The 65838-nt window shown below is 38.5% G+C and overlaps 13 protein-coding genes across 13 annotated transcripts; 7 read left to right on the top strand and 6 right to left on the bottom strand.

Moving 5' to 3' along the window:
- Positions 1-18343: 18343 nt before the first annotated feature.
- Positions 18344-20577, top strand: K441DRAFT_663749 (uncharacterized protein; the record flags this gene model as incomplete). Its single annotated transcript, XM_067649247.1, has 2 exons — positions 18344-18451; positions 18515-20577. Coding segments are annotated over 2 exons (1772 nt in total), but the record flags the coding sequence as incomplete, so codon positions are not given.
- On the bottom strand, positions 20473-20628 carry K441DRAFT_572108 (uncharacterized protein; the record flags this gene model as incomplete). Its single annotated transcript, XM_067644005.1, has 1 exon — positions 20473-20628. A coding segment is annotated over one exon (156 nt), but the record flags the coding sequence as incomplete, so codon positions are not given.
- Positions 20629-22666: 2038 nt separating this feature from the next.
- Positions 22667-23622, bottom strand: K441DRAFT_192956 (uncharacterized protein). Its single transcript, XM_067640443.1, has 2 exons — positions 23381-23622; positions 22667-23304 (listed from the first exon to the last, which is right to left on the bottom strand). Exon 2 carries the CDS (start codon positions 23258-23260, stop codon positions 22808-22810), a length of 453 nt encoding a protein of 150 aa, XP_067501545.1. The 5' UTR covers positions 23261-23304; positions 23381-23622; the 3' UTR covers positions 22667-22807.
- Positions 23623-24636: 1014 nt separating this feature from the next.
- On the bottom strand, positions 24637-26069 carry K441DRAFT_571798 (uncharacterized protein; the record flags this gene model as incomplete). The annotated part of the gene is made up of 3 exons (XM_067643997.1): positions 24637-24912; positions 25022-25128; positions 25229-26069. The coding sequence occupies 3 exons, from the start codon at positions 26067-26069 to the stop codon at positions 24637-24639; spliced, it is 1224 nt and encodes a 407-aa protein (XP_067501546.1).
- Positions 26070-26617: 548 nt separating this feature from the next.
- Positions 26618-28379, top strand: K441DRAFT_640679 (uncharacterized protein). The gene is made up of 2 exons (XM_067646626.1): positions 26618-27102; positions 27261-28379. Exons 1-2 carry the CDS (start codon positions 26737-26739, stop codon positions 28071-28073), a joined length of 1179 nt encoding a protein of 392 aa, XP_067501547.1. The 5' UTR covers positions 26618-26736; the 3' UTR covers positions 28074-28379.
- An 858-nt stretch (positions 28380-29237) lies between these two features.
- Positions 29238-29414, top strand: K441DRAFT_424087 (uncharacterized protein; the record flags this gene model as incomplete). Its single annotated transcript, XM_067641570.1, has 1 exon — positions 29238-29414. A coding segment is annotated over one exon (177 nt), but the record flags the coding sequence as incomplete, so codon positions are not given.
- Positions 29321-30090, top strand: K441DRAFT_663756 (uncharacterized protein). Its single transcript, XM_067649248.1, has one exon. It carries the CDS (start codon positions 29484-29486, stop codon positions 29664-29666), a length of 183 nt encoding a protein of 60 aa, XP_067501549.1. The 5' UTR covers positions 29321-29483; the 3' UTR covers positions 29667-30090.
- A 137-nt stretch (positions 30091-30227) lies between these two features.
- Positions 30228-31117, bottom strand: K441DRAFT_663757 (uncharacterized protein). Its single transcript, XM_067649249.1, has one exon. It carries the CDS (start codon positions 30885-30887, stop codon positions 30516-30518), a length of 372 nt encoding a protein of 123 aa, XP_067501550.1. The 5' UTR covers positions 30888-31117; the 3' UTR covers positions 30228-30515.
- Positions 31059-32754, bottom strand: K441DRAFT_571660 (alpha-soluble NSF attachment protein; the record flags this gene model as incomplete). Its single annotated transcript, XM_067643992.1, has 13 exons — positions 31059-31160; positions 31213-31239; positions 31295-31463; positions 31664-31691; positions 31747-31809; positions 31868-31901; positions 31953-31961; positions 32024-32118; positions 32193-32240; positions 32290-32374; positions 32431-32490; positions 32544-32608; positions 32658-32754. 13 exons carry the CDS (start codon positions 32752-32754, stop codon positions 31059-31061), a joined length of 882 nt encoding a protein of 293 aa, XP_067501551.1.
- A 396-nt stretch (positions 32755-33150) lies between these two features.
- Positions 33151-34084, top strand: K441DRAFT_193085 (uncharacterized protein). The gene is made up of 2 exons (XM_067640444.1): positions 33151-33278; positions 33328-34084. Exon 2 carries the CDS (start codon positions 33328-33330, stop codon positions 33913-33915), a length of 588 nt encoding a protein of 195 aa, XP_067501552.1. The 5' UTR covers positions 33151-33278; the 3' UTR covers positions 33916-34084.
- On the bottom strand, positions 34085-35012 carry K441DRAFT_193086 (uncharacterized protein). The gene has a single exon (XM_067640445.1). The coding sequence runs from the start codon at positions 34797-34799 to the stop codon at positions 34254-34256; it is 546 nt and encodes a 181-aa protein (XP_067501553.1). The 5' UTR covers positions 34800-35012; the 3' UTR covers positions 34085-34253.
- A 2369-nt stretch (positions 35013-37381) lies between these two features.
- On the top strand, positions 37382-38322 carry K441DRAFT_698121 (uncharacterized protein; the record flags this gene model as incomplete). Its single annotated transcript, XM_067653033.1, has 1 exon — positions 37382-38322. One exon carries the CDS (start codon positions 37382-37384, stop codon positions 38189-38191), a length of 810 nt encoding a protein of 269 aa, XP_067501554.1. The 3' UTR covers positions 38192-38322.
- Positions 38323-39477: 1155 nt separating this feature from the next.
- Positions 39478-41315, top strand: K441DRAFT_679261 (trichodiene oxygenase; the record flags this gene model as incomplete). Its single annotated transcript, XM_067651243.1, has 6 exons — positions 39478-39709; positions 39779-39968; positions 40026-40299; positions 40355-40402; positions 40492-41090; positions 41144-41315. The coding sequence occupies 6 exons, from the start codon at positions 39478-39480 to the stop codon at positions 41313-41315; spliced, it is 1515 nt and encodes a 504-aa protein (XP_067501555.1).
- Positions 41316-65838: the final 24523 nt, after the last annotated feature.

Genomic DNA, 65838 nt, shown 5'->3' on the forward strand with positions numbered 1-65838 from the left:
TTATTACTAGTACCTATTTTTCTTATAGTATCTTTTTAATATATTTTACGTATTCTCCGTATTCTCCCTTAATTATTAAGTAGATAATAATATTGTTAAGGTATACTATAATAAACCTATTAAATTATTCTCTTAATATATTATTAATTTGCTTTTAGAATATTACTAGTATATTTATAAACCCGAATTATATAACTAATAGCTTATATAGTTCTTCTTTTAACCTAAAGGCTGCCTTTTATTTATTACCTTCTATAATTCTAATTTAATAATACGCCTATCTTAAATCTGTTTTTATAAGGATTTATATATTACTAATCCTATTTTAGATTTTGCTTATTAAGGGTAAAGGATGCCTAACCTTTCTTATAATGCTATTTAATTGTCTATAGTTAATATATAGCCTAAGTTTTCTATTTTTCTTTAGTACGAATAATATTAGATATCCTGCTAATAATTGCGATAATTAAATATATCTCTTTTATAAGTTTTCCTAGATAAACTCTTCTTAAGTTAGCTTATAGATTAAAAAAACTTTAAACTTATTCCTAGTTCTAACTCTATTTTATAGTCCTATACTATATACTCTAATAGATTTTTACTTTCTAGGCTCTATAGTTTCTTACTATACTAATAGTATTTCTTTAGTATATAAATTAAGCCTTGCTTAGTCTCCTTATATATTACTTTAACTTAGTACTATACTATCTTAATTTATTATTACATCTTATATTAACCTAATCTATAACCTAATTAATCCTTAGATTGTATTCCTATAACTAAGACATCCCTAAAACTACTTATCTCGCCCTAATAGTTAGATATTAAAAGATATTATAATTAGTCTTCCTTTAATAGTTATTTAAATATGTCCTATTTTAAGATTAATAATATCTCCTCTATAGGCTATTAGATTTCCTAAAATTATAACTAGTAGATAAGAGTACTCCTTCTATCTATAAGGTAGTCCTATTCTTTTAGTAAAGGTTTTAATATTAATATTAGCTAATTAGATTCCTTAATATTGTTACTAATCAATATTGGCGAATATTGGCGAATATTGGCGAATGTCGGGAATGAGGCAAGCGGTCGTTATGTGACGCCGCGGCACTAGCGTGGCGAGGAGTCTTAAGCTCCTCGCCCTCCCTCATTCCAATCAATAAGCTTTATTAACTAACATCACTGTAACCTACTCGAGTAGTCGTTATTGGTAAGTCACCCTATGTAACTAATACTAATTAGTGGTTAAATATATAGTCAACTATAAAGCAGCTAGGTTTTCGAACAGAAGAGACAGTCTCGTATAGGGGTGCTATATGCGCTTATATGGAATGGATCCCGGCGATACTATGCTACCTTAAACTTGCGGAAAACTAGTAACAGAAGTGTTACTGAGTACTAGGAGATACCAAGTTGCGTCTATTATGTAGAATAACCGCGTTTATAAAGATTTGGTCAAGTACTTTAGGTTAGAAGTGTCACTAAACCTAAAGTCCTAAGTCAATGACCGAAACGCGTCGAACAACCTTTATTTCCTTATTTTTTTTATCATTAAAAACGCGTCAAAACAACCATCTTAATACCTTTGGTGTACCTTCGTAGACCGCAGAATCACGATTACTACCTAATTATACGTTGAACAACCTTTAATAATAGCTATTATGGCGTTAACCTACCCGAAGAAGTATAAGGACGACATTAACCTAGAGATATAGAACACCGACATAACTAACCTTAAAGATGTTAATTAGCAAGACTTAAACGGATTTTTATTACACCGTATGGTATACTATAAAGATAGCGAATACAACAACACTATGCTATAGTACTGTGTAAGGGAGGACTTTATTAGATGGATAAAGGGAATATAGACTCCTATAAAGAAGGATATTATATAAGACTTCCGTAACTTCTTATAGGAGTATAGAGTTTTTATATCTATAGATGGGGGTATTATTAGAGACAATATTTAGGAGCAGGTTATTAACGTAAAAAAAGAGCACGAATGGACTCTATAAGAGATTAAGCACTAACTACGCACTATAAGGAAGCTTAACTTACAATGGAATCTAAGTAATATACCTCTAGAGACGAATCTATCTCTGCCTTTAACTCCTCTGTATCTAATTTAACCCGTAACTTTAACTTTAGATACTATACCCTAACAAGAGCAGGTATAGGATCCTATTGCTTTATAATTTACTAACCTTTAGACTCCACCGATTAGACCTATATCCCCACTATAGCCTGTAATGCAACTCCTACCTCCTCTATTTTAATCTTAAATTAGAGGTAATTTAAAATTGCTTATAGAACTTACGAGGCTCTATTTGGATTAGGAGAAGAAGTTTGGCAGGGAATTATATAATATTCTTAATTCGAAACTATATATCTTTTATAACTATTGCTAGAAGGTAGGAATAGAGTCTAATTAATACTATAACGCCTATTCTGTTATGCTTAAGGGCCGAGCTAGTACCTTCTATTATAATTATTTGGTAGGAAAAGAATATAATTTCGACCGTATAATATATAAGTTAAGATACTACTTTGAAATAAAAGAGAATAAGTAGTAGTATATATTAGAATAGAGAGAGACTACCTTTTTAAGGATTATTACTATAAACCTAGGTGTCCCTTGGCTTAATTGCCTTTAAAAGCTCTTTAATTAACTTTAGATAATTTAGCGTGGTTTATCTAAATTATATTAAGAGGACTTTAGCCTACGTAATTAAGTTATTAGCGTATACTAAGGCGTTAAAGAATGCAACCTTATTCTCTTTAATCCTGTAAACACTTATAAAGACGTATATACTTAATTAAGATCTTCTATTAGCACCGCTCTACGCTTTTAAGAAGTATAGCAATTTAACGCCTAACTTTAACCTACTTTAATCGACCCGCTTAACCAATATAATTACAACTAGACTAATTAAATATATAATAGCCGTGGTAGGTAATATAGTAGAGGGTATAATTAACGACTACGAGGTAAAGGTGGAGGTCCTTATAAAGGTTTATTTCAAAGTAATTGCTAAAAGAAGTGCTACGTATATAAGAAACCAAATTACTAGTTAACTAAGCATTCTCTTAATAAGCAAAAGGAGGTATATAATAAGTTTCGCCAGAGTATAAGAAATATTAAAAATTATAAGGTTACTACGGCCTACTTCTAAAGCTTCCTAGTTTAATATAAAGGCGTAAAAGATCTTAAGGGTAAGGTTAATAAGGCCAAATAGCTCCTTATGGATATAGAAATTAAGGACTACTTACCCAACTAATACTTTACTAAGTATGGTAAGGTAGATGGTATATAAACCGTTACTATTCTTAATAACTAATCTACGCTCCATTTTACTATGAAGTTAGATATCTTTAATAAGCTAAAGAAGAATTCCGCGTTCTCCTTTAATAATAGATACTTAGCGAACGTTTTTTATAGTATTATGCTAGATACAGGAGCCATAGGAGTATTTATAGTAGGAGAATCTTAAGTTTAAGCTCTTTAATAACTTAATACTTCTATCCAGATTAACTAATTAACGGTAGGCTAATATATAATACGTTTTGGCAAGGGTACTGCAATCTCTCTTAGCATAATTAGGGTCTAAACCCCCTTAGGATATATTACTTTCTACATTATTCCCGCGAATACTCTATTTCTATTCTACATTAGGGATATAAATAAATTAGGTGTTAAGCTTAATAACCTTAAGAATATACTCGTATGGGGAGACAATTAGGTGCCTATTATATATAAATAGGGTTACCCTTAGCTGCTCTTTTAATAACCAGAAAAGAGTATTGCTTAGAGCTATTTAACTAAGTTAGAGTTACGCTAACTACACCATCGTTTTAGCTACCTATCCGTTTATTAATTACTTAGGGTTCTTTAGCGAGTAGGCCATAAAGTTAAGGTTAAGGTAATTAAGCATCTTATAAAGTACTGCTACTACTACTAAATAAACTAGAAGTCCCCTAGCCGATTTAAGTTTACCCTTAAAGATAACTACGACTTCAACTTCTATATTATTGTTGACGTTATATATTTTAGCGGCAAGCTAGTACTCTAAGTTGTTAACTTTTTAACCTTCTTTTAAGCCGCACGGTTTTTAAAGGATATATTAGCTAGGAACGCATAGGATATCCTTTAATTATACTAGATTAATATCTACCTAAGACCCCCTAATTAAATTATCTATAATATAGGAAAGAACTTCTTATTTATAGAGTTTTGATAACAGATAAAGATAATAGTAATTAAGGTTAAGGAAGTTCCTATTAAGGCATATAATAGCGTTAGAAAAGTGGAGCGATATTACGCGCTATTACGCCGCGTATATAAGATTATCTCTTTAAAACTAGAGGATATTAGCGAAGAACTTACCTTATAAATAGCTATTAAAGCTATTAATAATTCCGCTGGCCCGGATAAACTCGTACCTACATTACTAGTCTTTAGCGACTACCCTTAAATAACTAATAATTCTCTACTATCTCCCTCTATTGTGTAATGAGCTAAGGCTATTTATAAGGTAATAAAGGAGGTATAACGTCTCTACGCTATACGCTAGGTTAATAACGCACTAGGAATAATAAATGGCCTAAATACCTTAACTACGCTTAATCTACTACTTTAGTCTAAGGTACGCGTATAGTGTAAAAAGGGAGAATAGTTAGGCCCATATTAACTTATTGTAATTAATAGTTAAACTTATACTATTTAGATGCCTTACGGACCCACTTAATTCCGTTTAACCGTTATTAAGCCTTACTATAAAGATAATAGTTTTAAGCCTTTATAGGATGCCCTAAAAGATGCCCTAGAGGAGAACTACAATTAATATGCTTTAGAAGACGACTATAATCCTAATATAATTATAGTAGATATGCTATAACTATAACGCGGTAGAGGTCGCCTAAAGGGATTATAAAATTGCTAATATCTTGTTAATTTTAAAGAGCAATTTATTACTGCCATTAAGAATAGAGTTAAGCTATTAATGGCCTTTATAACAGTTAAGGAGAAGGCTAACTTTAAACTCGTAAAATAGCTTTAAAAGGAAGGTTATATTATAACTCTAGAAGCTCCTTTTTAAGCATCTAATAAGTAGGAGATCGATGGTCTTATTATAAAAGGAGTCTTTAAATTTAAGAAGTATGACCCTACTAAGTTCGATAAAGTCCGTATCTTTAAGTTAAGAATGGTTAACGAGATTAAGGGCAAAGCTACTAACGCCCTATTTAAGAAATTAAGGCTTATTATCTAAGGCTATAATAATAATAGTAAGGAGGTAATTCTTATATAATCTCCTATAATTTAATAAGCTAGTTAGCGAGTTATTATTGCACTAGCTCCCTCCCTAATAAAGAATAAAATAGCGGTCTATTTGCGAGATATTACTTAGGCCTACACCTAATTAAAGACGCACCTTTAGCGCTTAATATTAGCATACCTTCTAGAGCAAATTCGCCACTAATATCCCAAAGATACGATTATGGTTGTGCTTAAGCTATTATATAGAATCGCAGAGGTAGGAACTTATTAGTGGGCTACCTATAGCAAGCACTATAAAGAGAAACTTTTAATAACTACTTCTATATTTAATCTATACTTCCTTATTATAACTATAGAAACCCTATTTAGAATTATTGGCATATAAACTAATAATATAATTATCTTAAAAGACGACCAATTATTAGCTCTTAAAGAAGATAAGCTAGTAAAGGCAAATCTTATAGTAAAGCTAAAGGAAAAGCTTAATTTAATAACACTATTACTTTTTAATGGATGCATCCTCTCCCTAAATGAGGATTCTATTACTTTGCGCTAGAAGGGTTAAGGTAAGAAGATTAACGTTATTAACGTTAACTCTCTAAAATAAGGATATATGGAGTAACGCGCTCGTAAAGCTTATGTTGCTTCTATCTATTAACCCAAGGCTTTATTTAATCTCTCTATTGCCGCCTAATACTAGGGACTAACTAAGAATAATGTTCTTGCCTTAAATAAGCGTCTTTTTTAGTAAATAAACTATCTTAATTGGGGACTACTATATATGCCTGTTAATCTTCCCACCGCTAAGCTCTTTATATTTGTTAATAGGTTATTTATAAATAATAAAGATTTTAGCTCCTAGCTAGGATATAAGATTATTATTATAAATAAATTTACTAGAGAGAATGACTTTATAATCTACGGTAATCTTATCTATTAGAGCTTAACTAAGAGTAAGCGTATTACTCGGAGCGTTCTAGCGTTAGAGATATATAAAATGGTTAGCGGAGTTAATATGGCAATTGCAACCGGAACTACCCCAAAGATAATTATAGATTGACTTAAACTCCCTATTATCCCTATAATTGTATATACCGACTTATATTCCCTCTATAAGTGTTTAGTTAAGCTTAGTACTATAAAGGAGAAGCGCCTTATAATCGATATTATGGCACTTTATTAATCCTATAAATAGTAAAAACTCTTTAAGATTTAATAGATTAATGGTTAAGACAACCTAGTAGATATAATAATAAAGGCAAATCTAAATAAGGCTTTAGAAACGTTTGTTAATATAAATACTTTATATATATAAGTTAAAGGTTAGGTTAAAAGGGAGTAAGAGTATAATATTCGGCAGACCCTAATTCTAACCAGCTAATTAGGATTTTCCATCCCTAGGATAGAAAATTGTTATTGGCTCGCTTATAACTAGCGCCTTGGCGGCTCTAATATAATATATACCTATAACTTTAAGTAGGAAAGCACTACGTGCTAAAAGGCAAATTTTAGAATAGCGAGACTTATATTACAATAGCAATAGTAAGTAAGGAGGATTAATATTTATTACACTAGTTAAGCAGTATTTATATATAGATGGCAACCATAAAAGAAGAGTTGCTAGTGTTGGGAATGAGGTAAGCGGTCGTTACGTAACGCTATGGCACTAGCGTGGCGAGGAGTCTTAAGCTCCTCGCCCTCCCTTATTCCAATTAATAAGCTTTATTAACTAACATTACTGTAACCTACTTAAGTAGTCGTTATTGGTAAGTCACCCTATGTGACTAACAGCGAATATTGGCTATATTTGTAATATTTGCAGATCTTCTTAGCACCCTTTTTTAAAAAAACTTTAATATTGTATGGATAAATTATTAAATATTATAGCTTCTAAAGCAGAATGATTACTTTTTATGCCTATAATGGACTCCCTTAATATAGAAGAGTTATTAAACTGCTAGTAAAAAAAGACTTTTAACCTATAGATACTAGTAAGTAGGGATTTGCTTCGCAAATTCTATTCCTCTATTAGTTATCTTTTTGGACTAAAGTAGAATGGATCTGGCCTTAGATCTACTTTATTTAGCTAGTAAATTATTTTACTCTAGGAGCTCTTTAGAGCTCTAGTATATTTATATACTAAAAATAAAAAAGCTTAGCATTAATATAATAAAGGTAGTTTTAAAAAGAAATAAATAGGTAGGGTTAGAGGGGGGGATAGAAAGCAGTATATAGAGCTAAAAAAGAAAGGAAGAGGTAAGTAGAGGTAGGTAGGTAGAGGTAGATACAAGAGATAGGTGGGTAGTAAGTGTTTAGGTAAGCGAACACGACGAGCATAATAAGAAGCATAGAGCACGAAGGTTCTTATCTCATTACTCGTAATATATACACGCACCTCCCTTCCTTATTAAGACTAGATGTTTTTTTATTAGGTTAGATTTGGAGCTCTAAGAGCTCTACGGCCTCGAATCCACTCTATCTAATTAATTAAATCGGTAAGATCCACTCTAATCAAACTATAGCTCCACCACGGAACTCCAGAATTAACCCAGTCCAAAAAGATCACTGCCCTCTGTCATGCTTTGCAGCAGGGGGTGAGCTTTAGGCGGAGCCTCTGGGCCGGCTCGTGCACGTAACTAGCTCGTATACGCTTTTCCTCACCAAAACATACTTAAATACACATTTTTCTACTACCTATTATTTAATAACCTTTTAATAGAAATTTATAAAAATTTAAATATGGCTTATCAAATACTATAATTATAATTTTATATAATAAAAACACATAATATATTAAAATGTTTATATTAAAAATAGAGTTAAAAACGTACTCTATTAATATAAATTGAAATTATTATTAAATATATAAGTAAAATTTAGATTTACCTAGTTTAATAATAATAATAATTTATTCTATTTATTGCCCGATTTAGTCCTTTACTAAGTCTATATAGGCTTCTACCTTCTATTTACAGGAAAAATCCCTATAGGGGAAAAACCTAGGTGTGTTCTTTTAGCTAGTCTTTTACGCTCCGCCTGTGCCTAGCCTGTTTACCTTTATTATATGTCTACCTTTTATACTATACTTCTAAGGTGTCTTAGAAGGTTTAGGGGGTAGTAGAAGGGTTTAGTAAGTTGCCTATAAGCCACCTTCGGCTTAGCGGGAGGTCTAGTCTCTAAGGGGCTAAAAGGGGACGTATCCTTCCATATCCTTCTATTAGATCTTATACGCTATCTAGAACTACTAGAGAACTCCTTAACCTATAAACTATTATACTGCTGCTTATAGGCCCCTACTTATAAATAGCATTTAGGTAATATTATTTATGCCCGCCCTAGTAAATAGCTGGTCTTTTACCGTATAGTAGGTATAGAACAGTATTATATAGCGTACTAACTATATAGGCCATCTGTATGTGTAGTGTAGAATAGTATTTAGGATATAGATGCTTACTAGCTATGCGTTTAGTTCTAAAACCTCTATTCGTAATAGAAAAGCGACTGTAGATTCTGCCTTTATCTATTCTTCGTATAGGGGGAGAGTTAGTATTATCTATAGGATGCTCTATATAGTTCCCCTTTGCGCCTTCGCCGCCTTCTTCTAGCGTTATTTCTACTTATTATTTACCTATCTTGCGATGTATATAGTAGATCTCCACTTATACTAGTGGCCCCCTATCCTCTATTATTGTCGCGGTACTCTACTAGCGTAGCACCGGATCTTCGCTTAGTGCTATAGTAGCTCTTATATTTTCTATTCTCTCTCTACCGCTTATAGGCGGAGGGCTTTTTGACTTATAAGCTTGGGCGCGGTGCCCCTTTAGGGGGCCCTCGCTCCTTATATACGCTCTACTATCTAGCGTATCTCCTTCTCTACTAGGTGGCCTTATACTATAGATGCCCTCTATATAGCCGTTGCTTCTATATATACGTCTAATAGCGGTACTATTACTTCGCGTTCTATTACGGCACGTAGTATCCTTTTATAAGCCCCTATAATTCTATATAAGCATTAGTTTTATAGCTTCTCTAGTGGTGCTAGGGAGCTTTTTACTAATAGTTTGCTGTTTAGCTTTATGCCCTAGATCTAGGTACTATATAGTATTACTAGCCTTATCACTACTATATATAGTAGTCGTATGCGTCTAAATAAGGGTCCTTAGGTTAATGCTATAATTTATAATACCGTTATAAATACCGCTGCTCCCCTATAAGTCGCCTGTGTAATATATACGTTCTAGTTTAGCTTAGCGTCTACCTAAACTTCTAAGACCTTAAGGGTGGCTTCTAGTTTTGCTTCGCAGCCCTATATATTTACTGTTAATACTAGGTTATTAGTTGCCCTTCTTTTCCTTATAAAGTAGATAAGCTAGTATTTATCTAGTGCAAATTTAATGCTATGTTGCTTTGCCTATATAATATACCTATTGTGTACCTAGTTTAGCCTTATACAGTTTTTTGCTGCTATATCTCCCTATATAATTAGGTTTATATTATCTATAAATTTTAAAGCTACTATTTCTTAGTTGTTATTAAATGTCTCTAGTAGCTTAGATATAAATAAAAGGAATAGGATTGGTAATAAGGGTAATCCTTAGGAGATACCTGTTGGTGTTAGTATTGTATTACTTCTATAGCCCTTAAATACTATTTTAGTAGTACGTCCTGTAAGAAAGGCTTAAGTAAAGTTAACTATTTAGTTTGGTAGGCCCTTCTTTTATAAAATCTATAGGAGTCTCTTATATAATACGTGGTTAAAGGCTCTACTTATATCTAGGCTTAGTATAGATACTACGCAGCCTAGGTGGGCTTGCTACGCTGCCTAGACGCTTAAGGTAATTAGGGAGAGGGCTAAAAGGGTTAACCGTTTCTTTCTTGCGCCTATTTACGTCTATAGTAGTAAACCTTACTTCTCTACGGCTTCTTATATGCGTTCTACTACTATTTTTTCTAGGAGCTTTCCTAACGTATTTTTAAGGGCGACTAGTTAATAGCTTTCTAGGAGGGAGTAGTCCTTTTTATTTACCTTTCTTAGGATAACTATAATTATTTCTTTATAGTATTTTAGTAGCTTACCTTTAAGGAGGCAGATTGTTACCATATTAGCTAGTAGTACTATTACCGCTTCTAATACGGCTTTAATTGCCTTATTTAGGATCCTATCTAGCCCTACCACTTTGCTTATAGGGAGTTTTTATATCGCATCCTTTATTTCCTTTAAGGAGACTATTTAGCTTATCTTTAGCGGTTAGAGGTAGTCCTAACTGCTAATATCCTATAGGTCTGCTTAGCATATATTAGGGAAGAACCTCTCTACTAGTATTTTTATTTTATTCCCTATTATTGTTTATATACTAATTTTATTCTATTTAGCGGAGTATAGGTAAATAGGGGTCTTTTAACGTTTCTCCTGCAGCTCTTTTATACCACTTAGATATACGCTAGAGGCCCTAATTATATAGTTTAGTGGGGTCTAAGGTAATTTCCTTTAGGAATTAGCGCTAGCTGCTTCTATTCTCCTTCTATATTATCTTCTTAAGCCTATTCTTTAGGGCCTTATAGCTCTAATAGTAGTAGGCCTCGCTTATTACGCTGTATTATCGCCTTACCCTTCTTATACCTATAAGTAGCTATACCGCCTCTAGCGACTATTCTCGCTAGGCGTGTTTATAAGGCTAGGCTTTTAAGTAGTACTCTTCTAAGCAGTTGCTTATAATCCTCTAGATATTCTCTAATATTGCCTCTAGTATTATTACTAGTCTATTAGTAATTTCCTGGAAGTATTTTTCTTAATTAAGTTTATATATAGCGTATCTCTAGCGCGTCTATTATACTAGGGCGTTAATATTAAGGGATATCCGTATAGGTATATGGTTTACAGTTAGTGCCTATATATTTTCTAGCCCGTAGAACGCTAGCTAGTTTGTAAGTGCTTCTTACATAAATATTAGGTTAATTATACTCTCTTAGGTCCCTCTTTTCTATATAGGTTTGCTAGTTAGGATAGTTAGGGCAAGGCCTCGCGTTTCTAGTTCGTTAAGTAGGTAAGTTGCCTATACTTTTACTATAGCCCACTATCCTCTCTATACCGTATAGTGTGTATTAAAGTCCCCTAGGACTATTATCTCTCCTTTTGCTATATTAATAGTATATTATAGTAGTCCCTATATAGTTATCTAGGGCCTATTATCTTTTAGATTATAGATGTTAATTATACTATTTTGGCCCCTATCTATAGCTATTTATAGTTTGGCTATATTAGGGCTAATAGTATAATAGCTCTACGCCTATATATTAATGTATTGGCTAATTAAGAAGTATATATAAGTAGCTAGGTCTAGTTTATATAGTAGTGTTATAGAAGTAAGCACGAGCTGGAATACAATATACTAAACGGGGTAGTAATTAAAGAAGGCTAGGTACGCGTAACTATGCGTAGTTAATACAAAGACATTTAGATAAAGAAGAAGAGTCTTTATATGCTAGGTACGGGTATAAATAGGAGTTATAGGGGAACGTGCGTAGGTGTCTTGGGACGAACGTAAGTATGGGTTAAGAACTGTCACGGAAGTAGGCACAAGCTGGAATACAATGTACTAAACAGGGTAGTAATTAAAGAAGGCTACGTACGCGTAACTATGCGTAGTTAATATAAAGACATTTAGATGCAGAAATAGAACAGGTTAGGTACGGGTATAAATAGGGGTTGTAAGGGAATATGTGTAGGTGTCTTGGGACGAACGTAAGCACGGGTTAAGAATGTTAAAATGCGCAGAGACGTGAGAGCGTATAAGTCCCGTAATAGTACCCCCCCCTTACTTCCGAGCTCCTGTAAGGCGTGTCGTATATACTAAAAAAACCCAATACGGGAAAAAAAATTCGTTAGCCCTTCTCTACCCTTCTACGTCCTCCGTTATATAGGTTCCTCTAGCTCGGTCCTTCTATATTTAATTATTAGGCTACTAACTTATTAGGCCTAAAGCATAGCCCAGCTTCTATCGCTAGCTATACTCCTATTCTCGCCGCTTAGAGACGTATTGCTAAAGCTTATATAGTCCCTTTCTCGCTTCTAGCAGCTCTACAGCCTTCCCTTCCTATACTCTAGGTCCCCCTAAAAAATTACCCCAATTTTGGTCCAAAATAGGCGTTTTAGGCAGTATTTATTGGCCTAAACGGCCGTATAGTACGGTGTTTATAGTCGTGGTAAGGCATATTCTTGGTAGGTTCTTATTAGTGCGGTATAGTATTTGTATCATAGGCAGGTTCTTATCGGTGGTAGTATAGTGCCAGCGCAGGTTCCGTAGGCATATCGGCACGGGATCTTATCAGATTTAGGTAGTAGTATAGTGCTAGCGACGTGTTTAGGTTCCGTAGGCGAATCGGCACAAAGCTTATTAGTTTATGTGGTAGCAGTATAGTACTAGTAATAGGTTCAGGTTCCGTAGGCAAATCGGCACAGAGCTTATTAGTTTATATAGTAGCAGTACGGTGCTAGCGACGGGTCGTCTTGTAGGCGTATTGGTATAAGGCTTGTCGGTTTAGGCAGCAGTACAATATAAGCGATGGGTTTGGGGGTCTAGGGAGCGAGGCTCTACCTAGTCGTATTCGGCTTGTAGGCGTATTGGCACGAGGCTTATTAGTTTAGGTAGCAGAACGATGCAAGCGACGGGCGGCTTAAGATAGTCTGGGTATCGGATGCGAATGGCTTCAGCGGCGGCAGTATAATGCTAGCGACAGGTTCGGGCGGCTTAAGATAATTCGGGTATTAGATGCAGAGAGCTTCGGCGGCAGGTTCGGACGGTAGCAGTACGGTGCCAGTGACGGGTCGTCTCGTAGGTATATCGGCACGAGGCTTGTCGGTTCGGGCAGCAGTATAATGTAAGCAATAGGGTTCGGGGGTCTAGGGAGCAAAGCTCTACCTAGTCATGTTTGGGTCAGGTCGTAGGCTTATCGGCATAATAGGTTATTAGGTTTGTTTCGCAGGCATATTGGCGCGAGGTCTTGTTAGTACGTAGGGCAGTACGTGCAGGTCGGTAGGATAGTAGTAAGATACCAGCTTCCGTGTTTATGTTCGTGTTCGTTATATAATAGGATGCGAGCCATTAGGTTAAACCGAGGGGCAGTAACGTGCCTATTTATAAGTGGTAGTAGTAGGATGCAAGCCATTAAGGTTGCAGGCGTATCGGCGCGATGTTTTATCGGTAGGTTATAATTCCACAGGCGTATCGGCGTGGTGTCTTGTCGTACTAGTTTAGAACCCTAGCGTCCTAGTCTACCCACAGCTAGTAGCTCCTGTATCTACCCCATAGGCGTAGAAAGGCATGCTCTGCGACTAGTAGCCTACAGGCCCGCTAGGTATAGAAAAGGGATCTAAATATAGTGTTATAGAAGTAGGCATGAGCTGGAATACAATGTACTAAACAGGGTAGTAATTAAAGAAGGCTACGTACGCGTAACTATGCGTAGTTAATATAAAGACATTTGGATGCAGAAACAGAACAGGTTAGGTACGGGTATAAATAGGGGTTATAGGGGAACGTGCGTAGGTGTCTCGGGACGAACGTAAGCACGGGTCAAGAACGTCAAAACGCGCAGAGACGTAAGAGCGTGTAAGTCCCGTAACAAGAACGTTAAAACGCGCAGGGACATGAGAATGTGTAAGTCCCGTAACAAGTAGGTAGTATTCTTTTAGTTAGTATATTTTACAGGTTTACTTATTATATGCTAGTTCCTATAGGGTTATTATTTAGTATTTTTTTAGGTCTAGGCTATTAAATAAAGGGCGTATTAATTTATAGTTTAAGTGTTCGCAGTTATATTATACTATAGTTAACCCTTTTATAGCTTATCTGGCAACTTATAGGCGTCTTCCCTTTATATTTAGGGCGTCTTATTTAGGGCCGCTATAATTAGGATTCTTTGCTAAGATAGGTCTCTGGCAGTGTTTATACTACCTTTTAGCCATCCTCTACTCTGTTTTACTACTAGTTAAGTAAATATTGCCCCTACTAGGGTAGGTACCCTAGCTCTCTTTCTTTATACAATTATCTACCCACTATTAGTTACCCTACTTATCTTCTTCTCCTTATATACGTTTCCCTATAGTATAGCTATAATCTAATATAGCTAAGCTTGTTTTATTTTTATAGCTTCTAAGTATACCTAGTACGTTTTATACTCTAGCTTCTACTATACTCTATATTTTCTACCGCAATTTATATATCTAACTCCCTTATTCTTAGGGCAGTCTTTAGTGTTATAAGTATTAGCGCACTCTCCGTATCTTGCCTATCTCCTATATGCGCTTTAGGTGTATTCCTACTACTAATATTTAAAGTAATATTAAACTTAGACTCCGTGGTAGTATAGCCGGGCTTTATACTAAAGGCTATTTATTACCACTCCCTTACGGGCCAGTACTGCTTATATCTTTTAGGTTAGTAGGCTAATTATTAGAGTACCGCGCGTTTTAACCCTTTAGAACCTAGGTAATTCCCCTATATATATTATACGTTCTTTATAAAGCTATATAACTCTAGTTATTATAATCCCTAGGGCTAGTTTTCTAGTAGCCTTTATAATCCTTTAAATAATTTCTGTGTTTACAGCTCTTTACCCGCTTTCTACTTATATATTAAGGGGTACTCTAATTACTTTAACTGGGTAATCCTAACGGAGGATTTTATACTTAGGGGTATCTCCCTAGGTAATAGTCTGGTCCTTTACCTACTAGTTAAGGAGCGTAACTTCTATATCTCTACTTTATAGGACCCTTACCGCCACTGCTCTTAGTATATATACTTTAATTAATATAAGGATCTATTTTAGTTCCGTTTCTACTACCTCTAGTATTTTAACCCTAACTATAGCTCTAACCAGTGCCACGCTAGGTAGGCGCTAAAGAGTTACCAGTTAGGCATTTACCGTAATATTAGTCTATAATAGCTTTACTACCTATATTGTTAGTATTGCCTATAATTTTATAGCGTCCTTAATACGTCTAAGCCTATCCTTTACTTCGTTTTAGTTCCTATTATGCTTTATCTAAAGCTTCTAAGCGGTTTAGCCTGCTTACAATACTACCCACGCTACCCCTACGCGTAGCTATTTACCTTCTCCCTTCCTTAGATCTTCCTTAATATCTTTTAGAAGGTCTACTAGTTTTTACTATTTCCGGTCGCTGCTCTATGGTTAGGTTACTCTCTATTAGGTTTATTATAGTGTCGCGCTTTTCTATACAACGCCTATCCTTTATGTCTACTACGACCCTTCTATATCGCGTAGGCTTTCCGGCTATGCTGTATATATTAGTTCTAGGGCATAATGCGCCGTAGATTTAATTAGGGATGGTTATTTCTTTATTAGATAATTAGTAGGCGTGTTCTGCTGCTGTAGTGGCTCTTAATATTTAATAAAATGTAAGAATATTTATATTATAATTAAAGTTTTAATATTTTAATTATAATTAATAATATCTTTCACTATAACTATAATTAGTTATTAAAAATATAATATAGCTTATTATTATATTTAATATAACATTTCCAATTTTTTTTATTATATATAAAACCTAAGCGTTTTTAGTTTATGCTATAATATATAATATATTTGCATTTTTATATTATATAATGCTTAACTTACTATATAATAAGCTATATTTTAATTTTTGTATTAATAGCTATTATAGTTATTAAGTTATAAGTGTTTAAAAATGCTTATATTTTGGTATAATTTAGCCTATATACGAGCTAGTTACGTATATAAGCTAATCAGTTTTTTATAGTTTTTATTTATTATAAATCATAGTTTTAGTATTTAATAAACTATATTTAAATTTGTATAAAAATTTATTAAAAAGTTATTAAGTTATAGGTGGTAGAAAAAGGTGTATTTGGGTGATTTTGGTAGGGAGGAGCGTGCACGAGCTGTCCGCGTGCACGAGCTGTCCGGAACTTGTATAGAAGCACTGCGTATAGAGGCATACAATCACTCTGCATATAGCTCTATATGCGGAGGCTCTACGTACGATAGCTTTACGTATAGAGGCTCTACGTACGGCTCTATATATAATAACTTCAATTTAGCTTCTTTTTTTTGCCAAGCGCGCCAAGGATTCAATGTCATACGCCAACTCACGTTTGTCCCGTGACACCCACGCACGTACCACGACAGCCCTATATCTTGACCATTACGCGTCAAAGTACAGAGGTAGCGGTAAAAAGTTCCTGGCCCCCCATTTTCGCGCTAGCCTTTAGTGGCTTAGTGTGGCGTATATTAGGCCTAGGCTAGATCTTACCAAGGCTTAGCGCGCATAGAGGGTCACCAGTATATAACTCTCTCCTTAATACCACACTCTAGAGGCTTCCAAAATACATTTTACATCTTACTGTTCGTAATAGGCAATTTATATAAAATGTATTTTAGAAGCCTCTAAAGTGTGGTATTAAGGAGAGAGTTATATACTGGTGACCCTACTATGTGCGTTAAGCCTTGGTAAGATCTAGCCTAGGCCTAATATACGCCACACTGAGCCACTAAAGGCTAGCGCGAAAATGGGGGGCCAGGAACTTTTTACCGCTACCTCTGTACTTAGCACGGTCAATAGCAATCAAGCTGATTTGCAACTGCTCGGTCGATCCGTGACATTCTAGATCGTTCGGTTAACAATTTCTCCTACGACGCGCAATGCTTTTCCGCCCTCGTAACGATTAAGCCGATTTTCAATCGTATTAGAAACCCGTAACGTACTTAGGGAGTTGACATTTATATAACATAAGTAGAGGCACAAAGTTAAAAAATTAAACTAAGTCTATTGACACATACCTAATGGCTGAGTATCTACTAATTTCCTAAAATGGTTTAGGTTTGTTGCGCCTAGATAACTGCCCACCCGTTGCGATTCGGGCCTCTCTGCAGTCCTCGATCATCTTTGTCCAGGAACCACTACACAGCTATCACCATCTGCTCGATCGCCTCATTAACCCCTATGTTTGGTTGCCTTGGACCGTTCATGGGGATTAGTGTGCCATCTTTCATGGCAAGGAGGCGGTGAAGCGCGCCTTTCATTTCCTTCCACCTCACCGGTGAGCGCTGAGCAACACACTCGTCTGACTCTAGTCCTGCAGAAAGAAATGACAAATCTTTCGACAGGTGCTGTTTTCGGCATCGGTCTCAGCTTGCATAATCTCTTGGAAGACTATATTCTTGCTTTGATTCATTGACATCGGTGCGATTCCCTCTCGAGTTCTCTGGAGGCGTGCGCCATGGTGGTACAAATCTTGTCATATCATGTTCCTAAATTACCATCTGGGGGATGAAGACGAAACAGGCCATTTCTCCCGGCACTTTCCACTGATGAGAGAAGGCGTTGTAGGTCTGGCTGGCAAAGCGACATGCAGTAACATCTCTCGGCCACCAAATCCTCCCAGAAAGTAGGTAAATCTGTGTCTTTTTCGTCTTGGTCGTCTATCGTATGGTTATGTACTTTCGCATAAGGCAGCCTATGGCGAAATACGGATGTGACCGGCACCCTAAGCGGCAATTAGCTGGGGTCTCTGAGAATGGAGTTCGTGTTCTCCACCTTGCACGAAGCCCTCAGTGCTGACGTTCTGCCCCCAAGCCTCAGTTCAGTGGCAGACGCCGATCGGCATCAGTATATAAATCTACCCTCTCCCGCTCCTTCTAGTCTACGCGATCGATCCATTCGCTTGGGCCCCGACTGTCGTTGGAGCTTGACGCTTCAGATATTTTTATTTTTACTGCTTGTTGTCGCTCATTTAGTTGCTCTTTGTATCGGCTTCTCTTCGTACGCACCCCCCTCTCGGTCTACTTGCCTGTCTTTACAGATATTTCAAGCCTTCTCGCATAACCTACAGCATTACTATTTACCTTCAGCCGTTGTTATTCATTCATTTGGCTTCGGCCCAGAGTTGTTTTTGAAGCAAGTCGGCATAAAAATATGTCAGTACAATTCTTGCAAATCTAAGGCTCTGTCACTCTGTCACCTTGACATTCGTTCACTAGACTAAATATCCCCGGGGAATATCACAGCTAAGAAAGCGTTAGTGATGGACGAGTTTCAGAATATACCATCAGATTTCCTTATCCAAACCTTGCTGGAGAGACATGGTCTGCAAGAACTTAATTCATTGGCTATGGGTGTCTACAAATCTCGTTGGTCACCCTACTCCCAAAATTCAATGTTTCTAGCTGCTTTTTCTAACTCTATATTATTAGGTCATGGCTCCTCCACTTCCTCCCAGTCAAACTCTGCGTTTTCTTCTCACCGATTTAGCAGCTCTAGTTTTGGGTCATTCTCCAGCGCTAATACGATTGCCTCTTCGATTCCATCTCAAAGCCTCCCTGCGACACCCCACAGTGTTTATTCCAACCGGCTGGAGTCTGTCACACCTTCCCCTACAAGTCATGCAACCACCCACAGACGTGCCTTCACAAACCCAACTAAGGCTTCGGACACCACTCAAACAAAGTGCGAAGCCGAAGGTATGAGAGCCTCTGTAATGTCGTCGAACGAAAACCTTTATACTTCCAAAGCAGTCATGTTTTGTATGTACTGTTGCGAGCAAGGGAAGAAGCTTAGAACCTTCGGGCTCAAGTCTGACTGGAAAAAACACCTCAGACAATTTCACGAAACTGGAGAGGAATTTCCATGTCCGGTTGGGGGCTGCTCTCAAGTCTTCGATAGGTCCAAAGATTTTACACAGCATTCTCGAGAATTCCACGCCAATCAGTCTTTGCCTCCGGAAAAGGTAAAGGTGCAGCTACTTCAAAGTGTAGCTTTTGGGTGCGGGTTTGAGGGTTGCGTTGCTGTTTACTACAACTGGGATAGTTACTGTAAGCACGTTGCGGAGTGCATGACATTCGGCCGCCGTTGGAATTATTCTACCAAGATACGGAACCTCCTCCGGCAGTCCGCCATCCCTGAAGCCTCGCAAGAATTGTTTCGAGATCTGTGCGCTCGATGCAATACGCGTCGGTCTCATCTTCGTTGGTATCCTAGTAACACACGGATACTGCGGCAGAAACTTGAATGCAACGACTTCCGTCCCGGTTTTAAAGCTTTCATTACGACGGCATTCAGCCTTGGTCTGAGCACATTTCCAGAACCTTCCTTAGAGCCTCACGATATTCCTGCCTATATACCCGACTGCTTCGTAACGCCTCGCTCAGACTCAGTTGCCAACATCCACTCTCTAGATTCGCAACAGCTACGGAAAGTCCTCATGGGTGCTCCCGAGCACCCTGACAAGTTATCTCAGTTCCAACTTTCAGGCGATGCCCTCCTCACAGTTGCGCATCCAGATCTGTTCTCACAACATCCCCTACCTCCCCATGGAGTTCCACTTACTCAGGAGTTCACTTCCGACATTTCCCCTAACATTAGCCAGCCTAGGAATCGCATTAGCTACATGGATTTGGGCGACGATTTTCCGGATTTTAGCTCATTTACGATGGATCAAACTGCGCCCACTTCCGCACTCAATACACATAGAGAGCACCAACTCTCACATTTGCCGACGTATAGCGTCTCTGAAAGGCGACCTTCTATGCCCGATCAGCGATTCTCCTACGTGCCAAATTCCACGTTCCAAAAGCCGGACAACTTCATCGCAGCACCCACATGCAGCGATCCCCAAGGTGAAACACCCCATTCACGCAAAAACTCTCAAGAAACCAAATCCAAAAGGACTAAAAGTGGCCTTTCTTTCAAAAAATCTGTAGGGCCTCAGTCCGGCGTTGTTGATCATCCCGATTTGCCTTTTGGGTTTCGACTACGGACTACCAACACAAGGTCAACACGATCAACCATACAAGATTTCCCTGACTCGTCAGATGCACGAAGTCCGCCTTATGGTTCGCATGATGGACGTGGGTCATAGGGTGCTCTAATGTGAAGACATTCTTTGATTGCTATGACTGATGGATAATGCTCATGTCTTGAGATGCCACCTTTGGCAACCAGATCTTGTATTTCATTTCAAAACCTGTATTATTATGAGGCCACGATTGACCTAATCTCTGTTAATTGCTATGTACTTTTTTTATACGCGCCACTTCCACGAGTACTTTCAGATTCCCTTTTTAATACTCCGGTCTGCGTATTCATCCTTAAGTCGGGCCCATTATTTTCGTGTTCGACGATTTTCATATGCCCGCTCAACACTCTGCAAGTTTTATCTTTCTGCTTCTAAATATTCTTTGGATCTGGCTTTTGGGCATGGATTGCTTTGTCGACAATTGAAGTAAATACTACACATACGTGCAACCTCGCATTCTTTTCCCTCATTATCAGCCTGGTTGATGCAGATGGCATCCACCCAGAGCGTCCGTTTGACATCCTCCGCAAAATGTGACGTAGCACCGCTTCAAGGTTCCGTGTGACTTTTAAAAGAACATTCGTTCAACATAATCTGTTAGGTTGGAGTTGAATTACCCAAGACATAGGATAGTGCTTCGTAATTGAGGGACTCAAATTTCGCGCCACGGCCATCGTCAGGTAGACTCGATACAAATTCCATAGTACAGACTGAAGGGTCGGATATTTTGCCAGGGAGAATGTTTAGGACTCGTAGCACCCGAGGATCGTCAGCCGGAAGAGGGTCGTATTGGAACATTCTAGTCTGGAGGTCGATGCCTGGCCATTTGCCTTTCGCCTGTCGATTCAGAACGGTCCTGTTGATATATCATGGCATTCCCACCGCCTGTTGTTCCGCGCCATGGCTCGATTCGTATTGATGATCTTGGTCTTTATCTGAATGGTTTGGCCTGATTGACTTTCACAGCTGGATATTACACCCATTGTGTAGATTTCTGGATATAAAATTCTTTGTTCCTCTTTTGCACCAAGGTGACGGAGAGTGAATGGATGCGTGAAAATTCAAAATGTGGAGAAGGATGCGGGAGCAGTGATGGAACTGGATTGGCGTGGATTGGCGGCAGCCTTCAAATCCACGCCAGCTGATGTAATCCTTGGCGGCGCTCCAGGAGCGCTGCTGGATATCCAGCTGTCAGTATAGAGGTCTTGGCACGATTTTAGTGTTGGTTAAGAAAGGTGGTGGGTGGCGAATATTATAAGATTGACTATATTACTCCTCTAGCTCGTCCTCCTCGTCCTCCTCTTTAGGATTGTCGCTGTCCTCGAGCGGTATTACCTCGCTTAACGCGCCGCTGTCGTTGTCAACCTCGATAGCGGCGAGAGTCTCTTCCAGCGGCTTTTCACATGCGGCGACAGCTGCTTGCTCCGCATTCTCTTCTGCCCTAATAGCCTCTTACTCCGCGATGCCTTAGCATAGCGAATAATACCAAGGGAGAGGTGGTAATAGAGTTGGTGGAGGGAGGAACGGCCTAATTAAGGGCGACATTGTAAGCAAAGCTGCGGTAGTAGCGGGCAGCAATAATCGGGCGTCCTTAATTTAGTGGCTGACACTATTGCAAGGGACGCGCAGTTATCACTTAATACTCCCCCAATTGGCTATTCACCGCGCACCGACCGCATAGCGCCTAACCTCCCTCCCGATAAGGTATAAGCTGTGGCGCGCCAGGAGCTCCATGAGCTTCAATCCACGCCACGCCGGCGTCAAGATCGGAGGATCCAGATCCAGATCCAGCTGGAGCTCCACCGCCAATCCAAATAGACGCCAATCCAATTCCATCACTGTGCGGGAGGATTGAAATCCAGTCACTTAAACTTGCGACGGCGGCCATAGGTGCTTGGCGGCCCCCAATGCCCAGCAGATACCTCTGGATTCCGGTCAGTAGGAGCTAGTTGAAATAGGAAGGAGGCAGTGACATAAGGCAGCTGTGGCTCCCTCGCCATGTTGGTTAGATAATCTTCCTGCAGTACTAGGACAAAAGTGTAAGGGATCTTTTGGCCCTTACTCGGGTGAACGCCCGGGAGCTCTCAGGGGCTGCCCAGGCTAGCCCTTGGCACCGCCTGCAGCCCTTCCCTCCTCATCGGTTCGTCTCTGTACTAGGGTATTGCCATGCCTACTCTTTACTATATCGTCCTCTTCCATCGACTCTCCTGTGACTCATGCTCAGCTTACCTGCTCCCTACCGTGCACCTGGGCAATATGCCTTACAAAAAGTCTCCAGCCGGGAGCCTCTCACACCAAAACTCACCTAAAACACTTCAAGATTTTATACCACCATGATATTTTATTAAGCTAAAATTAAAGCTATTATTAGATTTTGGCTTTAACTAAAAACTTTCCATTAGCAGTATTTTATAACAATAACGTAGGAAATTATTATAAAGCTATAAAGTTTAATGTTAGGTGACGGGACTTTGCATCGGGGACGTAGCGTGTCCGGCAAGTGTGCTAGATACTCGCTTCAAACTTTAACCCAGTCCAAAAATATCACTGCATCATAGTTTAGCTACGTGAGATATGAATTAAAGCTGAATGATAGACAAGTACATAAGAACAAAGAATATGTAGCTTTGAGCGAGCTTACATGCACCTCTTCTATACTACTCTCTAGTAATGTCGCACCGTCACAATTTACTCAAGGCACATCTCCATTTTCCCCTTCCAAAACCCAAAACCCCCTCTCTCTTGCCCTAATGCCAATCCTAAATATTTCCGGCGCTGGCACCAGCACGGTCGAGAGTTTGCGCCTATTAACCCGCGGCCTTCTATCCCGCAGAAATCTCACACAAGGCTGCCCGTCCTGCACGCACGTCTTACACGCCGTATAAGCCCCTTCTATCCTTGCAAGAATGTAAGGGAAAGCGGCGTTGTTGAGAAGGTGGTAGATACACTTATTGATAACCTTCGGCTGTGAGTGCATGTAGTATAGATCTAGTTGTGAGTTGACCGAAGCTCTTATGTCTTCCAGAGCCTTGGTGGTGGTGGAAGAGTTGAAGATGCCTTTGTCATAATCGGTGAAGCGTACAAGGCAGGTCCAAGGAAAGTCCTTTGGCCCTGATGAAGGTGCGGAAGCTGGAGCAGATACCATAGTGTAGTAAGGTGAGGGATTCCAGGCTAAATTCGGTGAATTTGCTGTAATTTTACGTCCCACATGTCAGATCTTTAGTCGAGGCTCATTTTTGCAGGGGCGCTGGTATAGGTATCTTACCATTATTGTTTTCTGATTGAAGTGGACTGGGTGAGAAAGAGCTGATGAACTTGTAATGTCGTCCGCCGCCAATGTGTGCTAGTTAGCATACGAGTTCGAAGGCAGCATCTGCGAATGATCTGGCTGGAAAAAGGGCAGCCTGTAGGCATCGGAACCTGAGCTGTTCATCAATCCTAGGCGTGGAAGTCCTTGGCTCGGATGTGAAACTTGCCGACGGGATTGCGGGCCTATATTGCTCTGCCATCCTGTTTGACCGCCAGACACGCTTAGCCGCTGTTCAATATTGGGCGGTTCTGTGATGGGGCTGTGTAGTCTGGCTATCTCGTGGCGCATTTCCATAATTTCGTTTTGAAGGTATATTATGCGGCGTTCTGCTTCTTGATGGAGGTTTCTTTCTTGATACGTTACTGCGGTGAATAGCCTTACCAAGTCGCGTTGGACCCAGGCCACGTAATTGGCCAAGTCAGTTTCTAGATTCATCTTGTGCCCCACGGCAATAGTTGCCTTTGTAGCTGGGTCTTGTGAAGGTCATACAGACAACTCTTCTTTGATTCTGGTACCCCGAGATGTTTTGCGCTTTATGAATGAGTTGAAATAAGTGGAAAATATATGAAAGAGACGTATTCGTGAACTATGTGTGAAGATGTAGAGATCTTTGCATCCATGATTAGGTAGGTGAGGTTTGGCTGCCATTTTGTTTTGCTGACATGGAACGGAAGGAGACACTGGGAGAATTAAGCCTACTATCAAAAGAAAGAATGAGCGGCACAGGCCCTACTTATCAGTACAATTTAGGGGAGGTGCTAGACACGATTTCGCCAGGATATTAATTCATTGTGGATGTGGTTGGTATAAAGTAAAGAAGACACAACTGCGAGTACGATTGTAGTGGTCTTGTGAACTCATTCTTGTAACGGGTGGTCTAGCAGATCACAAAACATCAATGATAAAAGGGGTGCTTGGCGTCTGCGCATGATTCGCTCATCGAAATACCAAAAGGATACTGACACAACCTTACACTGTAATTGCGTCAACAATACACTTAACATTCAGATAACAGTCTCATTGAACGGGAAATGATAAGATATTGATAACCAAAGCACGCGGCAATATCTGTCTCACTATGCTTAGGTCCACATCGAGAAGACGGGTTCTCAAAATTGGTAGTTTCAAACCGGCTTACTCACTTTGAAACGCCTAATCCAACGCTATTAAGAGCCTCTAATATAGGATATTAAGAATCCTGAAGACAACTTCTAAGCTACTTCTTCAACCATCCGCCCGCTGAAGCGCCTTGGTGCACTTCCGGAAGCGGGGATAGTATGAGTGAACACATCGCCGATAGGAGATGAGAGCCACTCTTCAGGTACAGCAATTCGGCTCCCATTGGCGTTTTGAATATGACGAACAAAAACTGGTGATGCTTTCTCAACTTCCGGTTCGTCTTCTTGGCCGGATTCTCCAACGTCGGCTGCAGCACGGCCACGACGCTTGGGAGGTTGCTTTTTGAGGAGCCGGTTGATGGTGTCCATCTGGTAAGATGTTAGTGAGATGGTCTTGAAATACGATCGCAGATATGAACTGAATCCTGTAGCTAAACGGCTTTCTTGTACAAGGCTCGATTTGTATAGCTTGACTTACCTTCTCTTCCTCATTCCGTTTCTCACTGAGATTCTTGCGCCGGCGGGCCATTTCTGCTCGGCGCATAGCGTGCTCCTCTGCCGTAAGATGCTTCTTCTTCTGTGCCTCTGTGGCAACGATACAATTAGTTCCGAAGTTCGTCACAAAGCCGGCTGTGCGCCAGGAGGAAATGCCGTAGAAGTGGGATCATCATGAACTTTGACTTACCGTTTGAGAGAGCGATCAATCCACCGTCATACTCTTCAAAAGCAGCGCGTTGACGTCTTGTTAGTTTGCTGAGGTCGGGTGTGTTGCTTCGACTGATAGACTGGGGAGTTTCGTCGTCACTATCTAAATCTTCATCTCGGTCGGCATCGTCATCCACAATCTCTTCGTCCTCTCCTTCGGCGTCTTCATCGCCGCCTTCCTCATCTTCTTCGTCTTCTTCGTCTTGTGACTCTAGCTCAGAGAGCTCTTCATCGTCATCGTCATCGTTGACCATTGCCATCTCTTTGCCTTCAACACCGGGGATATCTGGAGCAGGAGTAACGTTGATGCTTGGTTTGATGAGTCGTGCAACACCCCTAGACTTGGCAACTGGTGGTGGGGGAGGGGGAGCATCTTCCATCTCCACATCGTCCTCACCCTCGGCGTCCACATCCTCATCATCTTCTTCGGCCTCTTCCTCGTCTTCTTCCTCATCTTCATCCATTTCCTCAGGCTCTTCAGCCTCCTCGTCTTCCTCCTCATCTTCCTCTTCGCTTGACTCTTCCACTATGACCTTTTTGTTCCGTGATCCTCGAGGCCCGCTCAGTATCTCCCCTCCCTGAAATCTATCTCGCGAGTTGACGGAGACATTCCGGACAGAGCCACTTGTAGCTTCCCGGAGCTTGCTAGGTGGTGCCTTGACGGTCAGGTGTATGGACTGTCGGGTTTCTTCGGGAGAGGTTCTCTCAATGGTAGCAGAAGAAGCCGAAGTAGCTACACCGCGACGAGGGCGACCGGAGGAAGCGGCGTGACTGGATTCAGCAGTTAGAGAGGCTCGCGATCGCAGACGGCGCGTCGACATTGTGGTGGACGAGAACAACAGGGTATAGTGTTAGATGGAAGAACAGCAGTATAATCTAAGCAGGAGAGAGAAGTGGGATCGTGGTTCCGTATAAGCCAAGGCAAGGGTTGACAGATATAGCCGGGGCAGGTGTGTTGTTCTTTGGGAAGTAGATTGGCATGCATCTGGACATTGTGAGAGTTGAGGCGAGCTTTGTACTCCCCACGTCGCACCTGGCGGATAGCCATGAGGGAGCAGTCAGTCAGCCACATACCTGAGGGAGTTGCCTTTGTTGTGTGCAGGTGTCCAATCGTCTGTACCTTCAGACTCGTCGTAATCGGTACTCAGCCGGCGTAAGCGCTTGACGGGCCTCTCAGCGCGCCCCGCCATAAAGGATTAAGCCTTTGGGTAAAGAAAATTTGGATTGGGGGTTATTCCTTTTGCGCCCGGTGATGATTCGCCGCAAATACACGACTCTCCAACGGCGATCTCAGCGGCCACAGAGAGAGACCTGCCGCTGACAAGGGCCGTGACGCAGGGAGTCCCTTAGTCAGCCACACGACTGCTCCACTATGTACCTCGGCATCTACAGTATCAAGCATCATGGCCAGCATACCTATACAGCTCCCTCCGCTCCTCTTCTTCTTCTAACCCTCTCTCTTGTTCGCTGCACTCGATATTTGCAGTCATGTCACAGAAGGCAGATAAACTGACGATACCCTCCTGGCAACGTGCCCAATCGACCACTCCGGCCTCCCCTCCAACCTCCAACACAGAAGAACCTGCCCAGCAACGGCAAGCCGAATCGACTCCTGAACCCAGCGCAGAAGAATTTGCGGAGCGCCGGCCAACAGCAGAAGGAGTATCGCTCTTAGAACAGGCTTCCAAATTCCTCAAAGACCCCAGCATACGGGACGCGCCACGGGATCGCAAAGCTGAATTCCTGGAAACGAAGGGACTGAGTAAGGATGAGGTTGAGAAATTATTAGGGGCAGAGCTAGAGCAAGACACTCCCTCTAAGCTACTAAAAGAAGGAGAGGAGGCATGGTCAAAAGTAAGCAGCATCTGGGAGTTCACCACACCGCTATGCATTACTACCGAATCGCTATTCTGCACTTTTGAACAAGACTTTTCTGGAGACCTTCCACCCGTTTTGAAAATTGATAAAAGATTGCATATTGAATTGAGAGGCCGTCTACTGACTCTATACAGACTTCTCCCTCCACCAACTCCAAACCGCAGCCCTGCGACTTTCCACCGATTGTCACCTATCCCGAATTCCTCACACAAACCTCCAAACCACCACCTCTCATCACTGCCCGTCATATTTTAAACACTGCCTACATAGCCGGTGGACTCGCTTCCACAATATATGGCTTCTCAAAATACATTATCGCTCCAATGGCCGGTACCCTCGCTGAAAGCCGTCATGACTTCGCCTCCCATACACAAACCCAGATCAACCACCTGAACAGTCGATTAAGTAGCATAGTCTCCACAGACCTCCCCACAGCACTCAAACAGACCATGATATCGAAACCTGCCGATCCTGCAGACGACGTCTCAGAGGCCGATTCCGATCCCACAGAGCTTTACAACCGCGACTACGGCACGCAAACCTCACCTCACCTGTCCCACCGACCCTCCACTACCTCTAGTACCACCGACTCCTCAGACCCAGAAGCATCTAGCACTGTGGCTGGCCACGAGTCACAGCTGAAGATCCTAACATCGCATCTCCGCGAGCTTGAAGCCGCCAGTTCTAATGACTCGGTATCTACAGACTCCCTTCGGACGCAGCTCCAGGACCTCACTACTTATTTGAACGAGATGAGTTATCAGAACCAGTACTACGGCCCCATGGGAATGTATGGCGTGCCTAATTATGGTGTGCCGAAGACGAAGGATGGAAAGGATGACCAGATTGAGGCGCTGAAAGCAGAGATTCGCGGCGTAAAGGGTGTATTGCTATCTGCGAGGAATTTCCCTGCAGGCAGTAGAACCGTTGGAAGAGTGGGTGCATAATGAGGGAATTTGAACGTATATTTTCGAGAGAAGGACCCGAAGACACGCTTGGGTAGGATATAATCAAATACTCTCATCTCCGGTCTTCTTCGTACTGGGTTGAGTAGTATCTTGCGTTTAGCATGGGTATACGCACACTTGGCGTCTTCGAATTTGGCATATACGATGGAAAGGTTCAATCCTTGTAAAGGAGACCAGCTTCTTGTACTATTATGTCCAGGACTCACTCATAGAGAGTCCAATCTGAAATCTGTCTATGAACACCGACTTGGAATAAAAATCATTATAACATTAGATTTTAAGGGCATATTCGCTAAAGTTTTAATCCATCCTTGTCCCAAGCCTGATAAAGGGATGTTGCTAGAAATTTGCAGAGCATCGTCGCGACGCATAGAATACAAACTTAATTCCTGCGAGTCTCATTCGGGTTCGAGAATATCCAGTAAAATGGTCTTTCGAGTCACAGATTGAAGCAATTTCTTGTCACGGTACTGTTGAAGGGGATGGCTGGCCAGAGTGTTTTGCGAGTATAGGGATCATTCAAATTCCTGGCCACTCAAGCTTCCGGTTTCGTCTTCTTCACCTCTGGAGGGTTAGACTTCCCTTCCTCTTTATCGCCTGCCTTCGAAGCAAGCTCCACTGCTAATCCTTAGCTTCTCCACAGCCCAACTCATAATAATCTCTTCGTTCTTCTTCTCGACTTCTCCATATCTTCCGCCTCCTCATCCGCATCCTTACTCTTCTCCTTTTCTTTCTCTTCCGGTTTTTTTCCCTAGTCCTCTAACTACAGCCTTCAACTCTACTTCTCTTCTTGCCACTTCTCCCATGTCAATATCTTCGAAGCCGATCTTTTTCAAGATGCTGCCAGCCAGGTATCTGTATCGCGTATGGCCGCTGACCAGGACGCTGACATCAACATTCTCGACTCCTTTCACTCCTTGGACTTTTTGCAGGCTAGCGACGCCATACTGAATGCTGCTCGTGCAGTACAGAAATGCGGGGATATAGTCGTTGGTCGAATATATGTTGACGACCCTGCCCGATACCACCCTCCTTACCTTTCTCCACTCGCTTACTGTTAACGGTGTCGGTGCTCCGACAAGCACGACGCTTTCGACCAGCCCAAAGGCCCTTCTTTCTGCAAGTGTCATAAGACACGTATAGATGACTCGCGCTCCAAGCGAGTATCCGATCAGCGTAACCGGCCTTTCGCCCTGTGCATTGTTGATAAGAGCATCGGCCAGTACCTCTCCCGCCTTCTCACTCTTTACGTTGGCAATGCTGAAGGGGCTATCAATGATTCTTGACACTTTCAGAAACCCCAATGGCCACAGTCCCGCACTTAGACTCGCAAAGACCGTCCTCTTAATAATCTCGCTCTTGGCATAGCTTCACGTAGCACCCCGCATCATGATGCTGATCAAGTTCCCCAACTTCAGCAACGCCTCGAGCTCCCGTCTCAGCGCAAACCCCTTAATCGACGGCCCAACAACACGCCACGGCACCACTACCTCCTCCTTATCCGTCAGCCACCCGGAAATCCCAATCGCGACTCTCAGCCTCCGAAACTCCTCGGTCTTCCTCGGGCGATGAAAATTGCGGATGGACACGAACCTAAAATCCTCCACCTCCCGCGCATACTGATCCACCATCTGACCCGTCATTCAAGCACCATACGCGCCAAACAACCCCCCCACCAAAACCGTGCTGCTCACCACCGCCCCCAAATACCCCACCACCGCCATCGCACCTAGCCCCAACCCGCCCATTACACTCCCCACGCTCGCCGCCTGCCGCCGCATTTCCGCGTCCGCGCTCATCTGCTGCCGCGTCGCTCGCCGACCGCTAGGGCGTCAATGGAGAGCTGCAAGCTGCTTGTTGGGTGGAGCTGCAGGATCCGCGAGTGCGCGCCGTACTGCTCGAGGCTGAGGAGCAGAAGCAGCAGCACCGTGCTGTGCAGCAGCAGCAACGCGCGCTTGGGTTCCGCAAGACGTGTCAGCGGCGTGCAGAGCGGCGGGTATAGCGTCTGCAGCGCGGCCCCGACGCTCTGGTCTTGTGCGCGCGGGGGGAGGACTCTGACGCCGCGAGGGCGAGGCCAAGGCCGGGGATGTGGGACGCGTGCGGGGCGGCTGCGGTGAGGCGGCTGAGGAGTTCAGGGCTTCGTCGACGCGCTGGAGCACGGTGTCGCGCCAGGCGTCGAAGTAGGCCAGGGCGGCAGACTGCAGGGCTTGCGTTTCTGGGTGTGCGAGCTCGGCTTCTGTGGCTTTGCGGCGAGCGGCCCGGGCGCGGCGCGCTTTGTCGGCGGCGGGGATGTCGATAGCGCTGAGGTTTTGGGGCGCGCGGAGGGCAGCGTCGCCGGTTAGGTGGGGCTCTCTGTCATCGTCGAGGCCGGGGGTGAAGGCTGCAGGAGGGTTTTGCGCATCGAGGCGGTTGCGGAGGCGATTAGGAGGGTGAAGTCGGAGCGTTGTTGTGGGGTTTCGAGGATGGAGGTGAGAGATTGGTCGTCTGAGGAGGGCGAAGGGGAGCGCCGGCGGTCCCGGAAGACCAGGGGAGGTGAGAGAGCATGGCGAGTGTATAGAAAATGAGGCAAAGGTAGAAAATTGGATTGAGATTTGCGGGAGTGGCTTGGGAGTAGAGGAGAATTGATAGGGTGTTGATATATGTTGATATGCGTTGACCTGGGGGCAAGAAATAGATCTGTGGTTTGAGCTGTGCTTGCCACGTCGTGAAAGCGGGAGAGCGGACCACACGTAGCGACTCAAGATGCACGTAATAGACAGCGAAACGGTAGATATTGTATGGAACTTTGGGCATACATGACAGTTTTAGAAGCGTGGTCTTGTCGCATCATGAAATAATGAGGAAAGGATAAAGAACGACCGCTTTATTAATCCACATTCAATTCCATGGCCTCAATCTGAACGACAGACCTGTGGTCAAAAGGAAACAACCGCCTCACACTTAGTTTCTAATTACTTGTTCCGCTCAAGAGAAGTCCTCGCCCGTCTCCTCAATACCGTTCTTGATCCTGAGTAGGAGCGTCGTCTTCCACTTATCAAGTTTGCTCATCTGGTCGTACTGGAATAGCTGCAGCGGAGTTAGCACTCGTACGAGAACACACCAGTAGCCAGGAACTTACCTTATCGGCGAATGCTTCTTGGTCGCCCTTGAAGAATAATTATGTTAGCTCAGCCAAACAGTTGGGGATTTGGAGAAAATACATCTGAAACCGCTTGAGTAAGGTCGACGAGGAGCTGGTGTTCTCTCTGCTGCGTGAAACTGGGGTCAAGATCGCGGTAGCGCTCTAGGGCTGTGTTCATCCCCACAATGTCTCCAGTGGCTAGCGAACAGATACCTGCTTTAAGCAAGTACTCCTTCACGGACCATTTCCTATATAAAGGTAAGAAAGGCTCCGGAAGCAAGATCAAATAGATACAGACATGGTACTCCTTCACGGACCATTTCCTATATAAAGGTAAGAAAGGCTCCGGAAGCAAGATCAAATAGATACAGACATGGTACTCCTTCACGGACCATTTCCTATATAAAGGTAAGAAAGGCTCCGGAAGCAAGATCAAATAGATACAGACATGAGGTTGTTTTGGATACTTGATTTCGCTAGAGTTGAGAAGATTAGACGAGTTTATTTTCCATTCGAGGAGTGGCAACGTACCAACGCGCTCGTACAGCCCGATGGCTTTATAGTAGTCTTTTCCTTCCAGTGCAACCAAATCCGCTAGAGAGCTCATTTAGCTTATTTATGACCACTATGCAAGGAGTGACAATGAACAAACCTGTCTTAAGCCATAGCTTGTTCGCCAGTGCTTCCTATATCTATATAAGTAAAGTGAGCTTAAATTCCTGAGTTTTGACACTTACAGCATTATCCTACCAAATATTCATTAGTACTTGCAATAGAACTATCTTGCACGGCTGGTGGGGCTACGCACCGACTCGTACCAGCTGGCAGCTTCTTCGAAAGCTGCCGCAGCCCTCCCTTGGTCACCAAGTTCGACCTCGAATAACTCTCCAAGATTCTCCTTATCTGGTTTGAAAGTGAATATAAAACGATAACAAATGTGTCATCCGACAGGTTCGGAAGAATGAGGCGGTACTTACGGGTAGCCGCGCGGCGGAAATTTCCCTTCGCGCAGTAGTGCTGTATAGCTTTTAAAACGTAAGAAACAGTAGGGTATGATTTCGGCAGGTATAAAACCTTTCTCTAGACACCGAGCTGCGTCTTCGGGATCTGTCTTCCTGTAGGCCTTGAATGCATCATTCATGGTATTGGCTGCATCATCCTACACGCACTAGTCAGATAATAACTCAAGTGGTGCGGAAAGCTCCTAAATTTTACAGGCTCATTCAAATGCTGTAGTTGGATGGACGCAGCCTTCTCAAATGCTAAACCGGCTTCCTTTCCTAGACTTATCGTCAGTGCTACCACCCCACGTGATACGACACGAGCACTTTACCTTGCTTGGCCATGCGAAATGCGTTGGCCGCCTGGATGTAAAGATCTGCCGCATTTTCATCTGCACCTATTTAGTTCACTATTTCAGGATTGTGGACGTATATTCTAACACTTCTCCTGCCGCCCGCCGAATAAGCTGAAACCGGAGCCTGCACCACTTAGCGCTTTCTCTGCCTTTTGAAGGGCGACCCTCGGATCCTGAGCCATGGTGAAGCCTGAATAGGGATATTTGGAATCTAAGATCTATGGGAGAACTTATTAGAAGAGAAAGTGTTTTGTTGAAAGGCACCTGCGAGGTCTCTTTGATGATGACCTAACCGTGGGGTTGGTTGCCCCTCGGGCAAACCTCGGCATCTGGTTCAAACCAAGACTTCCTCAAATGCTTGCAAGCAGCTGATTAGAGATGAACGCGCCTTAAAAATATAGCTATGTATATTGACGTTATTTTATGAGCGGTATATACGCTATTCTATTGCTCTTATAAAATTACTCTCTTTGGAGTACGTGAAGTAGTTAATGCGACAACCAGCGTTGGAATGGGTTCCCCAAGCAAAGTAACCGATCTCGACATCTTACTAATGAGTCGAACTTCAACTACACTCCATTCTTCGTCCTCTCCACACAGCCAGACCCAACACTTCTTCTACTCCCTTAATACCTGAATATGGAAAAACATACATCGGAAGGTCCATAGATTTCCAGAGGGCGTAAAATATTCGTCCTGTCATTGGGTACGAGTTCCTGGCCGGGTACAGACACATTCGCTTACACTCGTAGCAGATGGCAGCTCGAGTGCTCCGAAGCAAGGCGCAAACCCTTACCCAGGCTCCATACCACAGATTGTCCCCTGGAACGAGCCTCCCTAGAATTCCTTCTCGATATAGCTCATCCAAACCGGTCGTAGACCTTGACCAACTACTCTCGAAGCCCACCTGGTCCGTCCATTCGCTTTTGGCATCCGACATCCAGGAAGCCGACGCACCTGCAATATCCCCAAAACAACTCCACCACCTGCTCCGACTGTCCGCTCTACCTTTACCAAGTAGTCCCGAGGAAGAATCAAACATGCTAAAGACACTCTCTTCACAACTTCATTTTGTCCGAGAAATCCAGCAAGTAGATACGCAGGGCGTCCCACCACTAAGAGCATTGCGCGATGAGACTGTAGCAGCGGAGAAGGAACAGAAGATTTCTATGGACACTCTCAAAGAGGCTCTGGCCCGGGAAGAAGTCATTGGAAAGCATCACAAGCGAATCCGAAGAAAGACCGATCCAGTAGACGCCAAGGACGCCGAGGATTGGGATGTTCTCGGTTGTGCGGAGCGTATATCCGGGAAGTATTTTGTCGTTGATAGTGGGAAGTCATGATACCCCCATTTCACTGCTTTTCGCTGTATTCACGTTTTCCAAATCTACTCGAGTGGATCACCAATAATCTTCAACAATTCTCATTTTCATTTCAAGAACTAAAAGTCAAGCTCTACGCGCAAGACGAGCAAGGTCAATAAGAAGTTATTTCAGTGTCTTATAAATTTGTCACGCCAACCGCCATCCCTTATTGAAATACCGGTTCCTGCCTGTGGAAGAGCAAACGGAACGACTGCAGTCCAAGGAGACCATTTTCCATCTCCAAATGCCGTAAGTGAAACATAAAAAGGCCTCTGCACATAAAACATTACACAAGTCAAGGAGATTCGAACATCCGATCATGGCAGTCTTTGTTCAAGACTACATCCACACGATGAACAGAATTTCACAGCTCTGGAATTGATACAACAGTCACAGAATCGTGCTTTTTCCAACTCCGGGAGATCTGGCGTCGGCAGCCTCTGGAATCTTGGAGTTGGTGGCGGTGAGGGTAGATCATGTTGTGAAAAGAGTTTCTTGCCTAACAAGGTTGACTGGTCCTTTGGGAAGGCGTCTGAGAAGTTCTGGATGATTGCAGGCTTCCTTCGAGGATTGCGAGATTTTCCGACTTGCCGAGTCACGTGCACCTCAGCAGCAACTGGCCGATCTTTGAAATCTGGAGCGGGAACGGCGTTACTAGGCATCCATCGGCTCTCTCTCGACTGGATTGACGATGCAATACTAGTTGACGAAGCAGAGCGTCGAGCTGTAGAGAATGAACCAGAGGCCGTCGACAGTGGTGCATGGCGACGAGACTCTTGGACACGAACGACATTACCATTCATGCATTCAGTCCGTCGATATTCCATGGCTGGAGTGGACTGGTGGTATTGCATTGCTGCCATAGTGATTGGCAGTGACGATAACGTGGTCAAGAGCTGGCAAGAGGGAATGGCAGAGAGGTAATCAACCACCAAGAAAGAGTCTAGGGTAGTCGTGTTGAGTAATGTGTTATTCAACTAAACGGTTTCTGATGGTGTTGGTGGACTATGTGATGAAAGTGAGTAGGTATGGGGAGGAGGGAAGAGTGATGGTGGGAGGAGGGGGACGGGTGGGTTTATAAGGTGGGGAGCGAGGTGAGGGCTTGGCACCCTCCTTCGGGCATGGGGTCCTGTAATCGACACACCCCACCCCCATAGAACCGCTGGCTACTCCTGTTTCATCTACTTACGACCATTTACTCTCGGAATACTCGAATTTACCAGCCTTGGATACGTAGACGGACGACTACGCCTTACAGGGTGACTTTTAGAGCTCTGGAGGCCAGGGCGATGAGCGGCCTCTCCAGAGTGGTCTTAGGCATCTGCAACGCAGTAATTCTACTCTTTGGATTCACCCAATGTCCTCTACAGGTCATTGCCTGTAGATGCATCCCCATTTTCTATACCCCCCGACCTTCTCGTCGCCGCCCTGTCTATCACCTTTTCATACGCTACCGCAAGTGCATTTCTATACTCTCATTACTGCAACCATTTCGCGTCCGCTTCCCATAACCTTTGATGAGCTTCCAGATACAATTAAATGCTTTGTTCATCACATCCGCCGCTCCGATCATTCAATAGGATATGCTAGGAGCTTATGTTGAGAAGTGAGCTTAGCGAAAATTGCACAGCCCATCACGTGACTCAAATCCCTCGCTGCACCTTGAGCCCTTTTCGAGATAGCCATTCAGTCTTACCTTGGCTCGCGGGGGATTTTTGCATATTATCTGAAACACTATTAGAAGTGCATTTTGGGCCTTCAAGGGCTCGATTTGAGTGCAAGAATGTTACCCTCAAGGGCGCATGGTCCGTGCGCAGGACAATCAGGCAACGAAAGCTGCCGCCCTATTGCGCCCTTTGAGGAATTTTACGGAGAACGTGCTGTGGGTTCTGCACAAACGCGCATTGCACGCGGCCTGTCTTGCACCTTTTCTTTCGTACCATGCACTTTTCCTCTGTTGACCAGTTTCCTTGTACACGGTCGCGCCCTACGCAGTGCAGAAAGCCTGTTTAAGTGAGGCTTAGATGTGTTCACACCAAGGGATGAGCTTCCTAGATCACAGGATGCGTTCTAGTGCCCGGTATGGATTTGTCGCTTGCGATTATCTCATAAATCAGGACGCTTCGTGGAGAATGAGGGAAGCACGTGCATCCTGCTCCCTATCCCTTAGCACGGTGGCGTCCACAATGTGGGTGGTCCGTGCGGAATACCAGAGTCACCTATACAGATTCAATCAATATATTATCATCAACCATGCCAACCAATCGTACTTCTAATGACACAGGCTTCGTCCCACCGACTCAATACCCTGTTCCACCGACTTGGAAGGCCAAAGGACGTCCCTCGGAGCCCTGGCCGCTGACTGCTTTCGAGCCTCTGCAAATTGAGGATATCACCGACCTCATATTTCTGAGCACGCACCTTCGATCCTATTGATTCTATTTCACCGTGCTAAGGGACAACCCCTTGAATTCTCTGTGAAGCGTCTGGAGCTTATATGTTAGGCGCCAAGCTCGCCGAGTGAGATTATGTGCAATGTTATACGCAGCGCATCTGGCAATTGAGCCAGATACTTGCTTACCTTTTGTGGGTTTGTTTGGCTCGGGTGGCGTAGAGCCTGTCGCCTCACATTATAGTCCTAGCTTTAGTATTTAAAATTATAATTACCTAAGAAACTAACCTACTTTTATAATGCTATATCTCCCCTTTTAATATTATAGATATAGGCCAATAATATATATATCAAGTGACGAGCCCCCGACCGGGGTCCCCGACCCGCACCAGCCTTATATATTGTTCTATGCAGCGTATCTAGCGAGCGTGCTAGGTACTCGCTTACCTTTTTGGCGCGTTTGTTGGCCGAGTAGCGTAGGGCTTGTCACCTTGCAATATAGCTTAAAATATAGATACTTAAAGAATCTATTATATTAAGTATATATATTATAACCACTAGTTAAGACGTAGCTTATAGAAAAGGATAAAATTAATTTTTAAAATATTTAGTTACCACTAAAGCTGCGAGAATTCGTTAGTTAATAAGGAGCAGTTCGTCCGTGCACACCAACGATCCGCGAAGGGTAGCTTGCGACAATCCCCACCTGATGGGCTTCTAAACACCGTTATACCTATGGTTAGCAGTATATCAACATGTGGTATGCGACTTCGCGATTTATTAACTAACTTTGAATATTTATGAGCTATAAGAGCCGCATTGCCCAGCCACTCTAAAGTGGCTGAGCAGTTCAGGTTCTTCCGACTGCATTCACTCCGACTGCATTCACTAAATAATCACTTTTTGGAGTAAGCCATTCACAGAATTCCTTTACCACAATGGGTGAAGACCTTTCCTCAGAACTCCTACAACCCCCTTCTTCCACCAAGAAACGTAATCATCCATCAATTAAATCACAATACCACTCAACATATCCATCGCATATCATCCAACATGACGGCTACCATGAACCCGCCACGGCCACCGTTAGAATCGATTAATCAACGCAATTTTCCGCGCTACCTTGAGCCCGAACTCGAATGGCAGCATTTCAAGCACCGCGGCTTCCAACGCTACACCGAACTCAACACAGCCCTCCACGCAGATTCCCACGACGCAAGCCACTTCGGCTCCTACCACACTGACTACCGCACCGCCCAAACCAGCATCGTCCACGTGCATCCCGACCTCCCTGACCTCATCACCCCCTTCACGCACCTCAACATCAACCCCCAGACACCCCTCCTCAAAACCGAGCTCCTCACATCCCTCTCCAAAGGCATCGTGCATGAGACCGCCGTCTCCGCCCCCGCCGGCGTCCTCATCGCCCTCACCAGCTTCGCCGCCCTCGACACCACCCCGCCGGGCCCGCGCAAACTGCCCTGGAGCGAGCTGGCCTGGCAGCTGTGGGCCGGGGCTGCGGGGAGCTACGCGCGGCTGCGGGGGCTGCGGTGCATCGTGCGGCATGCCATCTCGAACCCGGCGACGCGGCGCGTCATCGCGATGGCGCATCGTAGGCTCGGGCTGGATCCGGGGGTCGGGCAGCAGTTTGCGCTTGGTGGGGCGGGGCCCAGCGAGGAGGAGGAAGGCGTGAGAGAGGCGTTTTTGGCGCTGTTGGGGACGGATAATGGGAGTTCGACTGTTAGGTTGCTGGTGGATCATGCGGGGGCGCTGGGGAAGAAGCGGGTTGAGAGGGTTTTGACGTGGCCCGGGGAGAGGGGTCCGGTTATGGTGTTTGTGCTGAGCGAGTCGCTGTGTCCGTGAGCGAGGGAAGGGTAGAGGGTGAGGGATTAGGACGAGTGGTTTTTTCCATAGCCCGGGTGAGCCTCAATGGACTGGGGGCTAATGTAGAATTGGGCTTTGGGGAGGCAAATAGAAGAGCTTCAAGGACTGCGATACATGAGTTCGGAAAATGCTTGGTAGCTTTTGCCTTACTATAATAATTAAACAATTTATCTTCTCAATCACATACGGCCATAGGTAATGGCAAACAGAGGGTCCCGTCCGCTCCCCTGTACTTAAACCATTAACCGGCAGATTAGTAGTTAGGTGGGTGACCACTAGCGAATACCTGCTGCTGTATGTTTTTGACATTTTTGCCATTTGACATAGGCGAAATTTTGCCCGTCGTGCTTGCAGATGTTTAGCACTATATACTACCTATTCCTATGTAGATGTACTAGCAGGATACACTCTTTGAACTGGACGTAAGTAGATGCTCGTAATGCCTATCACATGGTCGGGTCCTGCCAAGGTCGCTTATATTCGCGACTGGATTTAGATTTTCCGATTGGTTGATTCTTATCGATAACCTAAGGACCAAAATTGCCGTGTCAAGGGAAGGCTTGCTCGACAGTTATGATCCCACGATCGTGGCCCGCGGACACCAAAATATTAACAAATGTATCCATCATAGAATATATATAGCTTCCTACCTTAATTATATACCACAATGGGTCGTAAGCCTTCAAGAAAACTAAAGATATAAAATCACGCAATTAAAGAACATTAACTCTCTCGCGGTAAGTAGTAAATAAATAACTTCCTTAATTGAATACATTACCGAAATAGTATATAATTATATTTCTTATAATGTAGATCTTATCCCTTCCTACACTAGTTAACGTCCACGCATATCGATAAGGGTTTGGCCAATCACAAGCTCTCGTTCAACTGAAAGCTTGGCTCTGATACTGATGTTCATAGGCTTGGCGCCAAGCTGTGGACGCCAGCGTGGGAAGCTCACAACAATATCACGTGATGAGGCTTGGCGCTGAGTGAGGAGAAACCTCGTCTACCACCTATATAGAAGATAAGCAATAACAGAGCTTTAGCTACATGACCTGCCAATTTCAACATAGAGAGCCCGCTCTCAGCAGTTCCCTTGATCATGCGAGATTGACTAGACTTCTCATGGCGCTTGTGCATGCAACCCGATATCTCTTACACATCGGATAACAGAAACCCTGAACGATCGGTTAGAACGGTACATTACTTAATTTCCTCTCCTTCCCCTCCTCAGACGGCCTCCCTTATCCCCAGGTCACACCATGACACTCAACGAATATCTGAGAAATCCATCCATGGCGCTACCCAGCGTAGCATGCACGGTATGGGTCTTGTATATTGCTAGCCTTGCTATTTATCGACTGTACCTCAGCCCACTCGCCAAATTTCCTGGCCCAAAATTAGCCGCACTTACAAGATGGTACGAGGCATACTACGATATTGCGCTGAAGGGAAAATTCGGCTTTAATATTCAGGACATGCATAAGAAATACGGTAAGCTGAAAGTTTTATTCATTTTTTTGCCCCTCATATGTCGTGCGTGTCGGTCTGATCCGGTTTCAGGCCCTATCGTTCGAATCGCACCGGACGAGTTGCATATTCAAGACAGCGACTTCTGGGACGAACTCTATGTAAAAAATCCACGAGCCGATAAGCCTTCCTGGTGGGCGTCGAGGTTCGGCAACGAGGGCGCGATCTTCTCGACATCGAACGCTACCGTCCATCGTCGCCGTAAGGGAGCGCTTAATCCAATGTACGCTCCTATATTAGCAACTAATTCTTATTGCGTCGCAGTATTGACTTATTCTAGGTTTTCAAGACGATCAATATTGAACTTTCAGCCAGTGATTCGGGAAAAGGCCGAGCTATTATGCAAACAAATTGCAAAATACAAAGATACCGGGGCGCCTCTTGTTGTCAATGAAGCTTTCCCTGCCTTTTCTGGTGATATCATGACAGAATATGCGTTTGGCGTATGTTACAATCACGTCGAATCCCCTAATTTTTCCGAATCCCTCCATTCAGCATTCATGGCTGTTGCAGTGCTCGGCCACGCTGCAATCCAGTTTCCACTGTTACACTCTGTGAGTTTAACTCTATCCAGATATTGAAGAGTCCCGGATGCTAAAGATCGTGCAGATTTTGAATCTTCTTCCAGACTCGCTTGCTGAAAAACTAAACCCTGCGGTACGGAGTCTGTTGCTGGTCCACCAAGTTAGACAGCCCTTCCCAAACTGCTCTCGATTTCGAACGGCTACTAACAGTATTTGATAAAGGATATCGCAAAGAGGATTAAATCTATCATTAATAAGGAAGAACAACTCGATAAAACTTCTTTCCATCGCACCGTCTTTGATGAAGTGCTCGATAGCGACCTTCCACCTGAATACAAAACAGCCAAATTTCTCGCGGACGAAGCGCAGTCATTGATTGGAGCCGGGACCGAAACAGTTTCTTGGGCGCTCTGCACAGGGACCTTCCATATCATCAACACCCCACGGATATATAAGAAGCTGCGTGATGAGCTTTTCGAAGCAATTCCCGATGCTTCACGGCAGTTGGATTGCGTGCAGCTCGAGAAACTCCCATACCTTAGAGCATGCATCCATGAGTCTGCCAGGCTCTCATATGGGGTTTGTACACGGAGTCCAAGAGTTCCTGATAAACCCCTTGTGTATAAGGATTGGGTTATCCCGGCTCGCACAACAGTATCTATGACGGTTACTGGTATCCACCATGACGAGAACATCTTTCCTGATTCGCACTCCTTCGTTCCTGAAAGATGGCTTGGTAACCCCAAAGCACCAAGCGGATTTCCTTTGGATCATTATTTTGTATCTTTTGGGAAAGGGCCAAGATCCTGTCTCGGGGTAAAGTACGTGTTTCTTTTGACAATTCCGAGCGACAATTGTGCTGATATTTAATTAGCCTCGCTTACGTGGAGATGTTCTTGGCCTTTGCGATGATATTCCGACGGTTTGGATTGGAATTGTACGAGACCGATATTTCTGATGTGGAGTTGAAACATGATCTCTTCATACCGTTTGCGAAACTAGACTCCAAAGGCGTAAGAGTGAGAGTTAAGGAGATTTACACGTAAAGTACCAACGAGGAGTAGGTTGGAACGAGAATTGATGTATGAGAATTAGCATGGGCCGAACAATAACATAACCCGGTAAAATAGGGACTATATTAATAAACTACATACTACTTTAACTGAATTTAGCCTTCCTTATCCCTTAACCCGCCGAAATTCATCCACTCGGTATCGATAAGAACCAACTGTTGAGCGGACGATCAGGAATGAGAACTCTGTTTATTAAAGAGGGCTCTAGAAGCTCTCTTATATACATCAGGTAGGTCCAAATACAATAACGACGACGTCGTCATTTAGTAGGTCATAGTTAATAGAAACAGGTAATGAGACGTTCAATGAGACATACGAGCTCAAGATACGAGACAACTGAGACATAGTTCGTATAGACGATCTAGGTCGTCAGACAGTATTACGATGGTAGTAAGGAACTCCAATTCAGGCCGACACACCCCCCCAGCTGCATAGAGCCTTCTGGGCTGCTGTAGAAATACTAAAAAGTTACGACAGCAATTTGGTGTAAGTCAAAGGAAATCCTCCATATATTTACCTTACCCAAATATCATCTAAATTAAATTAAATTAGATCCTTAATATTAATAAGGTTTAATTGCTAAACAAATGTCTTATGCTTTTAATAAGGTAGAGCCTTTATTATGCCGTCTACTATTATATCCGTAGTAGGCACCCATTTAATATTAATGCTTCCTTTATAAACTTCCTAGCGGAGCTAGTGGTAATAGATATTAACGTGTTAAAGCTTAGTGTTAAGCTCCGCGTTACTTTTAGTAAGCAGTTAAATTATCTATATATTATCGCAGTATATTACCTGCTTCTTATTAGTGTTAAATCCAACTTCTTTAAAGAATTACTGCCACCAAATTAACTCGGTAGCCGCATGTAATAGGGCTAAAAGCTCTGCTTTAGTGCTTAATTTTATTACTAATCTTTACTTAGTTAATTGCTAGTTAATTAGTCCTCCAAATAAGGTAAATAGATAGCCTTCTGTACTTTTCCTACTAACTAGATTATCTCTAAATAACGTGTTACTTACCCTTATAAAGATCCGGTTCATTATATTCTTCTTTAAGTACTTAATTATAAAAGTCTTAGTTTAATTAAGGTAGGCAATATAAGGGCGTGGAGAGACTTCGGGGAAGATTTAAAGGAATGATATAAATTCTATCTAAATCTAAGGGTATATAGCTCTTGCTAAGAATAAGACGTTGCGTAAAGAAGAGAAAGGAATAACAAGAGAATTATATAATTAAATAGTTAGGGGCTTAGTGGTTAATGCGTGCGTATATACGTATGCGGTCTTTAATGGACTTTAATAAAATTTAATTAATCTGGTAGAATTCGGTTAAAGCGTTAGAATTTATCTATTAAGTATTTTACCGAGATATTCCTACTATAACTGGGCTAGTCCTGTTATAGTACCCCCCCTTTTAGCCAAAGGTCTAAATAATTTAATTTTAGTTAAGACTTATAACTTATCGCGTGTCGTGTTTTCGCGTTAGGTAGTAGTGTAGGGTTTTATTAGTTCTAATCGTTAAATAGGCCAATTAGGATTTTCCATCCCTAGGATAGAAAATTACTATTAGCTTAGTTAAGGCGGTAAGCAGAGCTAATATCTTTATAGTGGGTCTTAGTAAGGCAGATCTAACTAATTAAATAACTTTAACTATTAGTTAAAGTTCTTTAACATCTTATATATTACATAATTATATTATAAATATTATAACATATTTTAAGTTCTTTTTAATTTTAAGCTTCCTGCTATTATATTTTATGTATTTATATTAAGTAGCAGTTATTTACCTTTATATTATATCTATTTAGCTAAAGTAGGCCGTAAAGGATAGTCTTTATAGAATTCTTTTACTAAGAATAGCGCGTTAGCCTTAATCTGGTTATAGGTTTCCTAGGTTTATATTTTATATCCTTTCTACTTAATAAGAAGTTTAAATTATTTAGATTATATTTTCTATTATATATTATTAATTAAGTTAATAAAGTAAAAACCGTTACCGTTATTAATAATTATAGGAGGTAATAGTGGTACTTTATAAGTTATAGGTTTACCTTTTAAAGGTTATAGTAAGTTTACGTAAAACGTTAAATGTATTTTTATCTTAGTTAGTAGTTTAAGCTTATAAGCGTATAGGCTTAATTTCTTCTTAATTTGGTATAGGCCTATAAACTTCTAGTCTAGTTTCTTTAAGGGTTATTAAGTCTTTAGGTTTTATATATTTAGGTAAACTATATTACCTTTTTTAAAGTCCTATACGGGAGCTATCCTTTATTTATATGCTATTTCTATACCGTTTAAGCGTACGCTAATTTACTTTATAATAGTTCTGTTAACTACTTAATTTAATTAGCGAAGTTATACGCGTTAATTAGTTAAATTCTCTTAATTATAGGTCCTATTATATTAATTTTAGGTTATAGTTTAAATCTAAGTTAAGGGTCTTGTCCGTAGGTTACGTAGAATAGCATTACGCCTATTAATTTATTTCTTATATTATTTATAGTAAACTTAATTAAAGGTAGCTACTTTTCCTAGTTGTTTTATAGGTAAGAGTAGTATATTTATAGGTATTATTTTATAATTACGTTTATAATTTTAGTCTAACCGTTTATCTCTAAATAAAATGTAGTTAAGAGTTATATTTATATACTTAGTTATTTATATAGGGCTTACTAGAAGTCTAAAATAAACTAGCTTTTATAGTCGGATATTATTAAATTAGGAAGTCCGTGTAGCTTAAAGACGTACTTAATAAAACATTTAGCTACTAATATTATATTAATTAAGTCTATAGGAATTATATATTGTATTTTTATAAGATAGTTAATGTTAGTCACATAGGGTGACTCACCAATAACGACTACTCGAGTAGGTTATAGTAATGTTGGTTAATAAAGCTTATTAATTGGAATAAGGAAGGGCGAGGAGCTTAAGACTCCTTGCCACGCTAGTGCCGCGGCGTCACGTAACGACCGCTAGCCTCATTCCCGACACTAGTAACTCTTCTTTTATAGTTGCCATCTATATATAAATACTGCTTAACTAGCGTAACAAATATTAATCCTCCTTACTTACTATTGCCATTATAATATAAGTCTCGCTATTCTAAAATTTGCCTCTTAGCACGTAGTGCTTTCTTACTTAAAGTTATAGGTAGACGTTATATTAGGGCCGCTAAGGCGCTAGTTATAAGCGAGCCAATAGCAATTTTCTATGCCGGGTATAGAAAATCCTAATTAGCTGGTTGGAATTAGGGTCCATAGATTATTATACTCCTACTCCCTTTTAACTTAACCTTTAACTTATATATATAAAGTATTTATATTAACAAACGTTTCTAAAGCCTTATTTAGGTTTACCTTTATTATTATATCTACTAGATTATCTTAACCGTTAATCTATTAAACCTTAAAGAGTTTTTACTATTTATAGGATTAATAAAGTGCTATAATATTAATTATAAGGCGCTTCTTCTTTATAGTACTAAGCTTAACTAAATACTTATAGAGGAAGTATAAGTTAGTATATACAATTATAGGGATAATGGGAAGTTTAAGTTAATCTATAATTATCTTTAGGGTAGTTCTAATTGCAATTGCTATATTAACTCCGCTAACTATTCTATATATCTCTAACGCTAAAACGCTTTAAGTAATGTACTTACTCTTAGTTAAGCTCTAATAGATAAAATTACTGTGGATTATAAAGTTATTCTCCCTAGTAGATTTATTCGCGATAATAATCTTATATCCTAGCTAGGAGCTAAAATCTTTATTATTTATAAACGATCTATTAACAAATATAAAGAGCTTAGCGGTAGGAAGATTAATAGGCATATAGAGTAGTCCCTAATTAAGATGGTTTATTTACTAGGAGAAACGCTTATTTAGGGCAAGGATATTATCCTTAGTTAGTTCCTAGTATTAGGCGGTAATAGAGAGATTAAATAAAGCCTTAGGTTAATAGATAAAAGCAACATAAGCTCTATAAGCGCATTACTCCATATATCCTTATTTTAGAAAGTTAACGTTAATAACGTTAATCTTCTTACCTTAACCCTTCTAGCGTAAAGTAATAGAATCCTTATTTAGGGAGAGGATACATCTATTAAAAAGTAATAGTATTATTAAATTAAGCTTTTCCTTTAGCTTTGCTATAAGATTTGCCTTTACTAGCTTATCTTCCTTAAGAGCTAAAAATTGGTCGTCTCTTAAGATAATTATATCGTTAGTTTATATACCAACAATTCTAAATAAAGTTCCCGTAGTTATAATAAGGAAGCATAGATTAAATATAGAAGTAGTTATTAAAAGCTTCTCTTTATAGTGCTTGCTATAGGTAGCCTACTAATAGGTTCCTACCTCTGCAATGCTATATAATAGCTTAAGCATAACCATAATTATATCCTCAGGATATTAGTGACGAATTTACTCTAGAAGGTATACTAATATTAAGCGCTAAAGGTGCGTCTCTAATTGGGTATAGGCCTAAATAATATCTCGCAAATAGACCGCCATTTTATTCTTTATTAAGGAGGGAGCTAGCGCAATAATAACTTGCTAACTAGCTCGTTAAATTATAGAAGATTGCGTAAGAATTATCTCCTTACTATTATTGTTATAACCCTAAATAATAAGCCTTAATTTCTTAAATAGGACGTTAGTAGCTTTACCTTTAATCTTATTAACCATTCTTAACTTAAAGATGCGAACTTTATTGAACTTAACAGGGTTATACTTCTTAAATTTAAAGACTCTTCTTATAATAAGGCCATCGATCTCCTACTTATTAGATATTTAAAAAGGAGCTTCTAAAGTTATAATACGACCTTTCTTTTAGAGCTGTTTTATAAGTTTAAAGTTAGCCTTCTCCTTGGCTGTTATAAAGGCCATTAATAGCTTAACTCTATTCTTAATAGCGGCAACAAATTACTCTTCGAAATTAATAAGATATTAGCAATTTTATAATCCCTTTAGGCAACCTCTACCGCGTTATAGTTGCGGCGTATCTACTACAATTATATTAGAATCGTGGTTGCCTTCTAAAGCACGTTAATTATAGCTTTTCTCTAAGGCATTTTTTATAGTATCCTGCGAAGGCTTAAAACTGCTATCCTTATAGTACGGCTTAATAACAATTAAATAAAATTAAGTGGGTCCGTAAGGCATCTAAATAGTATAAGTCTAACTATTAATTATAATAAGTTAATATAGGCCTAACTATCCTCCTTCTTTACGCTATACGCGTACCTTAGACTAGAGTAGCAGATTAAGCATAGTTAAGGTATTTAAACTATTTCTTATTCCTAGTATATTATTAACCTAGCGTATAGCGTAGAGACGTTATACCTCCTTTATTGCCTTGTGAATAGCCTTAGCTTATTATATAATGGAGGGGGATAGTACAGAATTGTTAGTTATTTAAGGGTAGGTGCTAAAGACTAGTAATATAGGTATAAGTTTATCCGGGCTAGCGGAATTATTAACGGCTTTAATAGCCATTTATAAGGTAAGTTTTTTACTAGCGTCCTCTAGTTCTAAAGAGATAATCTTATATACGCGGCGTAATGGCGCGTAATATTACTCTACTTTTTTAATACTATTATATACCTTAATAGGGACTTCCTTAACCTTAATTGCCATTACTTTTATTTATTATCGAAACTCTATAGATAAGAAGTTCTTTCCTATATTATAGACGATTTAATTAGGGGGTCCTAGATAGACATTAATCCAATATAATTAAAGGGTATTCTATGCGTTCCTAGCTAATATATCTTTTAAGAATTGTATAGCTTAGAAGGAGGTTAAAAAGTTAATAACTTGGAGTACTAGCTTACCGCTAAGATATATAACGTTAACGATGATATAGAAGTTAAAGTCGTAGTTATCTTTAAGGGTAAACTTAAATCGGCTAGGGGACTTCTAGTTTATTTAGTAGTAATAGTAGTACTTTATAAGATGCTTAATTGCCTTAACCTTAACTTTATAACCTACTTGCTAAAGAACCCTAAGTAATTAGTAAATGGATAGGTGGCTAAAATAACGGTATAGTTAACGTAACTTTAACTCTATTAAATAGCTTTAAGTAATACTCTTTTCTAGTTAATAAAGGAGCAACTAGGGGTGACCCTATTTGCGTATAATAGGCACCTCATCGTCTCTCTAAACGAGTATATTCTTAAGGTTATTAAGCTTAACGCCTAATTTATCTATATCTTTAATATAAAATAGAAATAGGGTATTTGTGGGAATAATATAGAAAGTAATATGCCCTAAGGGGGTTTAGACCCTAATTATGCTAAGAGAGATTATAGTGCCCTTACTAAAACAAATCGTGTATTGGCCTACTATTAAATAGTTAATCTAGACAGAGCTATTAAGCTACTAAAGGGCTTAAACTTAAGGTTCTCCTATTATAGATATACCTGCGGCTTTAGTATCTGGTATAATACTATAGAAGACATTCGCTAAGTATCTATCATTAAAGGAGAATGTAGAACTCTCCCTTAGCTTATTAAAGATATTTAACTTCGTGATAAAATAGAGCGTAGATTGGTTATTAAGAATAGTAATAGTTTATATACTATTTACCTTACTATACTTAGTAAAGTATTGGTTAGGAGAGTAGTCCTTAATTTCTATATCTATAAGGAGCTGTTTGGCCTTATTAACCTTACCCTTAAAATCTTTTATGCATTTATATTAAACCAGAAAGCTTTAAAAAAGCTTTAAAAGTAGGCCGCAATAACCTTATAATTTTTAATATTTCTTATACTCTAGCGAAACTTATTATATGCCTCCTTTTATTTATTAAGAGAATGCCTAATTAACTAGTAATTCGGTTTCTTATAAACGTAGTACTTTTTCTAGTAATTATTTTAAAATAAACCTCTATAAGGGCCTCTACCTTTACCTTATATTATTAATTATACCCTTTACCGTATTATCTACCCCGGCTACTATATGTTTAATTAGTCTAGTTATAATCATATTAGTTAGGCGGGTTAATTAAAGTAGGTTAGAGTTAGGCGTCAAATTACTATACTTCTTAAGAGCGTAAAGTAGTGCTAATAAAAGATCTTAATTAAGTATATACTCCTTTATAAGTATTTATAGGATTAAAGAGAATAAGGTTATATTCTTTAACACCTCAGTATACGCTAATAACTTAATTATATAGACTAAAGTCCTCTTAATATAATTCGGATAAACCACGCTAAATTATCTAAAGTTAATTAAAGAGCTTTTAAAGATAATTAAGCCAAAGGACACCTAGGTTTGTAGCAATAATTCTTAAAAAGGTAGTCTCTCTCCATTCTAATATATACTACTACTTATTCTCTTCTATTTTAAAGTAGCATCTTAACTTATATATTATGCGGTTAAAATTATATCCTTTTCCTGCCAAATAATTATAATAGAAGGTATTAGCTTGGCCCTTAAGCATAACGGAATAGGCGTTATAGTATTAATTAGACTCTATTCCTACCTTTTAGTAATAGTTATAGAAGATATATAGTTTTAAATTAAGAATATCGTATAATTCCCCGCTAAACTTCTTCTTTTAATCTAAATAGAGTTTTGTAAGCTCTATAAGTAATTTTAAACTACCTTTAATTTAAGATTAAGATAGAGGAGGTAGGAGTTACATTGCAGGCTACAGTGGGGACATAGGTCTAGTCGGTGGAGTCTAAAGGTCGTTAAATTGCGAAGCAATGGGATCCTATGCCTGCTCTCGTTAGGGTATAGTATCTAATATTAAGGCTACGGGTTAAATTGGATACGGAGGAGTTAAAGGCAGAGGTAGGTTCATTTCTAGAGGTATATTGCCTAGATTCTATCGTAAATTAAGCTTCCTTATAGTGTGTAGTTGGTGCTTAATCTCTTATAGAGTCCATTCGTGTTCTTCTTTTACGTTAATAACCTACTCCTAAATATTATCTCTAATAGTACCCCTGTCTATAGGTATAAACACTCTATACTCCCGTAAGAAGTTACGGAAGTTTTATATAATATTCTTCTTTATAGAAGTTTATATTTCCTTTATCCATCTAATAAAGTCCTCCTTTATACAATACTATAGCATAGTATCGTTGTATTCGCTATCTTTATAGTATACCATCCAGTATAATAAGAATCCGTTTAGGTCCTATTACTTAGCGGTTACAGGGCTAATATCTCTATTCTATATCTTTGGGTTAATATCGTTCTTATACTTCTTTAGGTAAGTTAACGCTATAGTAGGTATAGAATTGACGGGGTGTCGTACGTTAAAGGTAAGTAGGATTTTCAGTTTCGTAGGATCTCGTAGGTTTGCTATCAAAAGGTAGGCAATTTAAGATGTTGTTTAACGCGTTTTGGACGTCATTTAACGCGTTTTAGACGTTAACTTAGGACCCTAGGTTTAGTAACACTTCTAACCTAAAGTATAACCAAATCTTTGTAAACGCGATTGTTCTGCGTAATAAACGCAACTTAGTATCTCCTAGTACTTAGTAACACTTCTATTACTAGTTTTCCGCAAGTCTAAGGTAGTATAGTGTTACTAGGATCCATTCCATATAAGCGCATATAGCACCCCTATATAAGACTATCTCTTCTATTTAAAAACCTAGCTGCTCTATGGTTGACTGTATATTTAACTACTAATCAGTATTAGTTATATAGGGTGACTTACTAATAACGACTACTCGAGTAGGTTACAGTGATGTTGGTTAATAAAGCTTATTAATTGGAATAAGGAAGGGCGAGGAGCTTAAGACTCCTCGCCACGCTAGTGCCGCGGCGTCACGTAACGACCGCTAGCCTTATTCCCGACAGTTAATAACTACTATAATATTTATAAACCTATTACTATTAGGCAGGTTAACTATAAAGTTAATTAAAATATCTTGCTATCTTTGCATTAGAATTGGTAACGGTTAAAGTACTCCTTACTTCTTTATATAAGAGGTCTTCTTATATATATACATTCTGCATGCTTAAACGTATTTTTATATATAGTTATACATTATAGGCCAGTAATATATTTATTAGATAATCTTATAGGTCTTTATATAGTTAGGATGCCCTATTATAGGGGAATTATATATAAATTTAAGTATCTTAAATTATAAGGGTTTAGAATTTAGGATTACTATCTTCTATTAATAGTATAACTAATTATTACGGATTTTGTATTTAGTGAGTATAATATTCTTATATTACCGTTTCCCTATTTAAATCGTTTTTATTATATCTACTATTTAGGGGTCGTTTTTATATTCGTGCTCTATTAATTTATTAATTTCTATATCCTACTTATTAATTTCTAATTTATTCCTATTAAGCTCCGCGTTTAGAAATATAGGGCGTAGTTTCTTAAAGTGTTTAGGGGGTAGTAGAATTTATAATTAATTTATAATCCGTTTATTAGAGGCGTTTATAGGTAAGTTTTATAATTATTATATTAATAAGTTAGGCTTCTAATTAAGTTTGCTAGGTTAGTATGTAATCTTAAAGTTAAATTATAAAAGGTATTTAGCCTAATAAATTTAGCGCTGTGTTAATTACTTTATAGTTATAAAGTACTATAGGTTTTTATAGTCCGTTAATACGCGTATTAGGAATAACAATCCTTTAAGTTCTAAACGCTATTGTTTAAAACATTTAATAATTATAAGTAGTTCCTTATTATATGTTTTATAATTTAATTTAGTAGGGGTAAGTTTCTAGGAGAGAAAGGCTACTAGGCGCAGCTTGCCGTTCTTATTATATTGCGATAATAATCCTCCTAGTATATAATTAGATAAGTCTATTTTAACGATATATTTAAGGTCTAGATTAAAGTGGGTAAGAATTAAAGTAGTTATAAAATAATATTTTAGGTCATTAAAAGCTTGTTTATATTTAGTAGTCTATTTAAATCTTATATTTTTCCTTATTAAGTTTACTAATAGCTAAATAATTTTTAAGAAGTAATTAATAAATTAATAGTAGAAATTTGTAAATCCTAGAAATCCTTAGATGTTTTATATACTACTAGAACTTTTTTAGTTTATAATTACAGCAATTTTCTTAGGGTTTATTTTAATTCTATTGCGGGATATAATTAGGCCTAAGTATATAACTTTAGATATATAAAACTTATATTTCTTAATATTGCATTATAAGCCTATATTTTATAGGCGTTTAAGGACTATTTAGATGTGCTTCTAATGCTTAGAAAGTAAAGACAAATAAATTAAGATATTATTAATATACGCGGTAATAAATATATTAAGGAATTTGCGAAGCGTATTATTAACGTATTACTAAAACGTACTAGGACCGTTCTTTACACTAAACGGTATTACTAAGTATTTAAAAAGTCCCTATCGTATATAGAAAGCTATATACTTTTTATCTCCTTTATAAATACGGATTTAATTAAAGGTAGCTACTACATTAAGCTTTATAAAGTATTATACTTTTACTAAGCGGTTAAGCGTTTCTTATAGTAGAGGAATTAAATATTGGTTTTAAATTATAATTATATTTAGGGCTTAATAATTAATATAGAACCTTAAGCCTCCTTTAGGTTTCTTAATATATAGTATAAGTAAGGCGAATAGTAATTAACTAGGGTGAATAAATTCTTTCTTTAGGTGCTCTTTAAGGTATTATTATATTATAAGCAGCTCTTTTTATAACATACCGTATAACGGGCCGAACTTTAGCGTTATACTAGGTTTAAATTCTATCTTAAAATCGTGCTTATCTTAGTACGGGGGTAGTTAGTTTATAAATTATTTCTTAAATATATTAATTAGATCGTAATATTCTTTAGGTATAAGAGGTTAGGGGTTAATATATTACTTTAGTTCTAACGCTTTCTTAATATCTTCTAGTATTATAGTAAAGATCTTATAGTTTTATTTTCTTACTAATAAATAAAAGGGTACTGTTAGTAATATAAGGTAATATTATATATCTACAAGTTATAGGTAGTATAATAATTGTTATTCTATCTTCTTCTTACTTAAGGAAGGGTGAGGAGCTTAGGGCTCCTCGCCACACTAATGCCGCGGTAACACGTAACGGCAACTTGCCTTACATAACGGCAACTTGCCTTACGTAACGGCAACTTGCCTTACGTAAAGGCAACTTACCTATATTCCTAACACTGGCAATTCTTCTTTTGCGGTTGCCATCTATATATATATACCGCTTAACTAGCGTAATAAATATTAATCCTCCTTACTTACTATTGCTATTCTTCTTCTAGTCTAGTAAGCTACTTAGCTTTTAGCGTGCCTATTCTAGGCCTATTAGTAATTCTTATATAGGTGCTCTGTTCCAGTTTAGTTTCTATTTTCACTATATAAGGATTTTCTATCTAAATTCCTTTATAGTTTCTTTTAATTTGCGTCTTGTAAGTAGATCCTTAAAGTCCTCTTACTTTTTAATTTTAGTTTGCTTAATAGTCCTTATTTATATCTAGAAATCTTAGTTCTATAGGATTTTTAATCCTAAGCTTACTTCTTTTTTAAGCTTAGCTTCAGCCTTAGTCTAACTAGACTTTTATAGTATTCTTATCTTATCTTAAAAGTCTTAAATCTTACTTATCTTACTTTAAGAATCTTATACCTTTAGGAAACTTCGTCCTAAGCTTATTTATATATTATTAAACTAAGCCGTTGCTCTACTCTATCGGTTATCGTCTATTATAGGTTCTTAAGCATATTTTATCTCCTTTTAACAATTTTAAGCGTCTTTTATTTCTTCTTAAAAATCTTAAGCCTATAGCCTTTTGCCTTTATTAAGTGGTAAGCTAGTACTAGCAGTCGTCTACTTACTTAATCCTTTTTTTATTTTAGATATTTCTTCTTCTATCTTATAAAGTAATAGATACTATATCTAATAGTGTTATAATGTCTATTACTAATCCTTACTTTATAGCGGTCTCGGTTTTTACTTCTAATATAATATCTCTAAGGCTTATATACTTCCAGTAAGCTACTTTAATTACCTTATTGTCACTAAATATTTCGCCTATATTAAAGTTATTATCCTTAATATCCAATCTATAAGATAGTTTATTAGTTCCTTTAAATTTTAATAATTTTAGCTTCTGTAGCTAATAGCTTACGCTATACTTAACGTCTTTATAAATTTAGTATGCGTTATTATAGTAAAACGCGAAACTTTTAATTAAATATTCCTTTGTTCCTTATAGCATATTATTATCCCCTATATATATATATATATATATATCGTCTACTAGTCTTATTCCTCTTACTATATAGTAACTTTACCTATTTTTATAGTCTCTAATAAAATAACCTTATTTTCTATAATTTATATAAGCTCCTTTTTTAAACTATTTTTCTTACTATAGAGTTCGCCTAAACGTCTTCTACTATTAAGATCCCTAGTTTAGCCTCTGCTTCTTAGACCTTTAATTACCTAATTCTTATTCTCTAGGTTTCTATAGTTTTTTATTTTATTTTCTATTTTCTTTAGTACCGCTTAGGTCTATTAGCTCTACGCTATATTATAGTTTTTAGTTTTAACTTTATTGTTATATGCCCTATGCCTTATATAACTATAGAACTCTATCCTAACCCTTCTTAGCCTACTCTCCTTAGTAGATCCTATTATTAATCTTAATTACTTAATTAATTAATTCCCTAAGAATATTTATATCTTTTATTAGAATAATTACGTTCTAGACTTTTACTTTAAGTCCTTATTTATACTATACTATAAGCGCCTTATTATTCTATTTAACTTATCTAGCTAATATCTAAAACTATATTATATACTTAATTGCTAAGGTCCGTTATATTAAGTTTTAAAGCTTTTATTTTACTATAGTAGTTGCTTCTAGGTCTCTAAATATTTACGTTAGTTATTCTATAAACCCATTTTAACTAGCAAATATATATTATACTTCTTGGTTAGTAGTTACTATACCGTTTTCCTATACCTCCATAAGGTAAGGTTTAAACTACTTAAGTGCCCTTCCTAATAGGAATAGTTCTACGTAGGCTATTTAATCTATAGGTATTACTAGCTTCGCTCCTTCTTATATAACCTTAAAATGCATCTATATAAAGAATCCCTTAAGTTTTAACTTCTTGCCTAAGAATTTCTTAATAGATAGTAGCTTAATCTTTACTACTCTAATCCTATTAATTGTTACGGGCGCTTTAAGTACTATGTTACAACTACTTAGAGAGGAGTCGGAAGAAGCTAGTTGGTTAATTCAAGCACGGTCTAGGATGGAACCGGTAGAACTATGTGACGAGGAATAGTAACTGAGGTTATATGATATGTTACGTATTAAACGAGAGGAACGAGAGGAACTTACGTACCTTATGTATAAAACGTACATTATGTATAAGAAGGATTTTATAGGAGTACGGTTGTGTATTTAAGGACCCTTAGTCCCTACCTAGATAGTTCCTTCCTTATAGTGATTCTTAGAATATAATTAGAGTTAATCTATTAGGCAACCACTCCACCAGTTATTATTACGTTGTTAACTACTATCTTTGCATTTCCTATATACCTAGCCCATTAATAGAACCCACCGTAGTACTTACTATAAGGTTCCGTTATACAATTACTACCTAGTTATAGTATTAAATATAAAAGTCGAATAACATGCCACTAAAAGCAGCCACTATAACGCTATTGACGGCGGCAACTATGTTAAGGTTAGGGGGTGATACTAGTATAGTGGACACTAACTTGTAACAACCTGTGACGGTGGAATAATTATAAGAAATAGTTAACTAGTTAATAGAGAACAATGCGGCACTTAAATAAAGGATTAATAAAATAGGCGTAGCAAAGGTTAAGTTACTATTAATTAAAAGATTTTTAGAAGAGAGATCAAAGCTTAAAGGATTCCTTATGTAAATACACTTTAAGGTTGCGCAAGAGGGAGCAAAGCTGGCGATACCTATAGATCAAATAGCGTATATAGGGTTATTCTTAACAGGAAGAGCACTTAAATGGTTTAAGCCTTACCTTATAGAAATATAGGCAAACGGAATAATAACTACGAACTAAGAGGTACGGTTTATATTTTTAAGCTAGAGCGGATTTGTAGAGTAATTTATATAAATGTTTAGAAACCTAGAGGCAGTGATTACGGCGAAAAGAAAACTCTAAGATATTACGTAGCGAACCTTAGTAATTAAGTATATAACGTAGTTTTAAACATTAGCAACATAAGTTAAGTGGAATAATAAGGCGCTTATAGCATAGTATAAGTAAGGACTTAAGGCTAAAGTCTAGGACGTAATTATTCTAATAGAAGATATAGATACCCTAAGGGAACTAATAGATTAAGCGATAAAAATTGATAATAGGATCTACTAAAGGGAATAGACCAAGAGAGGTTAGGATAGAGTTCTATAGTCGTATAAGACGTAGAGCACGCAATAACCAAAGCTAAGTTAGAAACTATAGTATGGCGCAGAGCTAATAGACCTAAGTGGTACTAAAGAAGCCTATAAGAGATAGAGTAAGAAACTATAGAAACCTAGAGGTTAAGGATTTAGTAATTATAGAACTAAGGAGCAGAGGCTAAACTAAGGATCTTAGCAGTAGAAGACGTTTAGGCGGACTCTATAGTAAAGTTAATAGTTTAGAGACAGAGCTTATATAAATTATAGGAAACAGGGTTATTTTATAAGGGATTGTAAAGATAGTTAAAGTTATTATATAATAAAGGGAACCTAATTAGCAGAAGATATATATGTATAGAGGGATGATAGTATACTATAAGGAATAAAAGAGTGTTTAATTAGAAGTTTCGCGTTTTGTTATAACAACGTATACTAAATTTATAAAGACGCTAAGTATGGCGTAAGCTATTAGCTATAGGAGCTAGCACCTATAAGATATAGAGGAACCAATAAACCAGTTCGCAGATTGGATATTAAGGACGATAAATTTAATATAGGCGAAACATTTTATAACGATAAGGCAACGGAAGTAGCTTACTAGGAGTATATAGACCTTAGAGATGTTATACTAGAGGTAGAGAATAATTCCACTATAGAATAGGGAATATTAGTAGGGATTAAGACCCTACTAGACACAATGTCTATCGCTTTACGAGACGTAAGAGAAGTAGGACAGTGAACTACTTCGGCACTTAATAAAGGTAAAAGGCTAAAGGCTTAAGATTCTTAAGACAAGATAAGAGACAACTAAGATTCTTAAAGTAAGATAAGGTATACCTAAGGACTTATAATGGACGAAAACCAATAGAGTAGGGCAGTAGCTTAGTTTAAAGATATATAAATAAGCTCGGGATAAGAGTTCCCAACGGCATAAGATTCTTAAGATGAGATGAGTAAGATTTAAGATTTTTAAGACGAGATAAGAACACTATGGATGCCTAGTTGGACTAAGGCGGGAGCTAAGCTTAAGATAGAAGCGAGCTTAGGATTAAAGAATCTAAGGGACTAAGAATTTGGAGTATAAATTAGGACACCTATAAGCAAGAGGTAAGGAGCTTCTTTATAGATTAGAGAATCTATAATATAAATAGTAGTTAAACTAGGAGATAGATATATAGACCTAGAAGACTTATTAGGGGAATATAGTGTTTAGCCTAAAGATTAAAAGTTCGATACTAAGATTAAGAAGTATAATGACTTCAAGATCTACTTATAAGACGCGAAAAAAAGGAAACTATGGAGGAATTTAGAGCAAGAATTACCTTATAGCAAGAATAGAAACTAGATAAGAGATCTAGTATATTAGGACGTATAAGGGATAGAGCGCTAGTATAAAGAATCACCAATAGACTTAGAACAGGCATACTAAGAGCTAAGTAGCTTACTGAACTGGAATAAGAAGAGGATCTAGGGATTCCTATTAGGTTTAAGGAATAATATACTAAAGGCTATTACGATATAGCAATAAAGAGATATTTCCTTACGGATAAGCTATATATACTTAAGCAGCTATACTAAAAGTGGTATAGGCAGCGATATAATGATAAGTGGGAAGATTTCTATATATAGTTAGACGAAAAAGTTATCCAAGACCACCCGATCACAGAGAAGGCTATAACTTATATTAAGGGGGCCTTAATTATAATATTAAAGGATCTAGAGGAGTAATTAGAGGACTAGAGAAGTAAAAGGCGAATCTTAGTACCTATAAATAAAGTCGTAACGCTTAGATTAACACGAGAAAGGTTTAAACTTAAGGATAAGGATAAGCCGAGAGTTAACCCAAGATATTAAGCATATTATATACTATTATAGATAGTATATATGGATAATGTGTGTAATATATATAGAGCACTAAAGGATAAAAATCGGAAGTATCCAATAAGGATATATTAGATAATGGACGAGGCGAAATATTAAAACGCTAAGTATATACATAGTTAGCACCTAGTAGAAGTTTAAGAATAAGGGGACTTAATACTTTAACCAGGAAGATTCCTTACGGAAGAATACCTAGATGGATGATAATAGTGGGAATGTTTAGAAAATACCTGTTTATAGCATATTAAAGATAAAAAGCGAATTAAGTATTAGCCTAAGTTAGACCAAGTATAAATAGGATCTAGCAGCTAATAGTTGGGAAAAGTAGAGGCCTACGGGACTAGAGGGAGCCAGTAGTAGAGCCTTAGACCCTTAAAGGAATTTAAGGACGATACTTAAATTTATAAGTTAAATAGCAAGATTAATAGTTTAAGGCATTAATAGATAGTGGAGTAATAAGGAACTATATCTTGCTAACAGCAGTTAAAAGAATGGGATTACCACATAGATAGAAGGAACGTCCTTACCTATTAGTGATAATTTTAGGAGATCTGATAGCCTATAGAGGAGGTATTATTAATCTTAAAATAGGACCTATTTAGTTAACTATTAAGGGAAGATAAATTGAGATGTCTTTTAATATATTACTATTAGGGAATAATAAGGTAGTACTAGGAATGCCTTAGTTACAGGAATATAATTTAAAGATCGATTAGATTATAGGACAGGTTAATATTAGGGATACTTAACGCCGTAAGATGTAATAATAAGCCAAGCTGGTATAGTACTAAGTAAGAGCGACCTACGAAGAAACGGAAAAAGGGCTAAGCTATATACTAAAGAGATACTATAAGTATAGTAAGAAGTTATAGTTACCTAAGAGTAAAAAGCTATTAGAGTATATAGCATAGGACTATAAGATAGAATTAGAACTAGAAATAAGTCTAAGGTTCTTTTTAATTTATAAGCTTACTAAAAAAGAAGGTAAAGTATTAAAAGAGTTTATTTAAGAAAACTTATAAAAGGGATATATTAGACCATCGCAGTTATTAGCGGGTTATCTAGTACTATTCGTACTAAAGAAAAATGGCAAACTAAAACTATATATTAACTATAGATAGTTAAACAGCATTATAAGAAAGGATAGGTATTCTTTACCCTTAATTAGCGAAATTTAAGACAGGATAGGTAATGTAAAAATCTTTACGAAGATAGATCTAAGATAGGTGTAACGAAGCCTTATAGTAGAAGCTACGGTAGACTTGTCAATAGGCTAGGTATATAGATATCGCAATAGGTCGACAACGTAGTAATAACTAGTGGAGTAGTTGCCTAACAGATTAACTCTAATTATATTCTAAGAATTACTATAAGGAAGGAACTATCTAGGTAGGGATTATAGGTCCTTAAATACACAACCATACTCCTAAGAAAGTCGTTACTCTATCTACTCTATCTACTCTATTTACTCTATTATAAATCTTATAGATTATATAGATTATATAGATTATATTATATAACTCTACTTACTATTCCTTATTATATAGTTCTACGGGTTTTATCCTAAACCGTGTTTATATTAACTAACTAGCTTTCTCTAACTCTTCTCTAAGTAGTTATAATATTATACTTAAAGCGTCCATAATACCATCTCCCTCCTCTTTATCTTTATTTTTAAAGATACCTAATATCTCTAAGTTGTTTACTAAAGGTGCAATATCCGTCTAATTAATTTGGTTAATATTATTACTTATAATACCTAAAGTACCTTCTTCTTCTTTAACTCTTTATTATACGCGTACAGTCTCCTCTATACTGTTGCTTAGTGAAGTAATACCGTCTCTATATTCTTGTTGTGCGAAAGAGGGGTTAGTTTGCGTTACGTTGGCAAGTCCCTTATCCCGGCAACCTTCCTCTTATTTAGAGTGCACTAGAGCAAACATTTAATCGTCTTACAATGTTCGCTCGGTTTCTAACGCTGAGTGTACGCATCCTATGACTCTTAATTGTCTCTAGATGTTGCTCCTTCCGTCTTGTAAAGCAATAGATGCCGTATCCAACGGTGTTATAATGCCCATTACTAAACCTTGCTCTATGGCGGTCTTAGTCTCTACTTCTATTACGTTATTAAGGTTTAGATATCCCTAGTTAGTTCCTTTACTATCCTTATCGCTATTAATTAATAAGTATTCCGACTCCATTATTATTATTACTAATCGTTATCCGTATATTACTGTAATATCTTAATCTAGCTTATAGAGTCGATCTTAATCTCTATCTAACTCTTTAGTTCCTTTAAGTCCTTTTAACTCCGGCTCTTATAGCTAATAGCTTATACCGTACTTAGCGTCTTTATAAATTTGGTATGCGTTATTATAACAAAACGCAAAACTTCTAATTAAATATTCTTTTGTTCCTCGCAGTATACTATTATTCCTCTATATATATATATTATATACTGCTAGTCTAGTTCCCTTTACTACGTAATAACTTTAACTACTTCTACAGTCTTTGGCGAAATAACCCTATTTTCCGTAATTTATGCAAGCTCCGTCTTTAAACCATTGTTTTTACTATAGAGTTTGCTTAAACGTCTTCTATTGCTAAGATCCTTAGTTTAGCCTATGCTCCTTAGTCCTATAATTACTTAATCCTTAACCTCTAGGTTTTTATAGTTTCTTACTCCATCTTTTATAGGCTTCTTTAGTACCACTTAGGTCTATTAGCTCTGCGCTATACTATAGTTTCTAATTTAGCTTTAGTTNTTNCGTGCTNTATNTCTTATATAACTATANNACTCTATCCTAGCCNCTCTTAGCCTATTCCCTTTNGAAGATCCTATTATTAATCTTAATCGCTTAATCTATTAATTCCCTTAGGGTATCCGCATCTTCTATCAGAATAATTACGTTCTGGACTTTAGCCTTAAGTCCCTATTTATACTATGCCATAAGCGCCTTATTATTCCACTTAAGTTATATAGCTAGTGTTTAGAATTATATTATGTACTTAATTACTAAAGTTTGTTGCGTTAGGTCCTAAAGCTTTTTTTTTACTATAGTTGTTGCTTCCGGGTCCCCGAACATTTACGTAAGTCGCTCTATAAATCCGTTTTAGCTTAAAAACATAAACCGTACTTCCTAGTTTATTATTATTATTCCGTTTACTTATATCTCTATAAGATAAGGCTTAAACTATTTAAGTGCTCTTCCTAATAAGAACAATCCTGCATATGCTACTTAATCTATAGTTATTACTAGCTTCGCTCCTTCTTACGCAACCTTAAAGTATATTTATATAAGGAATCCTTTAAGCTTTAATCTCTCTCCTAAGAATCTTTTAATCGATAGTAACTTAACCTTTACTGCCCCTATCCCATTAATCCTATTTTTAAGTGCCGCATTATCTTCTATTAACTAATTAACTATTATTTATAACTGTTCTACTGTCACAGGTTGTTATAAGTTAGTGTTTATTATACTAGTGTCATTACCTAATCCTAACGTAGTTACCGCCGTCAATAGTGTTATAGTGGCTGCTTTTAGTGGCATATTATTTAACTTATTAGAACTATAACTGTGGTAGTAATTATATAATAAAGCCTTGTAGTAGAAGCTACGGTAAACTTGTTAATAGGCTAGGTATGTAGATATCGCAATAGGTTAACAACGTAGTAATAACTAGTGGAGTGGTTGCCTAATAAATTAACTCCAATTATATTCTAAGAATTACTATAAGGAAGAAACTATCTAGGTAGGGACTGTGGGTCCTTAAATACACAACCGTACTTCTAAGAAAGTCGTTGCTCTATTTGCTCTGTCTGCTCTATTTACTCTGTTATAGATCTCGTAGATCACACAGATTACACAGATCACATCACGTAACTCTGCTTACCATTCCTCGTCATATAGTTCCACGGGTTCCATCCTGGACCGTGCTTGTATTAACTAACTAGCTTCCTCTAACTCTTCTCTAAGTAGTCGTAATATCGTACTTAAAGCGTCCGTAACAATAGGCGTACTATTAGATTAGAATTAAAGAAGATAATAAATGAAAGGCAGCCTTTAGGTTAAAGGAAGGACTATATAAACTATTAGTTATATAATTTGGGCTTATAAACGCACTAGTAACGTTCCAGAAGCGTATTAACAATGTATTAGGAGAACACTTAGATAAATTTGTTATAGTATACCTTAATAATATTATTATCTACTTAATGACTAAGGAAGAATATGGAGAACACGTTAAATAGGTCTTAAAGAGACTATAGAAAGAACAGATACTAGTAGTAATTAAGAAATATAAGTTCTTTACTAGGAAGACCGATTTCGTAGAATTTATTATTAAACTAGGCCAACTTAGTATAGATCTAAAAAAGATTAAGGCTATAGTGAATTGGTAGGAACTAGAGAATGTTACGCAATTAAGATTATTCCTAGGGTTTTGCAATTACTATAGAAGGTTTATAGCGTAGTGGTTAAAGGATATTAAGCTATTTACGTAATTAATAAAGAAAGAAGAATTATAGGCATAGGGAAAAGAGTAATAAGAGCTATTTAAGGAAGTTAAGAGGTTATTTACCCAGGAGCCAGTTCTTAAGATCTATTAACTAGGACTAAAGACGGTTATAGAGATAGATGCATTAGACTTTATACTAGGGGCATACTTTATATAAAAGTATTTAAACGGATAGTACCTAGTGGCATATTATAGTCGGAAGATAATACTATTAGAGTTAAACTATAACATTTACAATAAGGAGTTATTAGGTATAGTTGCAGCACTAAGGAAATAGAGAGCATTCTTGCAAGGTATAGAGAAACTATTTATAGTTAAAACGGATTATAAGAACCTAATGGGGTTCCTAATAACTAAAGAACTTAACTAAAGATAGGTTAGATAGGCAGAGATGCTTATAGAATACTATTTTAAGATTTAGCATACTAAGGGTACAGATAACACGCAAGCCGATATATTAAGTTGAAAAGCTAAACTATAAAACAATAAGAAGCCATTAGAGGCTTTACTATTAAAAGATATAGACGGATTAATTAGATACAATTACCTGAAAATTATAGTAACTTAGGAAAATAAACTAAAGGGAGTTTATAAGTTACTAAAAAGCTTTTAGGTATAAAGAATTCTAAAAGCATAGCTAGAAGATCTATAGTCGGATATATACGAAAACTAAGAAGTAAAGTATATCCTAAGAAGTATAGCAGAGCAGTTTATGGAGGACTTCTATAAGGGACTAACTTAAGGACATAACGGAGCTATAGGCTTAGTATTAAGACTCTAGGAGGAGTATATTATTAATAGAATCTAAAACCTAGTATAAAAGGTTATAAGAGAATGTTTAGATTATTAGAGAAACAAACTAACGAGGCATAAGCTATATAGAGGGCTATAACCTATTAAAATACCAGAGAGACTATAGGAGGTTATATTATAGGACTTTATTATTAAGTTACTAAAGTTAAGAGATTCTATTACCGGATAAGACTATAACGCGATTTTAGTAATAGTAGATAAGCTTATAAAGTAGGGATACTTTATAGTATATACGGAGGAGATATTAGTAGAAGATATCGCTAGAATCTATATTAAGGAAGTGTTTATAAGATATAAAGCATTAAGTAAGATTATATCGGATAGAGATCTAAGATTTATAGCAGTATTCTAAGAGGTATTCTTAGCAAAATAAGGAGTTTAAGCAGCAACTTTTACTGTATATTATCCGCAGACAGACGGTTAAACGGAAAGGTTAAATTAGATACTAGAGCAGTATCTAAGGCATTATATTAATCACGTATAGAATAATTAGGTATCGCTATTACTAGTTATATAGTTTGTATACAATGTAACACTACAAGAAGAAATAGGTATATTACTATTTAAGGCGAATTATAGATATAAGCTAAGAACATTATTATCGCTATATTAAGTAAAGAAAACAAATAGCACAGCTAAGTAAAGGATAGAGACATTAATAAATCTTTATAAGAACCTTACGGAAATAGCTAAGGAAGTACAATAAAGGATAAAAAGGTACTATAATGCTAAAAGATTTAAGGGACTAGATCTTAAGGAGGGAGATAAAGTATGGCTACTACATAAAAATTTTAAGAGTTAACGACTAAGTAAGAAGTTAAACCATGTTAGACTAGGACCTTTCAAAATCACGTAAAGGATTTCACTAGTTATATTTAAGTTAAACCTACCAGCTAAGATGAAAATCTACCCTATATAGTATATTATAATACTAGAGCTAGTATATAGGAATATTAAGCCACTAGTTTACAAAGCAGATATATATAGAGGGCGAGAAGAAGACAAATAGTAAGTTTTAAAGATCGTTAGTTATAAGGACGTTAACAATAAAATATAGTATAAGGTTAAGTGGATAGGCTATAATAAGACTACCTAGGAACTACTAGAAAATTTAAAGAACGCTATAGGAAAGGTATAGGAGTATTAGAAGAAAATAGGTTAGGCAACATTAATAAAGAAAAATCGCTAAAAAATAAGTCACCTAAGGGGGACCTAGGAAGAGCGACTGCCGAACTACTTAGAGTTGTTCCCTTTATAGGAAGAGAGTTAGTTCTCTTATTACCAAGTTCCTAAAGACCTTATTCTATAAGTTTCTACTCCTTAGAACGAACCTTCTTATAAACCTTCTTAAGGCGAAGTAATTAAGTAGACGCCGCGATGTAAGTATCTAGGGCCTTCTATTCCGCATTATAAGAACGTTCCAACTTAGTAAGGGCTTAAGATAGTTTACCATCTAGCTGCGCAGCAGTAGATTAAATATAAAACCCTAAGACAAATTAATTAGGGAACTAGACAACTATTAAGAGTAATAGGTCGCGTATATTTAGTATTAGAGGTAAAGCAAACATTACAGAACGAATAAATATTTGCTTTAGTATACTCTAAGTAAGAAAATGGTTATTGCGAAGAAGGGCTTACTAACGCAATATAAACTAACCCCTCTTTCGCATAACGAGAATACAGAGACGGTATAGTCTTACTAAGAGATAATATCGCAGCAATAGTGCGGGCACGACGTTAGGCGTGTAAAGAAGAGATTGCTTTAGGTATAATAAGTAATAATATTAACTAAATTAATTAGACGGATATTACACCTCTAGTAAATAATTTAGAGATGTTTTAAATCTTTAAAGACGAAGATAAAAAGGAGAGAGATGGTGTTACGGACGCTTTAAGTACTATATTACGACTACTTAGAGAAGAGTTAAAAGAAGCTAGTTAGTTAATTTAAGTACGGTTTAGAATGGAACCGGTAAAACTATATAATAAGGAATAGTAACTAAGGTTATATAACATACTACGTATTAAATAAGAGGAATAAGAGGAACTTACGTACCTTACGTATAAGACGTATATTATATATAAGAAGGATTTTATAGGAGTACGGTTATGTATTTAAGGACCCTTAATCCCTACCTAGATAGTTCCTTTCTTGTAGTAATTCTTAGAATATAATTAAAGTTAATCTGTTAGGCAACCACTCCACCAGTTGTTATTACGTTGTTAACTACTGTCTTTGCATTTCCTATACACCTAGCCCATTGACAGAACCCACTGTAGTACTTACTACAAGGTTCCGTTACATTAATCCTTTCCTTAAGTATCCTATTATTGTCTGTTAATTAATTAACTATAGCTTATAATTGTCTAACCGTAACTAGCTAAGAGTTAGTATCTACTATACTAGTGTTGTTACCTAATCCTAATATAGTTGCTGCCGTTAACGGTGTTATAACTAGTGCTTTTAATAGCATGTTATTTAACTTCTTTTACTATAACCTTAGTAGGAAATATATAACAAAGCCTAATAGGAAATACTACGGTAGACTTATTAATGGGCTAGGTATATAGGTATAGAATAGTTAACAATATAAATATAACTAGTAGAGTAGTTACCTAATAGATTAACTCTAATTATATTCTAAGATTTACTACAAAGAAGAGAAATATCTAGGTAGGGACTGTAATTCTTTAAATATATAATACTGCGCCTAAGATATATACTAAGTATATTAGTACGTTAAATAATCTAAGTATATAACGTTCTAATAGATCTTACAGATCCTATATTCTAAACTTGTAATATAACTGGCTATATAACTTAGCTACCCCTTATCTTATAGCTTGATCGGTTCTAGCGCCTCCCATACTATCTTAACTAACCCATTTATATCTCTTTTT

The sequence above is a fragment of the Cenococcum geophilum genome, assembly GCF_001692895.1.
Source record: "Cenococcum geophilum 1.58 unplaced genomic scaffold K441scaffold_34, whole genome shotgun sequence".
Taxonomy (NCBI): domain Eukaryota; kingdom Fungi; phylum Ascomycota; class Dothideomycetes; order Gloniales; family Gloniaceae; genus Cenococcum; species Cenococcum geophilum.

Coding starts and splice junctions, on each gene's coding strand:
- K441DRAFT_192956 (XM_067640443.1), bottom strand. CDS start 23,260: ATGGTATCTGCTCCAGCTTCCGCACCTTCATCAGGGCCAAAGGACTTT.
- K441DRAFT_640679 (XM_067646626.1), top strand. CDS start 26,737: ATGTCACAGAAGGCAGATAAACTGACGATACCCTCCTGGCAACGTGCC. Junction 27,103..27,260: donor GAGAGGAGGCATGGTCAAAA/GTAAGCAGCATC, acceptor GACTCTATACAG/ACTTCTCCCTCCACCAACTC.
- K441DRAFT_663756 (XM_067649248.1), top strand. CDS start 29,484: ATGATGCTGATCAAGTTCCCCAACTTCAGCAACGCCTCGAGCTCCCGT.
- K441DRAFT_663757 (XM_067649249.1), bottom strand. CDS start 30,887: ATGCCCAAAGTTCCATACAATATCTACCGTTTCGCTGTCTATTACGTG.
- K441DRAFT_193085 (XM_067640444.1), top strand. CDS start 33,328: ATGGCAGCTCGAGTGCTCCGAAGCAAGGCGCAAACCCTTACCCAGGCT.
- K441DRAFT_193086 (XM_067640445.1), bottom strand. CDS start 34,799: ATGGCAGCAATGCAATACCACCAGTCCACTCCAGCCATGGAATATCGA.